The sequence below is a fragment of the Choristoneura fumiferana genome, chromosome 16 (genome assembly GCF_025370935.1).
Source record: "Choristoneura fumiferana chromosome 16, NRCan_CFum_1, whole genome shotgun sequence".
NCBI lineage: Eukaryota > Metazoa > Arthropoda > Insecta > Lepidoptera > Tortricidae > Choristoneura > Choristoneura fumiferana.
In genome coordinates this window covers 8,578,176-8,650,264 of record NC_133487.1, presented here as the reverse complement: position 1 = coordinate 8,650,264, position 72,089 = coordinate 8,578,176, and the positions used below count along the sequence as shown (strand labels likewise).

The 72,089-nt window shown below is 35.0% G+C and overlaps 3 protein-coding genes and 2 long non-coding RNA genes across 5 annotated transcripts; 3 read left to right on the top strand and 2 right to left on the bottom strand.

The window, feature by feature from the left end:
• Nucleotides 1-1,098: 1,098 nt before the first annotated feature.
• Nucleotides 1,099-9,263, bottom strand: LOC141436309 (circadian clock-controlled protein daywake-like). The gene is made up of 5 exons (XM_074099242.1): nt 9,158-9,263; nt 7,127-7,364; nt 3,899-4,029; nt 2,198-2,347; nt 1,099-1,511 (listed from the first exon to the last, which is right to left on the bottom strand). The coding sequence occupies exons 1-5, from the start codon at nt 9,213-9,215 to the stop codon at nt 1,360-1,362; spliced, it is 729 nt and encodes a 242-aa protein (XP_073955343.1). The 5' UTR covers nt 9,216-9,263; the 3' UTR covers nt 1,099-1,359.
• A 14,016-nt stretch (nt 9,264-23,279) lies between these two features.
• Nucleotides 23,280-53,235, top strand: LOC141436308 (circadian clock-controlled protein daywake-like). The gene is made up of 5 exons (XM_074099241.1): nt 23,280-23,555; nt 43,601-43,820; nt 47,481-47,611; nt 48,638-48,793; nt 52,032-53,235. Exons 1-5 carry the CDS (start codon nt 23,474-23,476, stop codon nt 52,196-52,198), a joined length of 756 nt encoding a protein of 251 aa, XP_073955342.1. The 5' UTR covers nt 23,280-23,473; the 3' UTR covers nt 52,199-53,235.
• LOC141436312 (uncharacterized) lies at nt 23,424-46,530 on the bottom strand. Its single transcript, XR_012452296.1, has 2 exons — nt 45,424-46,530; nt 23,424-23,589 (listed from the first exon to the last, which is right to left on the bottom strand). It is a non-coding gene; the product is annotated as an uncharacterized lncRNA (long non-coding RNA).
• LOC141436311 (uncharacterized) lies at nt 29,036-30,732 on the top strand. The gene is made up of 3 exons (XR_012452295.1): nt 29,036-30,045; nt 30,126-30,175; nt 30,529-30,732. It is a non-coding gene; the product is annotated as an uncharacterized lncRNA (long non-coding RNA).
• A 5,546-nt stretch (nt 53,236-58,781) lies between the features above and the next one.
• Nucleotides 58,782-64,806, top strand: LOC141436336 (protein takeout-like). Its single transcript, XM_074099273.1, has 5 exons — nt 58,782-58,964; nt 60,501-60,720; nt 61,582-61,712; nt 63,456-63,608; nt 64,511-64,806. The coding sequence occupies exons 1-5, from the start codon at nt 58,889-58,891 to the stop codon at nt 64,678-64,680; spliced, it is 750 nt and encodes a 249-aa protein (XP_073955374.1). The 5' UTR covers nt 58,782-58,888; the 3' UTR covers nt 64,681-64,806.
• The last annotated feature ends 7,283 nt before the right edge of the window (nt 64,807-72,089 follow it).

Here is a 72,089-nt window from a genome sequence, read left to right as displayed (position 1 = left end):
GTTTCTACGGAAATGGTCTTGATATACAGACAGACAGACAACTAAGTGATCCTATAGGGTTCTGTTTTTGCCAAATTATGTACGGAACCCTAATGATGATGAATATGATTAAGCTTTGAGCATGAATACAATAAAATTATAACTACTCTTTTTACGATATACCTGATATATTTTACTTAAACCTCGAAGTACCTAATACGATACAATGCATGCATCGACAACTCTAATATCGTTAATTTTCATCACTTAAGCTCTGAAAGTAGGTTGCATTCAACTTGAAATCCGTGTTGTAAATTCGATTTACTTCTTTAGGGATGTAAGTAAATTTAAAAATCGAATGGTGCTCCTTTGTATTCACGAACTGGTAAAAAAAGGAGATTGTAATGAGTAATACTTACCTCCAAACCTCCATGCTGGCATAATGCTGCTTGCCAGTGCTGGCTGAATGAGCCAAAGAGTGCGAGAACATTAAAAAAAAGACGGTTTGGCGGGATAAATTTTCTTCCGCTCTGTTACAAATTGCGTATACATTTACAACGGTTTTTCTTTATTTCCTCGCATTTCTGATGAAAAGAAGAGTGTTCAACTTGAGTGTAAATGATCAATTAGGTACACCCGCAAACTATAAGCACCCTTTGATCCACCACAGCACCCAATTGATCACTTACAACCTTTGTTTATCAATCTACTATTAATTGAACTGAGGCAAACAATGAAATAATTATGAGCGAACGGCACGTGTGAATACCAATAGGTATATATTACGCGCACCGCTCTAAGAAGACATAAAATTTACTTATTTTGCCCACAGAATTCACGAAGTAAAAAAAAATATTGCAAACAATTTCTTTCTGAATCGGTACAACTTCCGTGTACAGAAATAATTTAAATTCTCTCGGTTCATATGAGGAAAAATACTTTATTAGTCTTTACAGCCAATCCACTTAAAAGTTTTCTTTGAATAAAAATCTGATGACTGATTGGGAAAGTTTCGAAAAAAATGCGGTATATCGGTAATGTTATGTGCAAATAGGTACGGCAGACAGATCATTTAGATTATTTGCTTCTGAAAAATATAAAGATAAATAAAATTTCATATAGATTTTATAATTTTATTTAAAAAATGAGTCATCTAAAGAGTTGAGCCTCCGACTCTGACAATAATTTTTAACCTCCTGCAATACTTGAGTAAAACAACATGAAGCTAAAGAGCACAACTAGTAAGCTCAGTGGAACTTTACCTCCAGAACTGAAACTGAAATATTTAAAACCAATTGGTTAAGTACTATCGTAAAAGATCTGCACTTAATTAACAAACGACAGTAATACAACCGAAATATGTAATGTGGCACTTAAATGTCATTCCGGCATTAGCTTATCATAGGAGACTTGATCCAAAAGTTTTGTAAGATTGTCCACGACTGCTGCGCTCAGGGACTGAGAAATGGTTGGACCCACATCGGCAACTATCTCCCGCCACATTTCGTTTAGAAATCTGTTTACTTGGTCACCTGTAATGTTAATTTTAAGCTTTAGAACGACGACACAGGAGTCACAATTTGTTATGTATGACAAAAACATTGTTTTCCGAAGATAGAAGATAATTTGTAAAATATTAAAGTGATATAATTCTGTGTAAGGTTGTTACAATTAAATAATCAAAGCAATTAAAATAAAGGGATAGCTATAGAATTATTCTACAAGCCTTTGCTTAGCAATAACTATAACCCTTTCAGTGTGAATAATGTTTTGTTTACAGACAGAACAGCCAACCGACGTTTTGTTCTAAGCACTGTTGTTCAATATTTATAGCCAATTAACTAAAATCGAATGTAACAAACATGCCTATTTGTCCATCCGTACGCCCACTTTGTTCATAAATTTACCAATTTTACTGTTATCGGTTTTCAAATGTGCCCGTAGCGACTATGAATCATAAATCGTGGGCCTTTTTGCACCAAAATCTGATTTTTCGCCAATTTTTCACATGAAGCCGCAAAGTTATTTGGCCTCCATTAACGTGATTCATTTAGTAATAGCCGATTTTTGGTGAACTCCACTTTCATTATTTTTATTTTATTAGTCGCCAATATTTTGGTTTTTTAAGCTCTACTTCTGCTATAATTGGAATACTTACGCTATTTACTGGTATTTGTACAATTTTATCAAATCAAATAGTAAAACGAAATTTTCTTACCAATGACTTTGTCATTCAATAAGTTCTCGAGGCGAAAAGTTGCTTTTTCCACTTCGTATTTGATATCATGTTTAACAATTTTCCAGTGAATTTCATCGTCATCACATTTGACGTGCTCGTACCAAAATCGTATGTGAAGATTTGTGTTTTCTGTAACGTTGTAAATCATACATTATTTGAGTGCTCAAATTCTTTATTTATGGAAACGAAACTTGTTTGCATGGTAGGTTACAAGACATAGGAAATATGAGGAAGTATTTAATCACAACTTTATCTAACTATTTATAACAAAATATTATTTTTTCTGATAAAAAATATCAAGAACAAAAAAAACTCTTTAGGGGTGAAGCTTTTTGAGTTGTGAGTCACATATTTTTAATCGCGAAATTTCGAATGAATTAAGTATACAAATTGTATCTTTGTATGAAACTAAAATTAATAGTAATAATAAAAAAGCCCTTTATTCTAAACCACAGCATGAGAAAATAATAATAATAAATTTATAAAAACTGGTTCAAGAATGTCTCGTAGTTCAGCGTGCCAGTCTTCTCCAGTCCAGCTGTTAGTTTTAGATCGTCCTCCCATCTCGTCTGTTGTCGTCCACGGCAGCGCTTGCCGTTTTTAGGGTACCAATCCGAGACAATCTTGCTCCATTTCTCTTGTGGATCCCTGATCATGTGTCCCGCCCATCTCCATTTTTGTTGGCAAATAGCTCAGTAATGTCTTTAACTCGCGTTTTCCTTCTTATAACTTTACTTTTGATTTTGATGAAACTAAAATTACGCGACCGAAAATACGGGACTCACAATTAAAAACCGGCCAAGAGCGTGTCGGACACGCCCAAAATAGGGTTCCGTAGCCATTACGAAAAAAATCAAGTAGGTAATATTTTTCTAAGGATTTCGTATTTTATACGGAATCTTCCAAGTTTAGGTATATTTTATACCTTAGGCTGCTATTTACTCTTAAACTACTAATAATTCTCAAGCAAACTTAGCCGTTATAGTTTTCCTTGAAAGTTTGATATATTTACTACCATTCTGTTTTTTTTCAAAATTTTCCACCCACCGGTTTAGATTTTAGGGGGGGGGGGACGCTCGATTTTAATGAATATTTGTATGTAAACTATGCACTATGCCGACAAAATGGTACAATAAAAATTTGAAAAAAAATTTTTTTTCGTGTATACTAACTACTAAGACCTATTCAACGATACCCCACACTACAAGGTTGGATGAGAAAAAAAATCACCTCCACTTTACGTCTATTGGGAGATACCTCCTTTTTTTTTTCGTTGAATAGGTCTTAGTAGTTAGTATACACTAAAAATTTTTTTTTTTAAATTTTTATTGTACCATTTTGTCGGCATAGTGCATAGTTTACATACATATTCGTGCAAAATTACAGCTTTCTAGCATTGATAGTCCCTAAGCAAAGCCGCGGACGGACGGACAGACAGACAGACAGACAGACATGGCGAAACTATAAGGGTTCCGTTTTTGCCATTTTGGCTCCGGAACCCTAAAAAAAACTACGCTCGTCTGGTTTCACCTTAAGTAAATCTGCCAGTGATCCAATTTTCCAATTTATAACTTTAACTTTAGTTTTTGACACTCTTATACGAGTAGGTACCTATAGGCTTCATACAGCTTTATACTGACAATTAACACAGTCGTCAAATAAATGCTAAATTCAACTTACTCAATTTGATGGTGGAATCTCCGGAGGATTTAATTGGGATAACTAAAAGTTTCCCACTAAGATCGTATGTTCCCTGGACATCTAAATTAACTAAAGCATCAGCAGTAATCAACTTTTTGTTGAGATCGAATCTGTAACAAAACGTTTAATTTACAAAGCAAAATATTATTATTATTATTATTTTATTCGACTGGATGGTAAACGAGCAAGTGGGTCTCCTGATGGTAAGAGATCACCACCGCCCATAGACACCTGCAACACCAGGGGGATTGCAGATGCGTTGCCAACCTTGAGGCCTAAGATGGGATTCCTCAAGTACCAGTAATTTCACCGGCTGTCTACCTACCCAATGCTTCACGGCAGGATTAGCGAGCAAGATGGTGGTAGCAATCCGGGCGGACCTTGCACAAGGTCCTCCACCTGCAAGTCTTATTATTCAAAATCAAATATTATTTCTATGTTTGCACAAAAAAAGACGGAAAACGAGCAACCGGTTGGCAGATGGTAAGTAATCACACATAATTAAAGATATGTCAAATAATAGGTGTTGCCAACCTCACAGGATGACCAAGCGTGCCTAAAGCCGCATTTATCTGTCGTTTTCTGTCGTGACGCATCAGAACGGTATCGGTTTCATACATTTTATATGGTTGCGTTCATATAAATCTGACGCAGTGTGTTGTGAAGGCTTGGGTTGTACTGCATCAAAGCTATAGAAAGAGAGAGAGAGAGAGAGAGAGAGAGTCAGAGAGCATACAACACAACACGACATATAAATGTGAATGCGGCTTAACTATGGGCCAATGCCTAATTCCAGCTATACAAAACCCAAATAAATAAATTAAAACCATTCGTATTATTACTTTATAAAAATACCTATTTTTTTAATTTAGAGGCATTTATATCATGACTGCTTGTGTTCATTGTCAATAGCCTTAGAGACGTATCGCCGTTTAAAGTCGTTTTTCATTCCATTAACCCTTTAGGCCAACGTTGAATGAATCAAGGCTTTGTGCTTAATTATTTAAACGACCTTTGCGTTAAGGCGTTTTCATAATATTCGTAATTAAAAGAGCCAGAGCTAATTGTCCGTGAGTCGTGACGTCGTTAGGCACATAGTTCATTATAGTAGCGTCAGAAGCTCAGGTTATTTACTGGCAATTTAAATTGGAATTATTGCTTTCTTTTATTTATACAAGTCACGTTTTCAGTTAAGAATTAAATAGATTAGAAAAATATTGCTTAGGCTCTCGTGAGACATATTTGAAAAATTACAAGACCATAAAATTAGAATATTAGGCTAGTTTTCGTGACTAAAGTGAAGATATGCCATTGTATTAGCCTCTGCATTTTGTGTGACTCGTAACCAATTAAACTTAAAAAGTTAGAGTGGTTATGAGTCGACTGAATTGATGAAATTTTAGCAATAAATAGTAGGTAGTCATTAGTGATTAAGTTCCAATATACCTAACATTAGTTGCGGTATTTCTATAAGAAATATTTTCTACGTGATGTAGAACGCGTTCATCTTTAATGTGCTCCCGATATTTCTTTCCGTGATCATGGATCTAATTGATGCGTCAAAATATCAGGAACTCATTAAATGTTATCTATCGTTGTCTGCACCTCTCATAAAATATCTAATGTAACTAAGGTGAATCGTTTCTATATGTTTATATATATTGACGACATATTTGCAGTGATTTTGCAGTCTTTACCCGTTATGGTAATCATAGCGGTAGCTGCAAAATGTTAATGGAATTACTTCCATCCGTGTTTGTAAGGTGTACTCTACTATTTGCCTATTCATTATTTCACCCCTCTTTTAACCATTTACGTTTATTTTAGGTATATATTAAGTAGTCAAATGTACTCTAATATTTTTATTGAATGGTTTTGGAGCAAGCTTTTTAACGAAAATATTTAAGTATGCGACAGTAATAATTTGCAATGAACAGTTAGTTAAGCTTCAGTTTTTTTAATCATGTTTATAGTATAGTTCTCAATTTGATTGTACTTTTTGCTTATTTCATCAAAGTCGGTCGTTTATAAACATATGTTGGAAAATGTTTTTCGTTTGGAAGGTTTAGTACAACATGGTCGCACGTTTGAAAACCACCTGTGCTTTTTTGTGAATGTTACCTACTTATAAAAATCTTCCAGAACATTATTCTAAGGAGGATGGTACTTCGTCTTTGTATCCAAGGGTTTAGATACTAGGACTCTTTGTTTTCCTCAACCATACGGACATATTATCTAATCTGTAATATTTAGTATAATTATGGTCTTGAATTTTCTATTTAGTCGCATTCCGTCGGATCCAAACGAAGCAAATATTCTGTAACGCGCCATTACTATTAGCTGTCATGTTGTTCATGACATAATTCCGTAAATTAGAACTGCCTACTTATTAATGAGGCAAGTTGTATGCTTTGCTACATCGCGTTGCGTTTATTTATGATGCGTTGCAAATTATGAGTCACCTTGAACATTAAATTAGTTGGAGCTTTATTTGAAATTTAAGCTACCATATCTTTTTTGGTTAACAGTAGATAATAGGCACCAAGTAGTTGATCAAGACGTTCTGTAGTCAATAGTTTTTACACACCGTATTTTTTATATCCATTAACTTCAGCAGACGGCTCAGTTCATTGATATGAAATACCTGATCATTTACTTTTTCGTGAAATTGAAAAAGACATTTTTCTTTCTAATATTCAAATCTATTTTTCATGCACACACATGCACATTCATTGTTAATTGTTAAATTGTAAAATAAACAATCTTGACAAGTGAAATTGACGTGACAGATAAGAGAAACATCAAAAAAATCCACATATTTAACTTTCTTTTGTTAAATATGTAAGAATTAAACACGGATTAGTTATGGTACAAACAAATTTTTAAGTTTAATCACGCGTTGAATAAGAATACTGTTAGGCTAAAAATTGAATATTAAGGTCTTCAAATAACTTGTTTGTAACTCTAATTTAATTAAATGTATTTCCATCGATTGTGAAGTAGGAAAAAAATACTAGCAGATACCAATTACTTATTCTTCAGATTTGCGCTCTCAGTCTAATTATTTACAGCGTCACGTTTTTCCACAAAAGCCACTGGAAATTGGTTGGCGATCATTCTCTACTTTATTTGGTCTTATTATTACTTCCTTTTTGAGGATCAATGGTTGGTTCCCACTCACCAAAAAAAAAAAAAACCAATACCCACTTTAAATCATTCAATCGCAGCGCTGACAGCCCACAAAACGAATTCTCCTTGAAGGTGAGCTTGAGCCCATTCTCATTGGGTAGGTAGACCGTCATTATTGGCACATAAAGGGGGTCCAACGGCTCTAGGCCCCGGCTGGGATCGCCCATGGAGAATTGATGGAGAGACTCCCTTGCCGACTTTAGTGCGCATTCGTTCAAATTGGGGTCGTTCCTTGAGCATGCGGTGATGTACTCCGCTGTAATTTTGAAATATGTTTAAGTTAGTATTGAGTGAAATGGGAAAATAAGATTTGTTGACAAAATGGATTTTCGGATTTGGTAGATAATTGTATTTTTTCGCTTTGACTAAAAGTTATAAGCATAAAGGATGTAAGCTCCCAAAATTAAATCTAATTTTTGTTTTAAGTTTGGTTTAAGTGTAGACAAATAGGTTGAACTGTCAAATTTAAACCAGGTTTATGAATTCAATTTAAGAGTATACGCTCGCCGCTGATCGCATTTTCATACAAAGGTAGTTTCGCTCTAATTTACAAACAACACACTGAAATAAAATAAAACTTTGCGTTTATAATTAGTTTTCGTTCATAATCAATGTATTTAACAAAATAAAATCACATTAATTTTAAGTTTTGTATGAGAAATGGAAATTCGTTATTGTTTTTTTGTTACATTTTATTTTAACCAAAACTAATTATAAACATCGTAATAGCGGCTCCCATTAATGTAGTTGCAAAGTTGCGTTTTGATTATTATTATTTGGCTGCTTGTAAATTAGAACGAAACTACGTTTGTATGGAGACGCGAGCGTACAGCGGAAGTACGTACCTATGTATTATTGGTTTCGATAACGATCGGGATAAAATCTCGAAATTACGGCCGCTAGCATTAGGGACATGAAATTTTCTTTAACTTCATAATGTTCGTATGTAAGTGGTCTATAAATAGCAAGTCGAATTTTGCCCAATAAAATGCAATATTAAACAAAATAAATAAGCAACTTTTTAACTATTAGATGGTGTGACCATGATGTATTTCACAGCGCTACCAGGAGTCTGGGTTACATAGATGTTAGCCATTTTATACAGCCTGGACTGTTATAGCTCAAGAGTCGTCCTGCCATAGTGTATATAAAAATGTGAAGAAGCAGTAACAAAATGTTTTGTTTTTCCTATGGTAAGACTTTTCATTTGTTGTATAAGATTCTGCAGGCACCTGACCCAACCCAAATGATAAGTAGGTATGCTCATAATCTAACGAGCTTCACTCTTTTACTCTTTGTCGGCTTAAAAGTAATTAATTTTTAATTTTTCATCAACTGGTCGTCGTCATTTACCATAAATATTCGCGCTATTTGTATTATTTATATTGTATTCTTTATCATATCAATCCGTGTATGTATTAAGTAAGTTGATGTATGAATGCATATCGCTTCAAAGCAGTAAGAATCTCTTCTTTGATATTTAAAACTGCCTCCGATATAAAATAACATACAATTTAAAAATCGATTAAGTATGAAAATGTGTACAATATCAATCCTATGTATAATCTCTCTATTCTTTTATTATGTATTTTATATCGCTTCAGCCCGCGACTTTATTCGTGTTGAACTACCTAGTAAATCATAAGAATAAAACACAACCTTTATCTTAATTCAGGGAGCTATCGGCGTTCCAAATTCCGCTAGATGCTTTTACATAAAAAATGTAACAAACGAACTCACTCACAGAATTTCGATTTTTTTACTTAGTATAAAGACGGCTTGGTCCGGTACTACTTCAACCACAGAATAAGTAATATTACAAGTACTTCAACCAAGATTTAAGATACTTGCTTTTAAACATCCCTTACTTCTCTCCCTACAGAGTATTTTCTGAAGTACCTAATAATATCAAATTTGACTTCACGTATCATCTTTAACGACCCTCACTCCTCACTAAGATTGTTAATTACCGCTAAAACTCATCCAGAATGTAATAAAAGAGGAGATAAAGAAAACAAATGTGCACGTTTTAATTTAATTAACACTTACGCAACCCCAAGCCGGCGGCCGACGCAAGCAGACACAACAGATACAACAGCTCAGGCATCTTAGTTAAACTACACTCGGTAAATATAGTTTCAGTCCCTTTGTTACTCGGTTTTATAAACTAACGCTGAAAAATTACAGGTTGCAGGGCCTTCATTAGAGACGCACACCCCTCACACAGCATAAGAGCACATGTGAGGCAAACCATTTAAACCAATCATTTCGACGACTCATTTTCTAGTTTCCAATTCACTGAGCGACCAGTTTGTGGATAATACAGTCAGTGTCTAACTTGACCCGCCATGGATAACGTATACTTATGATTATGGTACATGTTTAAGATTATACTGATTGTCATAATACATGCTCAAACCTCAGCATTTATGTGACTTTGTAACCTTATGACATAGTGTTATAACTAAATTTTCCGTGTACCATGGTTTTAATGTACCTATTTACGAGTATCGTTGACGCATCTTCTGACGTAAATTACTTTTTTTTTTGATATCGTAACTCTTTATGTCTAGTATTATGTCCGATGAGGTATTGTTACGGAGTAATAATGTCATAAAGAATGGATTATACCTCTTGTACCTAAAAATGATAGGTAAGTACGTTACCCACTATGGTTTTTGAGCAAAAAAATATCGCCGTAGTTACAAGCGTTGCAAGCTGTAGCGTTTTAATTAATAATCCTGTAGAATTCATTTTTCAACGTCAAATTACACGTCACAGCTTTTGTTTTCTTTTTTATTTCTACGCGATGTTTTTCCGAAAATAAATTTTGTAAAGGCTATTATGGCAACTGGACAAGACTGAATATGTAAGTCAGGAGTGAAAAATTATACCTCATCCCGTCATCATGGGAAAATATTATAAAAAAATGACAGAATAAAATTCTATCCATAGTAACATAGTACCTATAGTACCTAGTACCTAGTAACATAGTTTTAGTGCTAGTTCTAGTCTTAGTTTTAGGTGGTACTTTTGGAGCCAAAATAAACTTTTCTTTCTTTCTTTCTTTATTTCTTTCAATCCATGACATACATGCATGAATGTTGTCAAAACACAAGCACGCATTTTTTTTGATCCCATAAAGTTACTATAAATGTATTCAAAACTCTAGTAATTTCAAGAAACTAAACGAAGAATATGGTTCCTTTCATAGCTTATGTAGTGGATATAACCAAATAGCGGCTCATAACAAAGATGACACTCCTTACTAATGCTGATGATGATAGCGTTGTAATTTTGTGATAGGTATTACTTACTGCAAAACCCTAATTTAGCCAAGCAGTTGTTTCTTTATCATCTACATGCGCGGTCAGTATTAACCTCAAAGTTAGCTTTAACCTCCCTTATTAGTTGTTTTTTGGGTGAGTCAAATCTTTTACACCGGATATCATCCGCTTTCAGTGGTCGCATTGACTTGTGGTACCTATTGTTCTCTGCCTGTTTGGATAACAATACCAATATAGTTCGCAAAATCACCGTCAGGAAAAAGCGTGAATATTTTTTTTTCATAAACTCATTTAATATCGGATCAGACACAGCAAATTGGATTTAGAAACTGATAGTTTTGTAGCATCAATGACAAAAGCGTAGAACGAGACATATTTGTGTTCAAATTATTTTTTAGTTTAAGACGAATCGTTTGTAGCCTTCTGATTATATTTATAAGCTTGAAAGTTTCAAAACTGTGTATGTGAATAAACGATCACTTATATCCCGCACAAATTATTTTATAACCAGCGAAGATATTGATCATACAACATTCATACCTTTTCTGCTCCCGTAGAGTGATAAATTTTTTAAATCATGTTATGATGCTACTTATCTTAATAATGTAGTAGATCGTAAATCACTCGCACATTGTTACTGCAGAGCATACAAACTCGACTAAACCAGGATGACAGTTCAAACACGAATTCAAGTTAATTCCCTCTAATGTTCTCTAGATCGTTGATTCCTGTGTAATTAAATTGAGACTTCCTTATCTATTAATTATCTAATTGAGGTGGTACTGTAAAGTAAACTGGTTGAAACTTTGTCGGTGTAATCAATTAGATGTATCAAACTACGGCACGCGCTGTCATTTATTGATACATGATGCGGTTGATTTTGGGTGTTTGAATTTATTAAGTCTAGCAAGTTCAGTATAGTACAATGTTCCTTTAGTGAACACCACATAATTATGAAAAAAAAACTTCTTAATAAAATTAAAAGGTTTGCTATAGCTCTTATCGCTATAAAGCGATTTCTCCCAGTTAAACTTTTCAACAGATAAATTAAAGGAACAGATAAAAGAACACGGTGCAATTTCTAACAAAGAATTTTTCGTTTGATGATAGCATAAGGTAGGATCATCAATAAGTACATAAAACAAGCATTAATCATACTTAGACTGTCATAAAAACTCAGCCACACGTGATTATATCTAGGAACTTGAACAAATTTTAATAAATCTTTTTAACGTCTTTTGATAGTAATTTCATACCAAGTACTCATACATAACTTTTTCATCACATGCTCGTCAATTATGTTATTCCATGCCTGTATACTAAAGGACAATGGCCTTAATTGTTCCCGCGGGAATTATGGATTTACGTATAGTCTTCCACCCCAGGGGAGTAATGACAGTTATGAGTTAGTCAGCCAACGTTTTATTTACATCTTTAAAACTTAGTATTTGTATTTTTATTTTTATGTGCAATAAAGAGTTTACATACATACATACATACTTAGCTATAACCTAAACTTCGTTATTTTTATATTTAAATTTACATCAAATTGTTTTGCAATAATTTTAGTAAATATTTTTTTAGCACGGTGGAATAATGTGGCCGTAAGACCATTCGAATTCTAAACTAGACACAGTTCTTGGTATTATCTATGGTAGACGACTCGAAAAAAGTAAAAATCAGAAGGGCTACCACGAAATTCGAAAATCGAAGTTAATATCGTTGTGTGACGCTAAAATTATTTAATACGAGTGTGAGGGACGGTAAGACACGAACTTCGATTTTCGAATTTTGTAGTAGCCCCCTGTATTGGCGGGTAGCCATTATTTTATTTGGTTGTTTTCTTAGCGTCTTTCTTTTGCTGAGCTGTGAAGTGTTTGGACAAAAAATAATTTAATTTTTTGATTTTTTTTCTTCGCAATGTGATAAAAGTCATTGTGTATATCACGGGCTGTAAGGGGATTACAAATCATTAAAAGCCTCGTTAATAATCCCCCTCTTACGCCCTTTCATGCACAATGTACACTATTAGGTACACAATCTGTGGTTACCTACGTTATGTCTGACTCTATCATTGTACGTTAATTTCTAATCTCGGTCCTAGAAAAATGTTCACTTAGAACACTATTACGCGATTGTTTTATTTGATGTTGTTTTGTTATTGCATTTTTCCTCTTGTATTTTATTTTTTTGTTATTCGTGCCGTTGCGGCACTACTAGTAGTTTTTTTAAGTTTAGTTTTAAGTTAAAGGGTCATACTGAAAACCAGCGCTGCGGCTTGCTGTAGCAATACGCTATGGCCCTTTTTACTTCTTTCGGCACAATGTTTATTTTATTTTCTCTCTTGGTGCCTAATATATAAGATTATCTGTTATTAGCGGTAATTTTATTTATTTTTGTTGTGCCGAATTTAGGTAAATAAATGTATTCTTTCTTTCTTTCTTTCTATTACTCGTATGCACTTGGAGATCAACAAGAGGTTTTTATATCCATATACGGTGGTTGGACAAAAGATCCATATAGTTAACTATACAACAGTGTGCCAGGATGCTAAAGAAAAATAATTACTCTCTTTCCTTTAGGTGTTTAGTCACACGGTACAATGTAATTTTACTCATGTGTAGTAATTATTTATTAACGATAATATTATCTTAATTTAATACATAACTATTTATTTTTTAATTTGATCAAATATTTATTTATTTATTTATTTATTAATTTATAAGTCATGTTCATTACATTAGGTGACATATTATTAAATAGTAGGTACACGACACCCTGTTAGGGTATAAAAATGATAATCCTTAAACTATTTTACTCCAATAATTCATTATATCCACGGATTAGAGGAGTGATGTCATTAAAATACTAATGCTAATATAGGTAATAAGAATTTATTGTGAATTTTTGTAACTTAATTAGATTGAAATTTAAATGAAATTTAATTTTAATAATGTTAAATGTCAAATTATTAGTTTCAATATTATTATTAATGTCATCATTCAACTATTTCGTATTTCTTAAAAGTAGTGTAACAATTAAAATTTTCTTATGAACTACTAGGGGCATTTACATTATTTAACATTTAATTTTCAAAGTGTATCATTTAAAAAGTCATCAATTTCATAGTAACATTTTTCTACCAGTAATTTTTTCAACTTATTTTTAAATACATGGTCGCTGGTTTCCGAAGTGATCATTTCCGGTATTTTATTTGCTATGCGTATGCATCGGCAATAAGGGCCATTTTTAAACATAGCTAGTTTAGTTTTTGGTATTAATAATTGTTTTTTATTTTGCCTGTGTGATCTCAGTGTCTTTCTTGTCGTAAATAGGTTTGCGTGTTTCCTGACGAACAGTGCCGCTTCCAATATGTATATGGACGGAAGTGTTAAAATTTTTAGTTTTGTGAAGTGCGGGCGGCAGCTGTTAGGTATCCGTGTGTTTGTGAGAATGCGAATGCATTTTTTTTGCATCACAAGTAATTGGTGGCAGTCAGTGCTCGCTCCCCACAGTATCACACCGTATTGCAACCAGGCGTGCGCATACGCGTAGTACGCTGATAAAGCTGTCTCCATATTGGTATTAGTTTTAAGGACACTCAGTGCATAAATAAATTTCGACATCTTCGATTTTACGGCCTGTATGTGTGATTTCCAGTTTACACTCGAGTCGATATTTATACCTAATAATTTGAATTCTTTTACTTCTTCTATTGTCTTATTATTAATTTGTAATGTAATTTGTAATGGTTTTTTTTGTGTAGGTTTAAATTGAATTATTTTAGTTTTTTTTAAGTTCATGTCAAGATTATGGTCATTTAGCCAATTTGCAACGGCTTTAAACACTTCCAATAGGCGTTCGTTACATTCAAAACTATCCGCGCAGTTCAGTAGCAGTGAGACATCATCGGCAAACATCACACATGTTGTATCCAATGTCTTCGGCAGATCGTTGATGTAGATCAAAAATAAAATACAGGATAGGACACTTCCCTGTGGAAGGGAACAAGTGATGCCTCGCATTTGGGATGTCACCTCCTGTATCTCGCCTGACTCTTCAGAGAGGTGATCAATTTGTACGTATTGTTTCCTATTTTTTAAGTAAGATTCGAACCAATTATGGGCTACACCTCGAACCCCCACATCGTACAATTTGCTCAATAAAATCTCGTGAGATACCCTGTCATATGCTTTGGTCATATCGAGCAGTAAACCTACCCCATATTTTTTTCCATCTATAGTAGTTAGAATTTCATGTATATAATTATATACAGCAAGCACAGTTGAATGCTGCTGTCTGAACCCGTATTGGTTTTTGTCAAATATCTCAAATTTTTCCATAAAGTGGTAGATGCGGTTTGCCATTGCCTTTTCAAATACTTTGGAGATACTTGACAAAAGTGCAATAGGTCTATGGTCACCCGGATTTTTGGCGTCGCCTCCTGGCTTTGGAATTGGTTTGAGCTTCGAAATCTTTAACAATTCGGGGTAAGTGCCTTGATTGAACGATTGGTTTATTAAAAACTGAAGCGGAAGAGCGAGTTCAGTTGCACATACTTTAATTAATGCGCTTGGAATTTCATCTAGTCCAGAACTTTTTTTATTTTTCATTTGTTTAATTATTTTTATAACTTCATATTCAGTAACTTCGCCTATGAATATAGAGTTATGAACGGGGGTAATCACGGGTCGCCCGGCCGGTGCGCGCGCTATTTAATTATCATGTAGTGTTTATCAACAAAGTTAGCGAATATAAAAAAAACACGGGTCATACCCTTATGTTCGTAAGTATACCGTCTTGTGTTCAAATTCTCCCAAAGTTTTTCAGCAGGTGGATTTGTTTTGTATTTTTTGAAGACGTTTCAATATATGGTAAGCACTGATACCGCAACGCCCCCTCACGGTCGTAGATCGTACTTATGTGGCCAATGCTGGTACTAAATATGCGACTTCTTGACTGACGGATCGATGAGAAATCTAGTAGCCGTCCGGTTTCAGTCAGTCTCCGCTAGATGTCGGTTATGAACACTGTAAATACTGAACCTAAAGTAAGCAGTTTTCTATTACTTTTATCAATTTTAATCAAGTGTGATATTTTTACTAATCAACGCCAACACTACAATAGGTACCTACCCAAAAATATATGTATATTTTTGGTTAATTCTACGTTTTAAGCTAAACAAAATGAACTGGTAGCTATAGTATCAAATGTAAGCATAAAATATAAAGCCTGCCGGACAACGTAAACTGAGAATAGAACTTCAACTTGAAAAAAAAAAACTAAACAACGAACTAAGTTTTTACCCAGCGGGCGACATTCTGATGTTTTCTAAATTCACACCTGTCCTATGAAAATAACATTAAAAAATCTTGCAAATTTAAGCATGACACAAAATTTTACTACTTTCGTATCATTCTGGGGTATGATTTCAAGAATAGGCTCCCATAGCTTGCTACCAATAGGGACCAAAATAATGAAAAGGGCAGAACCTAAAGGCCTATATAATCAAAACAATTGATGTTTTGATTATTTAGGCCTACATTAGGCAACGTCGGAAATGAGCTAAACTCCATATCTTACAACTTACAACCCGTGAACAAATTAATGGCTAAGACGTGCCAACTAGAGTGTTACCGATCTATTAGATAAATAGGCTCAGAATAGTGAATGTAAGTGAAGCCTTAAGTAGCTACGGTGATTTTAATTACACTAGTAAATGTAAGGTTGAACCTTAGGGGAGACCGAGGAGAGTTGTGACATCGTCGATTTTTGGGAACTTATTTACTGCTAGCAAGCTCGCAACAGCGCGTGTGATAGCTTCAAGTCTCGCGCTATCAAACACGCACTGTTGCGAGCTCGCTAGCAAATAATAAGTTCAAAAAATCGACATTGTCACTACTCTCCTCTGTAACAACTCTCCTCGGTCTCCCTTAATGGGCAGGCAAACAGGCTTGTAATTTGTAATAAAGGAAGTTACTTTGGCAATAATAATTTTGAATTTGATACACATAAAATAATTTTATGTATGTACACTTTTTTCAAGATGGCTAAAAAGTTAATTAAGTAACGCGGTGAAGTCTCGGTGGCCTAGTGGTTTGACCTATCGCCTCTCAAACAGAGGGTCGTGGGTTCAAACCCCGGCTCGCACCTCTGAGTTTTTCGAAATTCATGAGCTTTGCGGTGAAGGAAAACATCGTGAGGAATCCTGCACAAACCTGCGAAGCAATTCAATGGGCGTGTGAAGTTCCAAATCCGCACCGGGCCCGCGTGGGAACTATGGCCCAATCCCTCTTGTTCTGAGAGGAGGCCTGTATATAGGCTGGGATGATGATGATGATGACACATAAAATAAAAGTAAAAAATAAATAATTGCAATATTTTTATCTTGCTTCTCTACCTACAATCGCACACCACAGCTAAGTCGTAGACACTTATATTTTATAATGCAGAGTCTGCCCTCGTCCTCTTCTACATAAAACAAAACATACGTCATACAGACCTAACTATCACAAACACCACAAAACATGCTAACGCGTTTCAAATTCACGAAGTTTACCATCGAACCTACAAACAAATGCGAAACTATTCAAAATCAAAAAATTATAACGAAAGTACTTATAGATAACATAATCAGCTTCCTGTTCTTATACCCTTAATTCTTTTAAAACCGACTTGCACCTTAACAAATAAGGCAATCAATGTAATCTGAAAGGAAACAAGAGAAGGACTTTGACGATTCCAAAGTTTAATTAATTTCAATTAATTCCGTTGTTGTATAATTATTTATTTAATCTGGTCAAAATTCCAATCTCCTCCCTAATCCTGCCGTGAAGCAGCACTGATTGCACTGTTGTGTTTCGGCGTGGAGAGTAAGACAGCCGGTGAAATTTCTGGCACTTGAGGTATTCCATCTTAGGCCTCTAGGTTGGCAACGCATCTGCAACACCAGAGGTATTTTGGTTTGAACCCACGACCCTCTGCTCGAGAGGCGATAGGTCAAACCACTAGGCCACCACGGCTTCAATTTGTTATCATGAATTATTTCAGTCGTAAAGAACAAAGCGAAGCGTAGCAACAGTAGTGTCAATAAAAACACGTATTTTTGCCATTATTTTTTGAGCGTAAATAGAACAGACAGGACAAACGCGACATTTCCGCCCATATCCATAAATTTAAGCGTTTATGCCTCACTTTGTTTATTCCGGGTGGCTGTAAAAAGAGGCTAATCGGATTGTAATGCAATGGTTTTAGCGGGAATTACAATGGAATTTTAGTATGGGACTAGAGTAATAATTCTAACGTGATTCTGTAGCGAAAATATAGAAAGAACGCTTATAGTTTTGCCATGTCTGTCTTTTTCTAAGCTTATGTACTTTTTTATAAAATTTATATTTTTATGAGATTTCAATCCTGAAATAAATATTTATATTTCATTTTTTTTGAAGAACTAATTAGGTATCTTCCCAACATGTAAAGTATGTAGATGTAGGTATGTGATCGCATTTTTTTCTCATCTGTTGCATTGATCGGTCGTTGAATAAATCATTCAAAAATGTTGCAGTTTCTGCTTGGGAAGTACTTCTTGCATTTGTAATGTCAGTCATAACATAAATAACACTCCAAAACTATTTTAATATAAGTATATGTTCCTATACCTCGTTGAGTTCTTGCCGAATTCTTCTCAACAAAGGTTTTTCCAATCCGCTGGTATTTTTTTTTATTCGTGCTTGTTATATAGCCTAAATTTAATAAAGAGACTTTGACTCAGCCACAAATGGCCTACTCCCTATGCGTAAGTAATATTAAATAAAAATAAAATAAATAAAAAAATCCCGGTTGATCGATACCTCTGGGGACCCAAGAGCTGGTACGTATTTATCCCAGCGGATCGCTTTTGCGGTCCAAAGGGGTAATGCGGCCAGCATCATGGGAACTCTGCCACTGGCAGATCTTTTTTGGACGGAGTGTTCTTTTTATACTTTTTATTTTTATAGTAACATATAAATATTTAATTAAGGTTTCTTAGGTAAGTTTTCTTTGTCTTCTTATTATTATTATATTCTTAATAAAGTTAACATTAAACTATCGAGAAAAAGAAAATAATAAATATATTTTTCAATAAAGACAATAAGAATCGTTAATTTCAGATCCATATCGTGTTAGTAACAGAAACAGTAGCGATAACTTACACACTAGATGTTACTATACATTATGCAATCACCAAACAAAAAAAAAGTAGTTATTAATGTGACCGCCCCATACAAATGCCCACCCAGTACATCAACACAGGGCAATCAAGACGTCCAGCCAACATGTTCAGAATGCCGTTCCTCACACGTCTTATTATATTGTAGGTAATATTGCTGTCACAATGTTAAACCTAGACGAACTTATAATATACATTTCGCAAAGAATAGTCATGCGCTTGACCCAGAAACCAGTTCAAATCATCGTTTCCTTAAGTAAGAAAGCGTGACCTTGCCCGCAATTATGCCTGATTAAACAAGCCACGATGGAGCCAATTTATTCAAACGATGCCCATGAAATCTTTTAAAAGGGTTTTGAGTGTTTTTTTTGCTATAATATTTTTAAGCCTTGTGATCACCGAAAGATTAATTTTATTGTAGAAACAAAATTTTAAACTTGTTATTGCCTTCAATAGACTGCGTAGCTGCTTCATCATAATCGATGATTCAGTAACATTGTGTGTTAGGGTTATACTTTTTTATCAGTGTAGTAGTTTTACTACAGTGTATTTATAATTAACGAAGTAATTTCTATTTTGAAAGTACTCGAGCTTTTAATTGTATGAAACTAACTTAGGATTTTCATTTTAAGACATTTTTCAGAATTAGGTAATTCTAGGTTCTCCTTACTCAGAATCACGAGCACTATGGATTCTAACTAAGAAAAAAGAAGTCTTATTTTCCACACAACTTTTATGTGTTGATTTTGTGACTACCCATAGGTATAAACTGTAGGAAAAGTCATAAAAGCTGAAAATAAAACTTACATCCACGGGTTAAGGTACAATCAAGATTATCCTTATATTTGCTTCACTTCCACAAAATAAACCGATTCCATAAAAAAAACGGTTAAAAAAAAGCATTTTTACTCTTAACAGCGTCATAAAAGACCAGTTATGATTTTCAATGCCAACCCCACCAGCGCATACGTCGATCATACGAGCGCTTCATCACACGGAGAAACTTTCATTCGCAATCGGTCAAGGTCGTGTCTTTATTCCGAGCAGCGAGGTAAAAATTCGTGCTTGTCGTCGTGTTAAATTTGCGTTGAATTAAAAAAAACAGCCAGGTGCGAGTCAAACTCGCGCTCCGAGGGTTTGTTGTTATTTGTGAATCTATGACTATCCAATCCAGTATTAGCACAGCCGTACTGTGAGCAAAATGTAGGTACACAGACACAGTGAAGGATCATTTTAGATGGTAACTGACATAGAAAAAAAATTAAGATTGTTTGTTACACTTCTTTATTTGGTTGCAATTAAGAGCTAACTTCATAACAAATTACAAGTTCACAAATTAAAAGTTAAGTTACGACAACTAAAAGTACCTTATAGGTTTTTCGGTTAAGGCAATTTTTATGAAAACAACTTATTTAATCTGTGTCTTTTGATTGTGTTAACTTAGGAATATTTTTTTTTTTACTGCTTTAGGGTAGCAGACCTGAATACTTATTTGGTATTAATTTTGGCTTGATACCTAAACGTGTTCCTGACAAAAAGGGCCCTCAGGGTAAAAAAAAACAATTTAGACTTTTGTACCTCAAAAGGTAAAGTTTTGAGGTACAAAAGTCTAAATTGTTTTTTTTTTTATATACAAGTTGTTAATTAAATAACTGAAAACCATAAAGTAGTTTACTCAAAATGGAGAGTAGAATCGATTACACTGTTTTAAATTAGGTTGTATTTGTGTTTTAATTTTTTTTTATTGTGCCGTCTAAAGCTTACGACTGCAACATGCGCCAATTAAATATTTTAGCGAGGTTGCATACTATTTCGATAATTTAATACTGGCCGTTTTGCTGTCAATGTGTGATTTTGTGAACGTCAAAGCGCACCTGACAAGTACAGATTATAAGTTTAGAGTTAGAAATGAAGTAGAATTACTGACTAAGCAAAACACACGAACATCTTTTATTTAAAATAATGATGGTATTCAAAAATAAATGCAATCAACTGACTGAAATGAAAAAATATTTTTGGGCTGTCTGAGGTTTTTTGTTATTTAATTTACACCTTGACAAAGTCTACAACCCTCTGCTTCAGAGGTCATTAGTCAAACCACTAAGCTACCATTGATTTTTTTTGTTAGCTCTTTTCATGGATTACTAAGAGGTATAATATACCGTACAAGCACTACACAAGATCGTCCCAATGTTTGTCGTAAACGATCTAAGAACAACAAGCCACCCTTCAAGTTCCGCGTTATATGCCAACGTAATACTGTGTGTCCACATTATTATGCTGTATATACGCAGTTATTTTTTAGATATTTACCGTTTGAGTGTAGACTGATTTTGGAAATTTGTACAAGTGCTTATTATCTGAACAATTTTTTGTGAATTGTGTCAGAAGCACTTATGTAAGTTTGTGTGTGTTTGTGATTTGTGTTTGTACAGGGTATCTCTGACCATGGAGCTTTAAATTCAAGGTTCGATTCTACTCGCATAATTAAGCTACTGTTGTTTTGCAACATTTTGAAATAACTTGAATTTAGATAATTTATTTATCCTCAAAGTTTAATCGTCAAATCAGTGTATCGTACATGGCAGTGTTATCGCTGTCTTCTGGTACGGGGGCCTTTGAATATTTTTTTTACATTTATTTGACATCTAACATTTAATTTTATCAATGTGCTATCGATTTTGTTTTGTTTAGCATACATTGAAAAATGTATTTAATCTGTATGAAAAAATCTGTGTAATCTGTGTGTTTTGCAGGTGGTAGGACCTTGTGCAAGGTCCGCCCGGATTGATACCACCATCTTGCTCGCTAATCCTGCCGTGAAGCAGCAGTGCTTGCACTGTTGTGTTTCGGCGTGGAGAGTAAGACAGCCGGTGAAATTACTGGCACTTGAGGTATCCCATCTTAGGCCTCTAGGTTGGCAACGCATCTGCAATACCCCTGGTGTTGCAGATGTTTATGGGCGATGGTGATCATTTACCAACAGGAGTCCCACTTGCTCGTTTTCCATCCAGTCGAATAGAACAGTGCCTCCAGTAAAAAAGGGAATAACTCAAAATCGCTACTTTACAGTAGAGGCAAAAAACCTGTCATTCGTCGTTTTCTAGGTCTTTAGATTTTTTTATGGTTTCAGGCTTTAGGTATAGGTTACAGCTTTCGTTTAATAGGTATTGTTTTAACATTTAGTCATTCTATACATATATTTTTTAAGTTTTTTTAACTATACTCGTAGTCACAAAATCATAATGGTATAAAATGAATCGTGTTAGTTAATACTGTGATACCATGAACATAAGACGACTTTTTCCCTTAATTACGACTGTTCTCTTACAACAATACTTATTTTACCCTAGTTATGCCTTTATGCACTATTTATGTCCACATTGTTACGGAACAACTCAATTTGTGTCATTTTGTTAAAAAAAATAACTGCAGACGTGTCTTTAGGATAGATGTTTATTTTGAGATAAAAGCACTTGTACCTTTAGACTTATAAAAAATTGCAAATAAGTAGAAATATGCCTTTAGAAACGGTGAGTTATGCCCATAGCGTAATCGAAAAAACTGGGTAAGAGGACAGCTAGAAATATTTCCTTTTGTCACAATATGTAACCAAACACGCTGAATCCAATGGTGTAATAAAAACATAAGGGCATAACTCGTCTTATCCCTCTTTTCACTGGAGGCACTGAAAAAAAAAAGGAAAAAACTGAAATTAACAGTGATCATATTTCTAAAAACTCGCAGAACAAAAGTAGCTTAGTAAGATACGTGAAGAATCGAACCTTGGACTAAAAGCCCCATGGTCAGAGACAATTTTTTAGGTAGCCATTTCTGTATTGTTTGGTGATTCAGTTTTAGTGACACATCTATTATTTTGGAACCCAATATAATCATTTCACGATTAATATATATATATATATAATTTGCATTTACAATGTTGGATGTTGGTATAGTAATAATTATATACGAGTTAAAAGTTTGCAAGTCCTTATTTTTTGTGCGGGTACTCCACTGACATATGCATACTATAACGCTCTATCTAGCCGAATAGCCAAGGAATGCGTGCACGCAAAGAATCGGTCATGGATCACCAATCAGGAACGCGTATGCTTGACCGATTTATTAATCACTTGTTCGCAATGTAATGATTTTTACTTTTGCGACTTGGATACCGGAAAAGGATTTCTTCGCGGTGTATATTTTTTGGTGCGATTTTTTAAATAATTATGACAAAATGTAATTAAATTATATCTTTAATTTATTTTCTTTAATATTTAAAAAAATGTCCCTCAAAGATGCCACACGAGAGGCGTTAATTTTACGGGTTTAATTTTATAAACCCCCTCAAATGATTCAAGACCTTTTTAATTTTTTTACGGTCCTTTTTTCTTGATTCATTGCGCAGGCCAAGAAAAACCAGTTCCATAAAAGTATTTACACGTTATTAAACATTAGCGGCATCACTGTCGCATTTGTTTCAGCTCTCGACTAGGGTCTCGGAGCAAAATGCATTAAAATGTTTTACGACTGTTCAAATTTCTGAAACCAGGCTATTATTTATCTCATTTTCACGAGCCGATCGTAAAAACGGCTATCTTCACGCGATACGAACTGCGAACAAAATTTATAAAACGGATTAGCGACCAGTCTTGCGTGAAAACCAGGCTCAACATTGGCAAAGAGCTAACCGAATTTGTGCAACCAAAAATGAGAAAGAACTCGTTTCAATTTACATAAGAAGTAACCGCGCGTAGCCACGAGGGTCACCATTCAGTGCGTCTGCGGTCCTCGAATCGGACGCCGCATTGTTTATTTATTTCCGATTTTTTTTAATAAACCCAACCGGAAAGTGTGTGCGTATTCGCAATGTGTAAGAAGTATGTTTTGGTTTTCACTTACATCGCAGTAGCGGCGTCCTTCGTTGGCGATTGCTCTGCTAAAATAGCGCGTGAGTTTGTTTGTTTTTATTTACAATCCTGAGCCTGAAAAGGAAAACGTTTTCAGAGAAGGTGGTAAATCACGAACTACGGGAACTTAAAACGATTATCTTTACATGAATATCGCTTGTATGTAATCTTCTTAAACTAACGTTCAAAACAAATTATATTTTGCTTTTTGTATTCGCGCAATGTGATGCCAATTTAAAGCAATTGCAGGTAAATGGTAAAATCAAAATAATTTAACTTGTGCACATCATTCAAAACTGGAATTTTGTGCAATGCGTCTTCAACAATTCCAATATTAAATGAAAGCTTATTATTTCGCCAATTCTATAAGTAATCGGATAAGTAAATTGGTTAACAGACATCATTATTTCAATTGTTTGTATTTAAACGCAAACGTATATTGCCTAACTGAGTAAATTATTGGCAAATCAAATACACTTTATAAGGATTCTGATTTTGTAATAAGGAATGACAAATGAGTCCATTGCAACACCGCATCAATGGTGCGCATACTGATAACCGGTTACTATGCACCTAAAACGGCTTTGAATCAATAGATTGGTAGACACGTGGTAGATATCTCTAGTCTAGACCACTAATATTTCTGGTGGTCAATACGGTTATTGAACCACGAAAATAAGTAACTGCATAGATACATAACTGAAAATAAGTAACTGCATATTTACAAGCCGTTTCAGTTACAGAAGTATAAACATAAAAATAATAAGGAGCCCAATGATTTGACTTACGGTGTCTTAAGTAGAGGATTATGGGTGTGAGCCCGAAAGTATGATCGCAGAGAGAGCAATATTACATGTGAAGACCATGACAATGTGCTGTTTGGACCTACAGACCAGTCTTCTCATTCTGAATACCCATGACACACCGAATGCACAAGGACGTATGAAAGTGTTAATTTAAAACTCGCTCCCGGGTAACTTGAGTTGTACTTGAAGGATTACTGATTTCACTATAAAATATAATGTAATTTACTCCATTGCGTCCTTTTTTATGGCACTTGCAACATTCATTTTATTACACGTAAGTCACAACCCCATTGAAATATTAGTAGTTAAACTATGATACTATCTGCGTTAAGAAAATGTTTTATTCATGCCAAGCCGTTTCAGTATTACACAATGTAGTCATATTAGAGCTGTTATTAACTGGAGTTGATGCGAAACCTTGCACGTTAAATCGTGGTTTACTTTCAAGACTGATGACTGACGATGCACTACACTATCAAAGCGCGCAAAACATTGATAGTCTAACTAAAAACTTTAATGGTTTAACCCCCTGTTTCACCATCTATTGATTAAATTTATATGACGGATAAATGTGATGCCGTCTCTGTTTATTTTGTTCGAATAGACGCAGACGGTATCACATTTATCCGACAAATAATAAAACTAATCAATGGGTGGTGAAACAATCTAATTAATGTGATTCAATCAACATTAGATAGAACCTTCACTCTCTATCTGTCAATTTTATAGTAAAATGTGTATTTTTTTCATAAATAAAGATAGATATGTACAGTACTTATGTTATAAGTAAGTACCTATGTTTCTGAGTTTCGTTCATTTTTTTTTAATTCGTCTGTATAACTACTGTTTTGTCAACAACTTTTCGATCAATGTACAGTCAATCAATTTAATTCACTCTAAGTTATATAGTGATACACACTGCCAAAATTCGACATATCAATGAGTGAATTTGTCAGAAAATCTGATCTTTACATTCATTTAATCGCTTAACGCAACCGTAAAGTATTGGCTGTCTTGCTTAATTACTAACACAGTCAGTAAGGGGATTAAAAGACGTTTGGAAGCTGTTAAAAGAGGATAAAACTGTTCTCTCAATGCTGGCCCTCATCAACGTTATCGGAGGATTGATTGCAAACCACCCTTATCTTTATTTATAAATCATGCTGGTTCACTGAAAATGTTGTCTTCATATCTCAATAACCCGGAGAAGTTTTTAAACCTTCTTAATGTGCATGCAGTAACCGGTTTTATAGCTACCAGTAGTTAGACTTTGTTAAGCACAAAGGGAAGTATTTACGTTTCATTTTTCTTAAATGATTGATAGTAATAGTACATTACTGTAGAGGCCGGGAAGTAGGGTGTTGCCGGCTAAGTAGATATAGACCCCCAACCCCACGTTCCGGCCGAGGCTTGTATAGTGCTTTTCTCAAACATGACATGATATCCTACTAATATTATAAATGCGAAAGTTTGTGAGTGAGTGAGTATGTGAGTGAGTGAGTGAGTGAGTATGTTTGTTACTCTTTCACGCTGAAACGGCTGGACGGATTTGGATGAAATTTGGCGAAAAGTTAGTTTATAACCTGGATTAAAACATAGGATACTTTTTATCCCGGTATTCCCACGGGATAGGGATAAAATCTTGAAATAACAACCTCTGGGCTTAGAGTCATGAAATTTGGTATGTAGGTAGTTGGACGTTTGGAATAACAGATAGGTGACTTTTTGACCCGATATTCCCACGGGATACCTAGGGATAAAATCTTGAAATAACAACCGCAGGGCTTAGAGCCATGAAATTTAGTATGTAGGTAGCTGGACTTCTGGAATAACACATAGGCTACTTTTTATTCCGATATTCCCCCGGGATAGGGATAAAATCTTGAAATAATAACCACTGGGCTAAGAGTCATGAAATTTGTATGTAGGTAACTGGACGTCTGAAATAACACGTAAGGGACTTTTTGACTCGATATTCCCACGGGATACCTAGGGATAAAATCTCGAAATAACAACCACTGGGTTTAGAGCCATGAATTTTGGTATGTAGGTAGCTGGACCTCTGGAATAACACACAGGCTAATTTTTATCCCGATATTCCCACGGGATAGGGATAAAATCTCGAAATAACAACCTCTAGGCTTAGAGTCATGAAATTTGGTATGTAGGTAACTGGACGTCTGGAATAACACGTAAGGGACTTTTTGACTCGATATTCCCACGTGATACCTAGAGATAAAATCTCGAAAATAACAACCACTGGGTTAGAGCCATGAATTTGGAATGTAGTAGCTGGACCTCTGGAATAACACACAGGCTAATTTTTATCCCGATATTCCACGGGATAGGATAAAATCTCGAAATAACAACCTCTAGGCTTAGAGTCATGAAATTTGGTATGTAGGTAGTTGGACGTTTGGAATAACAGATAGGTGACTTTTTGACCCGATATTCCCACGGGATACCTAGGGATAAAATCTTGAAATAACAACCGCAGGCTTAGAGCCATGAAATTTAGTATGTAGGTAGCTGGACCTCTGGAATAACACATAGGCTACTTTTTATTCCGATATTCCCCGGGATAGGGATAAAATCTTGAAATAATAACCACTGGGCTTAGAGCCATGAAATTTGGTATGTAGGAAGCTGGATGTCTAGAAAAATACGTAGACGTCTTTTTGACCATCGGATCGATATTACCACGGGATACCTAGGAATAAAATGTCGAAATAACAACCGCTGGGCTTAGAGGCATGAAATTTGGATGTATGTAGCCGTATGTCTGGAATAACACATAAGTACGCTACTTTTTATCCCGATATTCCCACGGTATAGTTTTGTAACTAAGGGACCCCATACATCCCTGTATTATTATTATTATTATTATTTCGTATTTTTTTCTTTAAGTGTATACTGTAGTTTTTAAGTATTTTATTTGTAATTATTTTATTTTGAAAAAATGACTCTGCCAAGTTTCTTGCGGCGCATTCTTCTTGGCAATGATGGTCTTTCCAAAAGTTCTGGTAGTATAAAAAATGACGTGTAAAAGTGCCCATTGCGGCCTATTTACTGAATAAATGATTTGAATTTGAATTTTGCATCTGAATTTGGATAGGGAAAAATTTTTGAAACTTCAGCACTGGGTTTAGAGTCTTGAATTTTGTACAGTTATTCACAACACAACCTCAATGAAGACCACGATATAAAAATTGGAAATTTCCAGGGGAATTTTGTAAAATCCCGAAATTTTCAATTGTAGCTACCACACCGAATAGTTTACGCGTGCGAAGCCGCGGGTAAAAGCTAGTAAAATATAAAAACAAGAAATCAAGCTGGCGGGACGCTAAGTCTGGTCGCCCTGTTGTGTGCGCGCGTGTCGCGCTGGCTGCTGGCGCGGCGGCTGCGGGACGGGTGCTGCTGGCGTAGGCCGTGTCACAGAGCGCGCGTTGAAACAAAAGATGGTCCCATTGCCGGCCGCGGCCAGCAAAGTTGTATGAAATCTCTTTGCAGGCCGCTAGAATGACCGCACGCAGGCGGGCGGCCCGCAGGGCCTGCAGCGCGATACTTCCAGGCCTATTATTTGTAACATAACGTCAATAAATATTTCATGTCATGTTTGAGAAAAAACTTTTTCTATTACATTTAAAGCTTTAACCCGTGAGTTTGCTCGTGAAATTTTCATCGGAATTCTGAAAAAATACGTCGTGTTTTTCATTAGCATTTCCTGCTGAGTCCCGAATTTTTACCCGACTGCGAAGAAGGAAGGTTATTCTTACTGATGTAGTGCTTTAGACCTAGGTAGAGTCATAAGTTTTGTAATTTTTGAAATGATTTAAGTACATTTAAAGTTCTATTTTCAATGAATAATTTGTACTTTATATATTACATTCAGCATGTATTCTCACAATTGATTTGTTCTTTATAAAGTACGCTAGGACTCACGAGGATATAAAAAACATCTGTGTCCATTTTATGTATTTGGACTTAGCGTTTGAAATTCAGGGTATGCATACAATACATCCCGATCCCGTAGGAACAACGGAATAAAAATAAGCTCAAGTGTTATTTCGCATTTGCAACATAAGTAGGATTCTCCTGACAATTACTTGTATAATTATAACGATATATGATCATGGTAAACTACTATAATTGATTTATTATTGTTTCACTACACGTTATAATATAACCTTCAACCCATTCTTTTATAGCAACGTATTTTAATTGATATATTATAATTAAGGTGTCATCACAAGAGATAAATTACATTAGATAGACTCAAATTGTACTTATTAACACTACAAGTAGCGTGTAGTGGGTATACCTTCAAGCGCAGGCTGAAGGATTACTTATTGACGCTCCAAAAATCCTTTACCTATCCAGCACTTTGACATGCCAACCACATTGATATCGGCCTGTTGTTTTTAAACAATCCATTTTTTCTTCTTTCTTTTAATTATTGTTCGTTGTAATTTATTTCGTCCCCGTAGAGCGAAAAGTCACCAAGTCGCAAAATGACGAAATTGGCTGCTTTTAATGCCATCGACATCGCAGTTTTTCTGCAATTTGCAAGTCTATCGCGAGTCTAATCGATCCAATGTGTCAAATATCCATAGACAAATTTTAAAAGTAAGTAAAAATCATTATTGTTGTTTTTGCGCATGAATTAAAGTGAGAAATAACTAAATTACTTAATGAATTTATACCGAAAATATATCTGTCATAGGGGTTACTTAAGTCATTTTAGTTATTTTTGCCATATCCAGTTATGCTTATGACCGAGCACTATTTTGTTTCCAAGTTCACTAAAACGACTTAGTTACCTAACGATTGCAAAATTTGCTACAAAATATGAAAGCGAAAATTAACTAAGTCGTTTTATTGAGTTTTCGATCATCAAATCATGGTAATATGAGCTTTAAAGATCATGCAAATTGTCATTAAACAATTTTAATTATTTTTACACTGCAAAAACAAACAATAAATTGCTTTTTGTACTCTCATCAAAACATTTTAATGATTATTTGAACAACTTGGATGCGTATTGCTTGAATGTGGGTAATTTACGCGCGTCAGTTAGTGAGTTTATTGCTAAGGAGAAGGGCCCCGCGTCACCTTAGTGACTTTCATTTCATTCCCTATGGTGGCGTCGACCGATGCGCACGCGACTTAATTTCTCCATGTGCCGTGTGGTATTGAAAATAATGGATCGTGTTGCGCGTGCAAAGTTTATTTTAGGTTTGGTGAATAAAAATTACGGAATTGAAAAGGTAAGTGTAAACTGACAAATAAAATAAATCCTATTATAAATTTAAATGTTCGACATTGTAGTTTTTTTCCAATTTGGTATGAGTACTTACATGGTACGTGACGTTGGAAGAGTAAGGCCTAGCTAGACGAACGTACCACGATCAAATCGAGGACGTTCTGAAGAAAGATCGGGTCAGGAGTACTCTAAATCGACGTGCATGCATGAAAAGATTGATGAATGTAGAGGAAACGAGTTGTATGCCAGGATCGTAGCAGGTGGAAGAACGTAGTCTCTGCCTAACCCGTTGGGAAAGAGGCGTGGTTTTATGTATGTACTAACGTGATAAAAAAACCTTGCGAATACGACTCACAAACATTTTTTTTGGCAGGAAAATCCTGACTGACGCTGAGAATCCAAAAAGTTATAAAACGGCTAACCTTAGGTATTTTTAAAAAACATGAAAAAGAAGCTGAGAAGGTTAGACATTAATAAGGGTTCACTAATTTTAACTGTTTATACAGACAGAATAATATTAAATACTCAACTGAATTTTGTAGGTACCTATTGAGATGACTACTTCGTGAACCGGAGACTCAAAGCAAAGAAAGTAAACGATTATTTAATCTTAAAAATGTGGCGTTTAATGTAAGGTGTTTTAAAATTTGCTTAAATACCCATCTAATATTTTTACTAACCCTTCACTAATGCTTCATGTGGGTTGCATAACTTTATTGTTTTAATGCTTTGTTTGAGCACGGTATGTTGTTTTTTATTTTACTGTAGGTATTGTTTCTAAATTTTTCTTAGCTTTTTGAAGGAATGGACTGACAGCGATATTACACGATTACTTATAGTACCGCTCATTCTAGAACTTCTTTCAATGCCATGACGATTGGTTGTTTAACTTTCACGCGGTACCTATGCAACATTAATGGCATGCATTTTATTTATTATTTAAAGATTGGTCTACCTAAACTAGTCAGAAACACGAGCAAAGACCAAGAAGGGAAACCAATTAAGTGGCTGAAAATAAAATGTCTTCGGTTTGAGAAGGTGTTGTTAAGCTCCGCTATACGACGACCCTTACGCCCAATTCGACTTATTCCAGGAAAAAAGGCGATTCCGCGACCTAGGAAGAGGCTAAAGGTACAAAGAGGCACTAGAACCGATGAATGCAAAATTAGCGACCAAAGACAAACCTGGTTAGATCAGTTCAAAGCATTTCCTATCCCTAAGGCGTATTTAACACCTCTTCCCAAGAAAAAGGATATAACCGGGCTATGTGTAAAAGGTATAATTCTTCAAGATCTCCACTATTGGTACGAGTCTCTACCTACTCAAAAAGATATCATAGACACGCTGCCTGAGCCTGATATCACAGAAGAAGATCCAGAAGTACTCTAAAATATTGTTTTCGTCTTATTTTTCCCCTTTTAGGGTTCCGTACCCAAAGGGTGCCAACGGAACCCTATTACTGAGACTCCGCTGTCTGTCTGTCTGTCCGTCCGCCCGTCTGTCATAGGGCTCTATCTCTTGAACCGTAATAGCTAGGCACTTCAAATTTTGGGCTCATTTGATTCGTCTTGACGACTACCTACTTTTGGTAACCAGGGGCAAAAAGTACCGCCAACAAAAAGCTTGTATTAGAATTTTAACAAAAAGTTATTACTGAACTATTTGTTTTTAAGGCATTGTACGGAGGTTGACCGATTTTTCTTGTTTTAAATGGTCCTAAATAACCTTTAAAAAAAAATAACCAGCAATAAACTTTATTTTTGAATTACTTACTGAGTTTTATTCAATTTCTTTACATTATCAAAATTTCAGATGTGTTTAGTTATTATAATAAAATCAATTTGGTATTAAAAATTTTAGGAACAGTTTAACTAATTATAGTTATTTTCTTACTTGATACTTTAAAAGTGAGCGACAATTCACTAACTCTAGTCGAAAAATCACTAACTGACATCTAGGTTCATAATTTAAGAGATAAAAGTAATTATCGCTAATTACCAGGAAAATAGAACTTTTTGATTCGATTTGGCAGTTGGAGCTTATGCCGTAGCGTTATGTCTTTGCGACAAGACCATAATTATGATAAATATCTCACGCCAAAAAACGTAAGATTTATTTTTTATTTTTACAACTTTAAACCGCCGTATCTCAAAACGGCAAAATACGACTTAGTGACTTTTCGCTCTACGGGGACGATTTATTTCTTGGTTTGTTATAGTTATTTTTTTTTCTCTTAAGTCTATTGGGGATGTATAGATAAGTGGTTTATCTATATATATAAAAGAAGAAACTGACTGACTTATAGATCAACGCACAGCCCAAACCGCTGAGCCTAGAAACTTGAAATTTGGTACAGAGGTTCTTTTTATGATGTAAATGAGCACTAAGAAAGGATTTTTAGAAATTCATCCCCTAAGGGGGTGAAATAGGGGGGTGAAGTTTTTATGGAATTTTCTCATTTCTGGACTTAGAAGTATGAAAATAAGTGCATAAGTTCTCGATTACAATTAAAAATTATCTATCTAGATGAAATGGATAAAATTCCCCCCTAAAGGGGTGAAATGGGGGGGGTAAAGTTTGTATGGAATTTTTCTCATTTCTGGACCAAGAAGTATGAAAATAAGTGCATAAGTTATCGATTACAATTAAAAATTATCTGTGTAAGTGAAATGGATAAAATTCCCCCCTAAAGGGGTAAAATGGGGGGATAAAGTTTGTATGAAAATTTTCTCCTTTATGGATTTAGAAGTATGAAAATAGGTATATAAGTTCTCAATTACAATTAAAAATTATCTATCTAGGTGAAATGGATATAAAATTCTGCCCTAAAGGGGTAAAATGGTGGGGGGGTGAAGTTTATATGGAATTTTCTCATTTCTGGACTTAGAAGTATGAAAATACGTGTATAAGTTCTCGATTACAATTAAAACTTATCTGTCTAGGTGAAATAGATAAAATTCCCCCTAAAGGGGTAAAATGGAGGGGTAAAGTTTGTATGGAAATTTTCCCATTTCTGGCCTTAGAGGTATGGAAATAGGTATATAAGTTCTCGATTACAATGACAAATTATCTATCTAGGTGAAATGGAAAAAAATCCCCCTAAAAGGGTTAAATGGGGGGTAAAGTTTGTATAGAAATTTTCTCATTTCTGGACTTAGCATTATGAAAATTGGTATACTTACAGGGTCCTGATTAAAAATAAAAATGATCTGCGTAGGCAAAGATAAAGAAAGAAGAAGTAGCTTTCGATTTATTAGGGGGAGTTTCTATGATACTTCCTTATTTCTAGACTAAAAATATAGCTGGTGTTGGCAAATTCAATAGGGGAGGGGGTTTGTCATACAAAATGTACAACTAAAATGTGGAAATTAAATTGATATTTAAAATGATGTGTGAAATAAATTTGCAAATAATTATGCAGTAGGTACCTAACTTAAAAATTACTCATTGGATTGTGGATAATAAAATCAATAATATAATTAATATAAGCGTAATTTTTGTGTGATTATCCGTTCTTATTTATCTTTTAACTAATTTACAAACTATTATGTACAGTGCAATTTTGAATATATAATTCGGGTTCTAGAGTAAGATTCGGTTCTCGCCGGAAGCACACGAGATAATTAATTTACTCTCGTGCTTTGCATAAAACTTTTCATAAACTAGCTTCAAAACTGGTAAAAAATGTTGTTTATAGCGAAGTACTTTAGTAAACTGTTACCTATCGTTTACGGCAGTACTTCGCTATGCACACAGATACAAATGTCACAATCATAACGGGAGTTAATTAAAACATATGCCCTGATAACTAAAGTACACGCGGACGAAGTCGCGGGCAAAAGCTAGTTTATTATATTTGTGTATCGTTCCGTGAATGACAGACGGTTCTGGCAGAAAATCAGCGCTGCAGGCGTTTAACGCTTTAGCATAATGCTGAGTCAGCGACCGTTTCACTTTCGCGGGGACACACGACATTGTGTATATTGTAGTTACTATTTTCATGTGTTTTTCTGTATTTTTTTAAATTTTATTTGTGTTAATTTTGCTGTATATGTGTATCTTCTGTGTTAGTGAATAAATGTCTTCTTTCTTTCTTTCTTTCTTCTTTCAGTACAACCTTGTGTCAGTAATCTTTACTCGTAAATCGATTTTCAAACTATTCAGGCGTATATGACACCTAAAGTTTTTTTTCAAGCCATTCATTATGGTGTATTTATACTTACACCACCACTCGAGAAAATTTCAACATTAGAGGATTGAAAATTCGTTGTCAGCCGAAAGGCTTGAATAGAATACCGCATAAGCCAGTAATCGCTAGCTGCCTTATTATCTCTACGCTACAAAATCAGCAAGAAAGACGATGGTACACTCAATTTCACAAGATTCTACCATCAATAAAACGTAACGTTAAGCTAAATTACGCAGGATTTTCCTTATACTGTTTTAGTCGATTATTGCGCATGGCAAAACAAAAGACCGGTAGTCAATTTGGTTCGGCCTATACAAATTTTCACACGGTGTTTTTTTTTAAACAAGCGAATAAGAATCCGTTTACTCAAAATCATGTCTCACTTTAATTTGTCTACGTTTCATGATTCCACTAATAATAAAATAAATGCGAAAGTTTCTATAGTCCATTCGGGATAACATTGGACTCTAGTAGGACACAGAAGAAGGGGTTCTATTGTGGTGAAGTTGTAATAATAAATAATAAATAAATGAATAATAAATATCACAGGACAATTCACACCAATTGACCTAGTCCCAAAGTAAGCTTAGCAAAGCTTGTGTTATGGGTACTAAGAAACGGATAAATATAATTATATAGACATAGATACATACTTAAATACATATTAAACACCCAAGACCCGAGAACAAACATTCGTATTTTTCATACAAATATCTGCCCCGACACGGGAATGGAATCCGGGACCTCAAGCTTCTTAGTCAGGTTCTCTAACCACTAGGCCATCTGGTCGTCTAATAATAATAATGAAGATGATGAATAAAATAAGTAATAAGATTAAGTCATAGTTTTGTTTACTTTGTAAGTAGATTAATACGTAATGTACTGATCCGCGAGGGTAGGTACTATATTTTTAATTTACTTTTAATTAAGTAGAGCTGTGATCGTTAATAAGTGGTTTTAGGCCCCTAAGTTGTCATATAATTTGTAGTAGTTTCCAGATTCTATTTGAGTGAGCTAGTTGTTATAACGTTGTAGTTATATTTAGAGAAAAGGGAGGTCAATACATAAGAAAACCCAAAGCTAACTTATTACACATTGAGATTATTATGACTAGTATTTGTTTATGTTTATACTTTCTCACAATAATTGTATTCTGGCATGGTGCTATATTCTGTAAAGACCCGGCTCCTCCTCCGCCGTGGTCCATGGGACTCGTCACCAGACGGGATGTCCCCCTGCGGCCTGCCTCGGCACTTTATGTGGGAATCAGATTAATGTCGATTGTCTATTGGGTATGACTTTTGTCTCCTAATGAACGAGAGGACAACAAAATATTATAGTCACTCTCGAGAGAGGATTTTATTAACACCTAACTTTTTGCAGAGTGACTATCCTATGCACCTACGGTCTCCTCTATTCCCATTCCCTAACAGACTAGTGTCAGGAAGAACAACTCAAAATAATGTTTGTGTTATTATGATGCGCTCCACAATTTAGTTCTACAACCAGAAGCGTCTCCTTTCCCCCACATGCCTCACAAGGACACCCAATGCCACTTTTAGTCGTTAGACCTTGTTTAACCGCATCCCCAGTTTAGCCCTATTGCCAAGGTGAGTAAGTACGCAACCCCCTCGGACCAGAGTCCGGATTGCCGGGTGGTTAGTCCGACAAAGAGGAAGCAATATCCAGCAGCCAGAGGTGATATTGACCCCTGGTGACCACATGTATTTAAAGACCCTCGGTCCCCAACACACAATTTGGATCAACCTACAGACTCCATTGTAGAACATCAGTCATAATGGTTTGTAGAGGCTATAAGAGTACTTTGAGCAGTATCTCTGCGCGCAATACCGACCATTAATACCCAGCCAGCTAGATTAGTACTCGTATCTGTGGCACACTAGTTCCATTCGCTACACCAGCTGAATACAATAGTAAGCATAGAAGTGTGGAGCTGTACTTCCCGAACTAGCTGATGCGCTAATAATATTCAGAGGGCTGGTAGAGACGTTCGGACGTAATATTTGTAACCATGGAGACCGTGAAACAACCCAGTTCTAATTCCAAATAGTTTTCGAGTTAAAGATACTTTATTCTCAAAAGAATTACATTAAATTCACTTATATGAGAATATTTATACAATTTGCATTTGCCCTCATCGAGAAACTTTTCGGCACTACGGCATAGATGTCGCTAGTGTCGCTGCTTAAGTGGCTAAATAAGAAACAACACAAGCTGAGATATGAGGTGCATAGGAGAAATTCGTGTCTGTATCGTTCTCCAGCGGTGGTGTAGCGGTATATCACACGGCACGGAATGCCGAGGATCTGGGTTCGATTCCTAGCGCTGGTCTTATTTTTCTGGTTTTTCTGTGCATCTATATTTCAGTTTGTATTTTCGATATAGGTTTTACGGGATGACCATAAAAGTAACAAAAAAAATTGGAATTGAAATAAAAATACAAAAAGATTCCAAAATACCAATCTTAAAGTTATAATGGTTTGAAATTCCAGATTAGATAGAGAAATACATACTGGCATGTGACGTCATACGCCAGAACCGCCATACTTGCTGTATAGAGAAAAGCGTTTGAGAAAGAAACAGGTATATAGATTTTTCAAAAATCACTTTAAATCCAATTTTTAACCGATTTAAGTTTTCTTTTCGCTAAACACTGTCTGTATATCTATATTTCCATAATAATATTAAGATATGGCAAATTCAGGTCAAAAACCGTATTATGTCATAATCGACCATATTTTTGTCCCAAATTCGATACGCAATTCGTGTGGTCCTAACCAAAGCTTAATAAAAGGGCATGAAAATCCCAACCGCACGCACACTCTTTCCCCTTACACCTACCCACCTTTTAGTCAAATACTTAGATAGGCAAGGGACTTAGCTAAAGACATCCTGAGGGAGCGACAGCAGCACTCAAATCAGGCGTCAGCGTTCCCGCCACACCTCGTCGCAGGCAGCACCCTGTCGCCGGCCGCTGTCTCGCCATCAATCCGGACATCATCACCAACATGCATAATAGAATAGTTATAGTCGACGCACATTTAATTTTTATGTTTTAGGCAACTTAAGCCAAAAGGGGAAACTAAAAATATCATCTACGAACTTCCTTTAGGTTCCTGAACAAGTCGCTGATGGATTATCATTCATCGTCATAATTATGATATTTCAATAAAATTATAATAATCAATTCAAACTAAACTCAACTTACGCGACAAAAATCCAAGCTTATCTTCGTAGTCTTCCTGCAGTTCCGTCTGGTCAGCAGCATTATGTCATCTCACTACCCAGCAGCTACTTAGTCTTCTGAAACTCATAATATTAGGAAGCAAAACTGTAAATAACTCACGTCAGAATTACACACAAATATAACACTATTAGACAACCATTTACACTTCCACTATATAAATACGACACAAACATCCACAGTTCACAATAACACTCAACATTCCACTTGTTATGACTTAGCTAGTTCAAAATCAATCAATCAAAATCGTCTTCGTAGGGGCCCCTATATACGAGTATCAGACGGTTGTCAAACCCGGCTCTCTTTGCCTTACAAAGAAAACTATCTGTAATGACCGTAAACCATTTTTTGTTATTAGCTTTATGCTAATATATCAGCTTCTAGGTCTTTTCTTAGCCTTTCAAGCGAATTTGTATTAATTTTAATTTTCTTTTAGTTTTCTTTGACCATCCTCTCTGACACTTGACTTCTTTTTCTTTTTGTCATTTATAACTAACCGTTTTAAAATTTTCCCAAAGAGGTTACTCATGATTAAAATAAATTCACAAAGTTTATTACACAAAGCATGAGGTCAGTACAGTACTTACAAAATAAACAATATTAATACGTCATTTGCTATTTATTTATACAGAATTTCATAACTGCTCGCTGTTTAAAAAAATTCTACTAGTAAGTTCTGTTTCCGATTTTCATCAAATTTGCTTAAATTGTGAAAAGTTAACTATTCGTATAATGATCATCACATTTTGATTAGAGGTGAAACGTACTAGGCAAAACGCGGACTGAGTTTTGCGAGTATGCGTCCACAAAAAGACTAGATCCAAAGATTAGGTCCACGAGTATCTACGAGTACTTAACTCAATTGACTGATTGCGTAAACATAATTATTCCCGTAAATGCGCTCCCGTGATTACGTATACACCGTACTAGTTTTAGTAGTTTTACGAATATCGAACTACCGAAATGTGATGACAGTTTTTTATGTTCATGCTAAAGTCTAAAGTCTTTTTATTTTATTTTATTTATTTATTAGCTGAGCATGAAACGCTATTTTGGTTTCACGTTCAATGTTTCACCCTGTAGGTGACTAGTTCTTTGGCTGAATTTAAGTATCCAAAATTTATCTTAATAAGTAGGCATATTTATTAAAATGTATGTGAAAAAAATCCCTTTTACGTTACTTTGGCTTTTATAATTTATTACACCGTCCAAATCTTAAAATGTTCCATGACAATTATGCATAGGCACAATGTTATTAACATAAAAGTATGTAAAATAATTAGGTAGTAAACAAAATACGGAATAATTTTCTATTTAAATAATATTGTGGCTATTTAAAGTCTAGACTCACTTAAAATACTACCATGGAGGCAATTTATTTATTTTTCTTTATTTTATATCTTCATATTTCTACTGCTTGGAAAAGGTTTCTGGAAATAAAGATTCAGTTTTTTCTGTGCTGTCCGAGCATCTGTACTATTAACAAGATGATTAAGAGTAAGGTTAACCTTATTTTAGAAAATGTTCAGTGATTCTCATGATTACTAGTTACAAAAAAAGGAAGGTCGAACTATTCTTCTTTCGACTCAGATTAATGATTACTTATGGCTCCAGTTTAAAACAAATTCAAGGTCTCTCTTCAAGTAAGGTCAACGTAACTTTTGTTTGCATTCAAAATTAAAACAGCGTGACAGACAGACGACGTTCGAGGAACACTTGGTGTCATTTCCACATTAAATCACTCATTTGTTTCTACCTACTGAAGGTCATATTATATAAGTAGAGTAAAATTTGAAATTTCCTTCTACAATTAGCGTGCTATTTCTGAATGGTGTAAAATTGAGCTATTTGTTTACTTTTTACAAGCTTACTTCAGCACGTCTTACTTAAAATAAATACAAAAGTTTGTTAACCCCTCCCACTGAAACGGCTCAACGAATTTGGTTTTACACACACACAGTAGACACACATAAAGTAGGTATTTTTATCCCTGAAAATTAAGTAGTTCCCGTGTCATATTGATAAAAGAGTTCTTTGCAGACGAAATCGGAGATTCAGCTAGTATTAAACAAAATAATAAAAACATAATAATAATAAATACTCTATTATTATAATAATACGATAAGATTCAATAAAATACAATACAATAACTCTTTATTGGACACATAGTATGCATCCACAAATCGACAATCGACTATTTTAAATCCTTGCATCACAAAATATACATATTATATTCTTCATAACCATAATTCCAGCTAAGAACGCTCTTTTGAGGCGATTTCGACATGAAGTCAAGGCTGTTCGCTAGGTCGAATGCATCGCCTGTCTCTCTCACTGAACTTAAGACTTAAAAGTCACTAAACCGTATTTAACACTGCTTTTTCTGCATTTCCGAAAATGGGCAGACAGGACAGACATGTATTTGCTTTATTTGTATTTACGTGTGCCGCATCAAGTTACTACAAAGTTATCGGATAAATCACTTGTCAAATCTCCGGTTTAACTTCGTACGTACGTTTTATTAAGGGTCTTCTCAATCCATCGACGGGGAATTGGCAGAAGCCGATAAAAAAAAGCTTTCTGTCCATGCAATAAGAGCTAAAAAGGCAATTTTAGCTTAAATGTGAAAGCTTGCAGAAAAAAATAAATTGAAAATACTGCGTGTGCCATTCATAAGAACAAATATTGGAAGGTCTGAAAGTATAAGCCCTAATGAACGTAAATTGGTAGCTCATAAAAAAAAGTTATTTATTTATATACCAATTAAATCGGCACGCAATGTATCTGTAACAAAACTAACAACGGGCACTAACTTTTGATGGCATTCAAAATTCACTCTTAGTGACACCTTAACAATTACCTACACTTCGTTGATACTTTTGACAAGACCGCCAAAAATCATGACATGACTAAGAAACTTACTCCGTAACAAAGCACCTAACGGCAAAAAGTTTCAGCGAGGTCGATATGTGTTTGATTAAAAGACTAAAAAAGGCTAAAAGTAAACAGTGCACTGTCTAAAAAAAATATTGAAGTACTTATGTTATTTAAAACAAGTTTTTTTTACTCTTAAACTCACTCTTTGTCGGACCCTAACTGATTGCTCCTCTCATCTACTCAAAAGTTGACTGGTAGAGATCCCTTAAAGGGATAAGTCCGCCTTTGTACAAGTATCTCAAACTTTGTCAATTGTTTAGTTTATTTTCTTTTGTATAATAAAAAGTTTACATACATACAAGTAGAAGGAATCACGATAATTTTTATTTCGTTTAAATACCGATTGACAACTTCACAGTCATTGAGTTGAAGTGTCAAGATAACATTTTGCTTGTTACAAACAACAAAACACAGTTGCTTATCAATTTAATAAAACATGTTTGTAACTAAGTGTGATTTCCTAAGAGGTGATAATTGATAGTAAAATTATATGAAGTGATCTTTGATACTTATATCAGTATGGTACAGTGAATTCGGAAATGCAGTTACTAAGAATTGACCATGTAAGTCGCAGTATGTTTTTAAATCTTAGTATTTTGCCGTGGATGTGGATGGTTCAGGAACCAAGTACACGTCGGCTGTAAAAATTACTGTCATGTTTTCATTGAATTAAAATGGAAATGAAACTTGCTCTGCCTCTCTGAAACGTCAAATAAATGTTTGCATTACATTATTTCTCAACAAAATTTTAAAAATTGAGAACTCTCCGTTAGAAAAGTAATTGTTATATTTTTCCAATGAAACGATTCACAGCACTTAAAGCTTTCGTTACACAAAATTTACGTTCTTATAAATGTCACACGCTTGTATATAGATAAGATAAAAGTTAAATATAAAAACACAAGGATGTATGTGCTGAGCGTGAGGTCAGAAACAAAGGTTTATTAATTTTATTTCATACAATGCAGCACGTTCACAATGAATACTGTAAATACAATTTTACAACACGCAGGTAGCTAATTTATTCATCAACACGAAAAAGATGAAGCAATCCACGTAACTAGGTAATGTTAGATCCAAAGGTAATTAAAAGTTAAAAAGCCTTGTCGTCAGCAATTTAAGGCCGAACCTAATATTAGTCACACCGGTTTTCATTATGCCTGAATATTAGTGGGTGAATCGACTTTTAGATTCATCATACTTAGTTCTGTTTTGGGTGGTTTTTTTTAGCGATTTCCTTTATTCTACGCAACTCGTAGGTCAACGTTTCTCATTCGCTCGGTCAAAACAGTTAGTAAGTTTGAGTAGTTCAATAAATTTTCATTGTCCGCGATTTTGTATAAAAATAATAAAGTGAGACGTCGACACAAACTTATCGGCACAGAAGTTTAAAATTAACAGGGGTTTTATTCCTAAAAACGCAATAGCGAGTACCTAAGCAGTTCCAAAAATACTACTTTAATAAAGAAATCGTCCGACTTATCGACACACTTACTTAATAGATGATGCCTCGCCACCTCTAATACTAATAACCAAATTTAGAGATAGGTTCTATTGGAACACTAACGAGTAGGTACTCGTACGTTTACTTTACGTATTTTGATTCAAAAACATACAAACTAGGATACAAAAATATTTAATATTGTACCTAATCTGATTTAGGAAGAATGCGAGACACAGTATTGCCATTTTAATATAGAAATATCATATTTAATGGTTTGGCCTAAAGGATCCAACCTCGAGGTATTATCATGTGTATGTGTGTGTGTGTGTGTGTGTGCGGATGTAATAAACGGTAACGCAGTTACGTGCCAGTGATCGTCGTTTCCGTCGATTGCGCGATTGTAATCGACAGACTGTTAAAGGGAAGGTTTTATTAAGGTCAGATTATAATTAATTTTCTTTAATTACTTAGTTTTATTTAATTTCTAAGCCAATTATCAAGGTTTAGGTCGCATTTATGTGAAGTGCATACTTACAGTGTTACGCTATGTGCATTAAGTCGTATTATACTGTGTGTCTGCCGAAAATTATACATCTTGAAAAAGAAAAATGCTCCAGTATTGCAATGACGATAGTCATTTGTTTATCTATACTATTTTTATTGTGTATAGTTTATGTAGTTTACCTATGTGTAGTTAAAATAATTAATTGTTTAAATTATTTCACGTGTTTTAGACCCAAGACGTAATACGAAAGCATTTCTAAAGATATTTTAAAATTTGTTTTTGAATATATCCTGATATACTTTTTTATATTGCGATTTAATTAAATTAAATTAAATATATTCAAATTGTAGTCATGAAAAATACTTTTTTTGGATAACACATCAAATGTCTAAATAAAACAATAAATTAAAAAAATCAAAAACCTGGGCCAGAACTCTGTTAAGTAGCTAACTTAAAGCACGGCAGTATGGAAATACTATTAGTTATTCTGTGCTTAGAGTTTAACAGTCGGGACCCATTAGGTATTAAGAATTTCTGAGCTGGTCACGATTTGAATGGGTCCCGACTGTTGAACTACAAGTTAGCTACTTAACAGAGTTCTAGCCCACTAGACTTGTTTTCTTCATTTTAGTATTTTTTAAGGCACGCGGGTTTTTGATTTTTGAAATTTATTGTTTTTATTCTCTTATTATGACTGTCAATTAAAATTTCCGAATTTGAATGCTGCTTTTTCATGCCCTTTATTTTTAAATGTCTTAAATTACTTTCAAATTTTATTTTAGGTATTATACTTTAAACGGACGCTAAACATTCTAAACACATAGCGTTTACTTTCACAGAAACGTTCTATATATATTATCTAAAATCCAGGTAGGCGGTAGACGAAAACAATTTATGGAAAATGTACGGAAAATTCTCTGAAATGTCGTTCCGGCCTTTTCGCTTATATTTAGGGAAAAATCCATCTCAATTTATTTGAAAAACACGTCTGGCACCGCCGTAAAATTGACGTAAAGGTATAATTTTCCAACATTCGTATCTATGACTGAAAGATGATGGCTGGCCATAAGGGCCAAAGGGCTGATGTTGGATGGTCAAAACGTCAATAGCAAAATAATAATATGCTTCAAACCATTCAATGAACTAGCGAGTCAAAAACACCAACTCAGTCTGATTTACCACACGTGGATGTGGTATCATATGGGTAACATTAATTGGGTAGTTAGTATCCTAGATATAAAAAAATATTAGTCATAATTATAAGCTCGTTAGTTAGATTGTCAAAAAGCACTGTAATTTCTCGAAAGGCGTCCGCGGACCGGGAGACGAGCTGTCGTAGGCCTCCAACAAGATGGAGCGACGACTGGGTTAAGATCGCGGGATCGCGGTGGATGCGGAAAGCACAAGACCGGTCTGAGTGGAGAGCCTTGGGGAGGCCTATGTCCAGCAGTGGACGTCTTTCGGCTGACATGATGATGATGATGATGACTGTAATTTCTAAATTTTACCTTATTCCCATGAGCATTCTCAGAAATTTCTTCAAAACCAAATTTCAACCAGCCAAATCCATCCGAGTGTTATAAACGTGAAAGTAGAACAAAAACACCCAAAACTCACAAACCACCCTCGTGCATTTAAAGTATTAGTAGAATAACCAGATTCCTACTTTTTTTTCAGCGAGTTTCATAACCCCATGCAACAACACGGAGCCAGCGTGCCTTATCAAGGCCACCCAGGATTCCATCCCTGAGTTTTCCAAGGGTGTACCGGAACTCGGAGTCCCTCCGCTGGACCCCTTCGTGATTGATGAACTACCCATCCAACTACCTGGTGTCAAAGTCACCTTCTTACAGGGAAAAGCAACGGGCCTCCGGAAGTGTCAAGTAATGAATGTTGAGTGAGTATTGTTTTGTTTAAAATATTTTGGTGGTTTATTAACAGTAGATTATTGTCGTGCCATGGAAGTAGGCAATTGCTGGCTGATGATAAGTCTTAAACGGACGAGTTTGCGAGTCCGTTAACTAATACGAAGCCAGCAATTGCCAAAAAAGTCCGGAAATCAACTGATAGCGGCCATTTGAGTTGGTTGTATGTGTTGTGCCAACATTTCGATGGCCGTTTTACCTTTTTAAAAAGTTCGAGACTAGACAATAATGGAATTTGTATGCGACATTATTGTGGAGGTAGCGAGTCAGCAATCTTTTTTAACCTTAACTTTTCGCTGACCATAAACTATGCATGACATCTGACATCTGATATGCATGACACCTGGTAGAATGGTGTACGGTTGTGTTGATCTGAAGATAAGCTCTGGTTGAATTCGAAACGCGGTGTAGTGTGGTGGTGGTGATAGATGGGTTTGTGTGATTTGTGTGTATTCTTACAGTGTGGAGGCAGAGGAACTGCAAGAACACGCACATTTTGCATAAATTAGCTATCATAAGGTCGCCGGTGAGCAAAGTTATTGTTTTAGTTCATTGATATGGACCTCCGCAAAGTAACGCCTGATTCAATAAATTATTCATAAACTATGCAAATCGCCTTCTGATATGTAAAGAATAATGTCAACTTGCACGGTCATTTTTGAGAAAAATCTTTTCGAAAACACAAACTCAGCAATCCGTGCTGCGTGCTATAACCCCTACACCACTGCTGGACAGGAATCTAGACACGATTTTTTCCTATGCATACATATATCTCAGGTTGCTTTAATTATTTCTACAATGCTACTTAAGCAACAGCACTAGCGACATCTATGTTTCATCTATGTTTGTGTTCCAATCATAATTTGATTGCTTAGTAGCGACACCTCTTGTCTGGGTGAGCGGTTAGTTCCGAAACAGTGTGACGTCTCTCGACGAAACATAGATGTCGCTAGTGCTGCTGCTTAAGTAGCATAGTAGAAATAAGCAACCTGAGATATGTATGCATAGGAAAAATTCGTGTCTAGATTCCTGTCCAGCAGTGTTGTAGGGGTTATAGCACGCAGCACAGATTGCTGAGGACCTGGGTTCGATTCCCAGTGCTAGTCTCTTTTTCTGGTTTTTCTGTGCATCCATGTCTCAGTTTGTATTTTCGATATGTTTTCACGGGATACCCGTAAAAGTAACAAATTTGGAGTTGAAATAAAAAAATACAAAAAGACTCCAAAAAACCAATCATAAAAATGTTTTATACACTTTAAGGACTTGTTTCGCCAATCATCGATATATAATATATATTGTGTGACAGATATCTGTGATGCCATCTCTGTTTGTTTTGTCCAAATAAAAACAGACGGCATCACATTTATCAGTCACATAAAATTTATCAATGAGTGGTGAAACAGGGCCTAAGGATTCCGATGTTGGCGACCGCGACTGGGTTGTGCAACCTACTTAGTCGAGCGATGCGATCGCTTACATTCGTCGATGCTTTGTTATTAACGACACACCTTAAAAATATGTACACCTTAAAATATGCTGAAAATAAAATAATAAGTCTTAAAACGAATTACTTACACAATTATATTTATCCAGACGTACACATTATTTAAACATCCTCGTTTTTATTTGACTTGTCACAACACAGAAGAGAGATTCGTAGAAACATTTACTCAAACAGAAACCAAGTCAGCAACCGGTTGTAAATGTCATCATAATATGACCTTGACCCTATTGTTTTCGTGTAATAAACAAACATAGCTATCGCAACACATCCTAACGGCTTCATCGGGCGAGACTTTTGCTCATCTAAAATTTCAAGGTTAAGTAATTCTTAATGTGGAAATAATTTGAGCACTAAATAATACTTAAAGCTAATTTATGTGACCCTAACCTAAATCGAATTGTAATCGGTAGAGGGATCAGATATTTAGGACATGCAGTTGGTACACAAATTGCTTCTTAGCAATTACAGTGCATTCTCACAGTTGTTGCGTAAATGAGACCTTTAGTTGTTCCAACGTCTGTGGGAACTTTTAAACGCGAAGGTTCAACGGACATTTAGCCTTGCAGAAAGTCCTCAAACGTTCTTGATGGGTTTATAATTGTAGTATTGTAACATTAGACGGGACTACGTTATTGCATGAATGAACGAACAGCAATAAAGGAAGTCTTTAACTGGAAGGACGTGGGTCTCTGTGAAAAAAAAGGTTTTTTTTTGTTGACAGATATTTGATTAGGTAAGTATTATCATTCAAATTCAAAATTCAAAATTCAAATGATTTATTCAGTAAATAGGCCGCAATGGGCACTTTTACACGTCATTTTTTAAACTACCAGAGCTTTCGGAAAGACCATCATTGCCAAGAAGAATGCGCCGCAAGAAACTTGGCAAAATTGTCATCGAAACTCGAAACTCTCTCGAAATAAATCTACCGGACCTTTACAAAAGAGCATAAGTAAGTTAACAAAATATTTGTACCTAGTACAGTCACCAGCACCAATATCTGACACAACAACCGTGTATAAATATCAGGGCCGGAAGGACGTGTCAGATATTTTGCACGCTACACTGTGGTAGATATTAATGCTGGTGACTGTACCTACCTAGTTCGTTTAATATAACTAAAAATACTTAATGAAAATGACAACGTAAAATACCTGACCAATATTTTATTTGTAACCGATGAGCTTAATACAATTCTAACGTTTTGTTAGTTTTTGTATATTTTATTTTAGTTCTTTCTTTGAAACAACTTTAAAAATTAAAAGTAGTTCGAAATTCAGATGGTCCCATTTAAACTTTGCCAAGATCTTATTAAGGGATCCTTGGGAAAATATGAGAACTTGTCTTTTTAAAGGTGGTTTTTAATTCAAAAAGTTATTAGTTTAAGCAAGAGAAAGCCAAAGCTAGTAGGACAGCTCATGCCGTATTTAAAACTCCTGTAGCGAAGCAATTGCAATTTTGTTTTACGACTTAATTTGACATTGACAAGATATTAAAAAGGCAAAAGCTAGACGCTCAGTAAATACTATGGTCTAATAATAGTATTTGTATTTTTTTTAATATTTGTGTTTTTAATTTATATAAGCACAGAAAGATCTCCTACATAATATCCTAGTAATACAATACAGTAAGAAGGTAAATTTTGTTAATCGTGTGTAAGGAGTTAGTATGTCTAAAATTAACTGCTCCAATTGAAAAAAACAACGCTTATAGAAAGCTACAATTATAACAGCCTTTTCACTTGGCCTGAACTAACCTTTGTAGGTTACCTGGAAAAACAAACGAGAGACATACTCCTTAATAGTCCGTATTATAAAAGATGAAGCGAGGCACTTTGTGATAGTAAAACAATCAATATCAATATTAACAATAATATATAAGGGTAGAATCGCTCCTTCACGTCTAGTCGTACAATGATGACAACATACTTGTTGAACAAGTACATTCTGGTCTACGAGTAACTGAAAAACAGCATTGCGTACGCTTTTTTTTTTTTTAATTTTCATTTCCTTTCTAATGTATTTTTATCTTGGGTATCGAATATGTGCAAATAAATATCCCTCTCGTGTAATCCGTATACTCTTCTAAATGTATCCAGATGTATTCAAAACGTGTTCATTAATTTCAGGGCTTATCTGGAGAAGAACGTCTTCTTATTACAGACGCGATGCAACCTGACCATCAAAGGCAAATACACGGCGGTCGGCAGATTATTGCTATTCCCTATCAACGGGGATGGCGATGCGAAGATCAGAATCGGTAATACAAATAGTTTTATTATTAAACAGTAGACAGTCCGTCTATCCCACTAGTCCCATTGAGTTGTCCCATTGATGGGACAACTGAGACGATTACGTCCCATTAGTCCCATGGGACAAGTGGCACTAATATTTTTATCATATTATTGTCCCAAAAGTCCCATTACCGTCATGCTCAAATGGAACTCATAATGGGTGCGATCACAGTAGGAAACCAAATCACGTACTAGGGTGGAATCTATTCATAATCAATTTTGCTATGACTTCTTTGGCAAATGTATGGGATGTCAACATGACATTAGTAGCTCAAAAGTTCCACCCTGGTACGTGATTTAGCTTCCTTGACTATACATACAACTCTTTTAAAGACCGGATAGCCTAGTGGTAAGTGACTCTGACTGTGAAGCTGTAGGTCCTGGGTTCGAACCCCGGTAGGCCGCTTTTATGATTATATAGGTACCAAGGTTTATAAATACTTAACTCATGAAAGTTATCTACATTACATTTAATACCTTTAATCAAGCAATTCTTGTAAGTATATTTACTTATTTATTTATTTCAAACGCGTTGGTCAGGTAATCATGGCAGAATACAAATTAAAAAAAACACGGTCAAGTGAGAAGTGCACACGAAAGGTTCCTTATCCACAATATACTCGTATTATATGTCGTGATTAATCAATAAAAACGCTAAATTAACTCTTGTTTTAACAGTGTAAAAAATTCAAAATTCAAAATTGTTTATTGCATTGTTTATGTGTTCCCTGATGTGCACTCGTAAAAATTTCACTACTGCCTTCTACTTAAGCTGTAACTGTTTAAAAGACGCATATTTAGAGCTGCAGCCCTAATAATAGCCGGATGGACAGACAGTGGAGCCTGAGTTAGATATAAGGTCCTGTTGGCACCTTCTGGACACTGAACCCCAAATTTAGTCTCTCATAGCTTTGTAAATGTTAACATCAACAATGTTTGCAGACAACTCAACTGGTGTTTCTCTATTAACTTCGCCTTTTACTACATTCCAGTGAATTCCGTGATCAAAATGGACATCAAAACCAAATACTACAAGGACGCTGAGGGCCGCGACCACTTCGGCATAAAGAGCTACAGATACACCTTTGACTACGGCGACAGAATTTACTACAACATCACCAACCTCTTCAAAGGAAATCCTGAATTGAGTGAGTAACACTATAGTAGATCTTGTCTAACCTGAAATGATGCGCCCTACCACCGCACATGAGCATATTATTTAAAATACGGACATACACACATAAATGTCATTGTTATTGCTCATTTAGTTGCCCGTTAGACTCATTCAATTTTAGACGGTTATTGTGAGATTTGCTGACTAGGTAGTCATAAACAATTGATTTAGTTAAGGGACGCGTCATTTTAGCTTAGACAAAGCTCTATCACACACTGCCGTGAAAAGCCGTAGTAGTCAAGTATTTTTTGAGTTATAATGTGATGCTTGTCATAATTTTTGTTAGTCATAATTTTTTTTCTGCCGAAACCGTAAATATTTCAGAAATTTTAAATGGTCAGCCTGTAGAACTCTATAGGTTAGGTTAGGTATGTCTTATAACAATTCTGAACAATTATTGGATTCAGAGAAAAAGGAGCTACAACAAACAATACATTCGACAATTATGGGAACCGATATGGACCCACGTAGTGGTTCGACCTGTGGCCTCTCAAGCAGAGAGTCGTGGGTTCGAGCCTGGGTTTGCACCTTCGAATTTTTCGGGATCCCTGTTCAAAATTACTCTTAAAATTTACCATGAGCTCATGTTTACGGTCAAAGAATTGGACCCGCGTGCTAACTACAGCCCATGCATTCTCATTCTGAAAAGGAGACCCGTGCCATGCAGTGGGTCTCCTTTCAAACTGACTGTAGTTCCCACGTAGTCCGAACAAATATAGGTTTGTAACTGCTCATATCTTTATTTTAGGTAAATATTCATGCAAAAAAGAAATATGAAACAATTTAAGAAGCAATGAATACTGTGGCGATATTTATGGTCATATCTAAAATGTACCTGCACCTTGCCTGCACTAAAAATGTCACAAACACCAAGACATAAATTCAGAGCCATTTTGTCGCTTTGCGCCAATAGCACAGGTAAAATAAGACTAATAATACAGAAAGGCCATAGTTTAAAAAATGCAAATTGGAATTGCAAATTGGTAGGACGTCTAAATTTTGGTAGGACTCGGCAGATCCTCATTTCTAGTGCCAAGGTAAAAGTTATAAACAAAGATTCATTGATGTACATATTTGGCCGCCAAAATATGCCATTTTACCTGTGCTACAATATTGATTTCACGAGTTGAACGTACTTTGCAAGCATTATAATTTTGTACCTACCTGTTTTATTCATCTTGTCGTACATACTTATTATGTACCTATACATTGCTACATTATACATAGGTTACGTATGCTACACCTGCTAATCACTGGATTTCATGAAAATAAAAGCTTAATTCTATCATTCCGATTCATTCAAGTAGACAGTCACCAGAGGCCGTCATATACTGCTACCCCGACATTGGGGCCCGTGAAAAAGGGGTTAATTCTGCAGAAGTTGAACGGCGTATTTCGACTTAAACCCCTTTACACATAAAATAGAAAGTAGCTGTGTAATTTCTGCAGACTTAACCCCTTTTTCACTAGGGTCTGTAGGAAAGCTTAACACTTATGTGCAATGCACTATAAATGAAACGTATAATTTTGAGATATTATTAATAAAGATTTAATGTACAAAATTCAGCCGGTGAAGTAACAGAGTATTATTAAAGGGTCGTCATATTGTTTTGCCAAAAGATTACCGAAATCATGGAGGCCTACGTGGGCTTTTAGAATTTTGAAAAATATAGTATAAAATATATGGAATGGGCAAATAAACTATGCCAAGTAGGTTTTCAAATTACAAAATAATTCGCGATACTATACAGAGCGTAACACCAAGTTGAGTAGGATCTTATGCGCATAAAAATCTATTAACAGTAGAAAAGAGTTCCGAACGCGTTTGCTTAAGACTACGATATGAAACTGAAGCGACAAGTTAGAAAAACATAGAATACTTTAAAAAAAAATGCGATACTAGTGAAATTTAAAAAAATTCACCCCAAATTAGGGAGCCGAGGGGTTATAGGCCAAAAAATATAAAGTTTTTAGTGAGAAATTTCCAAAGTTTGTGACAATCTTCACGTGGTTTTGGTTCTTGGTGAGGAGCGGTTCCCCTGTCACTGGATGCAGGCAACAATCCCTACACCGAAGCGACGACAAATTAAGCCCGCAATCGTGTGCGGAGCGCAGTACGATGTCCTCAAAAAAATCCACACCGTAAGGTGGGAGCTGAAAAGATAAAAGAGGCTAAGAATTTATTCAAACCATGAGCCCTATCAAAACCTAAATTCACAACAAAACAGAAAAACTTACCCGAAACTGGCAAAAACAGATCCGGCTTTTAATAAAAGGGAGGCGACTACGAGCCACAAGCTCGCAGCAGTTGGAGAAACAATTAATTCGCCAGGTTATAACAATTAACACATCAGAACACCATTATATGTGTCTCACAAAAGAAATCCCAGGAATATTAAACAAAAATATTATTCCAAGGCACTATTGCCAAAAATCATCCACGGGAAAACACATTTGACAAACAAAATTTTCGCGTCCTTTGTTCCACGTTTCCAGGATAACCAATTCAAACCTTTTAAGCCCGCTCCACACTTAGCCCGCGGATCGCGCGCAATGGCTGCGAAGGGGCGCGAACGCCGTTTCGCATATTCTTCGCGGTGTCGCGCTTTGTTCCCCAATTTTGGTCGGTTTTTTGTCCCGCGTCAAAGGGAGCGCGAAGCGCGAACGCGACGCGAACGTGCATGACTCCGCACTCGCAGTCCGCGACGGTCAGTATTGTTCGAGGCGTTCGAGTGTTTGGACCTGCACCGTCGTTGTGAAATTGGTGAAAAAAATGAGCGTAACATGGACAAACGTTTTCTCCACCGTTTCTTAATTTGCGTTTTATTTTTAATATGTACATAGTTGTAGTACGCTAACGCGCATAAAGTTAGGGACGCAGCAACAGCTACTTCAACGTCCATTTCATTTAACGTTGCGAACATAACTGTGAAAATACCGCGAAGCATTGCGAGTGTAGAGTCGTTGTTAAATTCGCGGCAAGTTCGCTCCGCGAAATCGCGCCGTGATCCGCGGACTAAGTGTAGAGCGCCCATTAAAAAAAATTCAAGAAGTGAACCGCAACTAAACGACCAATACGTATAAGCAAAAAAAGATTAACACTCAATTTCAAAAAAGAAGGTTACATTGCATGCAGCAGAATTATGCTGCAGGTCCCAGTATTACCTTAACATCCTTAACATGCTAATGCAATACTTTATCTTCAATTCCAGGTAACACAGTGCTCCAATTCCTGAATGAAAACTGGAGAACTGTCACGGAAGAATTCGGGAAGCCAGTAGTAGACTATGCTATGAACGTAACCGTCTCCACAGCTAGAAAGTTCTTCCAAGCAGTGCCTTACGACGAATTATTATATGTACCTATTCCTAAATATTGAAAGAAAGAAAAACTATTAAAAAACATCTCTGTTACTGCGTAGTTCTCTGATATTAGTTATTTGCTATTCAAATAAAAAAACAATGTGTGAATACCTATATTCATACAAGTAATAATTTTCTAGCTATAAAGTGTGGATATTTGGGTGATAATGCTTTAGAAGTTCAGAAAAAATTACGTCCGTTATACCAAAATCTATAATCGTGTATGTCCCAAGTAGCCACGTCCTCTGTACTTCATTTGAGAAGACCAATCTTAATGGGATCAGAATCAGAACATATAGAATCAGACTTATAGGTAGATCAATTTGAGGGTACATAATATATAAGTACCTAGATATTTTTTTGTCTAAAACATATTTTAAAGTACTTGCAATTTTTTAATTTCGTTTAGCAGTTTTTTGTAATGATTTATGTTAATTTGATACCCACCATTAATATTTTATTGAGATAAAAAAACACAACAGGTTTTCGATAAATATAAATACCAATAAGGATAAAACTATGTTCATAATGAATAATGTCGCTTTCGTACTGGTAAGTAGGTTAACACCTACTTTACTTTTTAGATAGTCTTAACGATTTTTTTTTTTTTTTTTGACCTTTTAACAATAAATCATTTCATTATTATAGTGAATCTTGCCAATGTTAAACATTCTAATTAGAAATCAAGTTTTGTTTCTTCATATTTCAAATTTAAAGTTTTATTTAAATACCTAGTTATTGTTTACATTGTAAGTATTATAGGAGTATAGAGATTTTCCGAACGAAATCAGATGGTGGTGTCAACTGCGCATAAACAAAAGCAAGTATTCGTTTAGTTAAATATATACAATTCATAAGGTTTTGAAAAACAGTAAAATAAAAATTAAAATAGCCATTTCTTAAAACACAAGCACGAATATCGAAGGTAGATAAGCTATTTGTCTAAGTTATTTATAAAGTTAAGTAATTGTAATACTTCATTTTTAAATATGAAAAGTTACATTCTAAATTATATACTGGTACAAGTAGTAAATAAAAAATATTTTCCAGTTAATGTATTTGTGTTTTACTTTATAATCTTAACCTGCGATTAAGATAAAAACATTTTTACTAACAAACTTTTTATTAACAGTATTCAGAATGGTAAATCAGGAGGAGATGACTAATAAATATATATTGAAATGATCAAATACGCGAAGTGTGATCCTTTGATTCGGGATTTTTTTGAGCAAATACAGATTATTTATACAACAGGACAAATACCAGCCAATTTTTAAATAAGCAGAACAGTGACATTGCCAAAAAAACTAAATACTTTTAAATGCGAAGAACACCGAACTTTAAGTCTTATATCACAAGCAAGCAAAATTATTTTGAAAATTATCCAAAACAGACTCAGCCCCATTGCTGAAAGCCAACTAGGACCCGATCAATATGGTTTCAGGAAAAACAAAGGGACTAGAGAAGCCATTTTAGCACTAAGACTAATAGTTGATAGACGCTTGGAGTATAATTTGGACACACACATAGCTTTTATTGACCTAGAAAAGGCTTTTGACAGGGTGGACTGGAAAAAGATGATGGATATCCTACGTGTAGCTGAAGTTGACTACCGAGACAGAAGAATTATTTAAGAACTTTATTAAAACCAGGAGACCATCGTCGAAGTGAGAGGGAAAAAGGGGAAGGCAAGGATTAGACAAGGAGTAAGACAGGGGTGCCCACTCTCACCACTGATATTCAACATCTACTTACTTACGTAGAAAACGCGATACGAAAGATTGTGGATTCTAACTTTGGAGGGGTTAAAGTTAATGGCAAGATTATTCAATTTGTGCGGTTTGAGGATGACATAATTGCAGCCGTTGCTGAAAATAGTGCCCAATTACAACAAGTGATCCTAGAAATGGAGAAAACTTTCAATCTTCACGGACTAAAAATAAAAACTGCAAAAACTAAGACGCTTCTCGTTTCTAAACACTCATCACAACACATCCCAATCACGCTAAACAACAACACAATAGAACCGGTCACAAAATTTAAATATTTGAGTAGTTTGACTACCAATGACTATCCAGATGTACTTCAGACATAAAAAGAAAAAGAGCTAAAAGAGCTTTCGGGTCTTGGATGTTTAATATGTATTTAAGTATGTATTTATCTATATAAGTATGTTTATCCGTTGCCTAGTATCCATAGTACAAGCTTTGCTTAATTTGGGGCTAGGTCAATTGGTGTCAAATGTCCCATGATATTTATTATTATTTTTTATTTTATTTATTAATAACAAAAAGCATCTACTCGAAAGCCAAAATATCCACAAAAGTTAAAAAACGTCTCATAAAAGTGTACATCTGGAGCATTGCATTATATAGAAGTGAGACGTGGACAATGACTCAAAAAGACAAGAGAAAGACTAGAAGCTTTTGAAATGTGGTGTTGGAGAAGAATAGAAAGGATTAGCTGGACAGAACGGAAAACCAACGAAGAAGTTTTTACCATGGTCAAAGAAAAAATAATGTTACTGGAGACCATAAATTGCCGAAGGGATTGCGATAGGACACTTATTGATACGACACGACAATTTCTTTCTTAACCTACTGGAAGGCAAAATAGAAGGAAAACGAGGTAGAGGAAGACCAAGACTGACCTATTTTAACCAGGTGAAGGAAAGGGCGGGTGTCTTGTATCAGGAAGTCAAACAGCTGGCCATAGATCGTGAGGCGATTACTCCACCGACAAGAACATAGCTCTTATATTTAAGAAGAAGAAGCTTATTCATCATTAAAGTTTAAACTGACACTTTGCCAATTTTGTTTTTTTTTTGAGGTTTTAAAAACGAGAAGTTTCTAAATTTACCTGTTTCATTATATTTCAATTTGACTCATTTTGTTAATCTACATCTTTTATTAATCCAATACATCCGTTTTACATAAAATTTAAGGAATATATTTCTTTCCAATTGTATTTTGTCTAAATTTTTGTCAATCAATATATGTACACCTACGACCTTTGACCTCCTCCTCAAGGTGAGTACTCTTGTTTATGTATTTAATCTTTATCGCACCCATTTTTTTACCAACATAATTAATTCGAAATTTTTAATGTGAATGTTTATCTTGAATATTTTGATAGTACTCGTATTTCATGCAATAACTACTCAACGGATTTTGAGGCAATCTGGCACACATATAGTTAATTATCTGGATAACCACATACTGGAAGCATACTGGAACACTTACTTCTTATTCCAGAAAAATGCTCAGTTACTGCGCGACAGCACTAAACAAATTCATCATCGACGAATTGACAAACAATGGTAGGGCAGTTTAAGTGTTTAAGAATGTTTCACAAAAATTATCAAATTATAGAGGATAAAATTCCACATTTGGCGTTGGTAATTAAATACGTTTTTGTAAAAAAAAAATACAAACTTTATTTCGACTGCACTGTTTGACTTTTGGTACCTAAATACTTTGCATTTTCATTCAAGCTACCACACCAAATTTTAAATCAATTCGATATCTAGAAGAAACATAAAAACATTGTATGTTAAATAAAAACTTGAAAAAATCGGACTTAAGGCGTGATGTCCCATACACCAGGATGGACCGCTTTAAATTCTAAAGCACTTAGATAGTTAATTAAATCAAAAAGAGAGAGGATACCATATCGATATACCTATAAAGACGATACATGACGTAAAGCATTTGTTTTTACAATTGATAAAACTTTGATCTGTCAAACAACTTTTGCAACTTGACCTTCTCGCGTCAGCCTGTCGGAAGTCAGCTTCAGTGATAAAATAAAAATTAACTAAGAGAACGTCGAAACCCGTATAATAAACTTAACGAAACAAAATAAATTCATAATGACTTGGCCGTTAAATTTAGTACAAGAATTTAATACAAGATACCCGGAAAAAATAATTTAGGGGAAGCTGTTCTACCTTGGACAGTTTTTCCTTTTTTGATTTTTAGAAAAATAACTAATTATGGAATAAACGCCAGATATTAAAATATCTAAAGATACATCATTAGGCTATGTAATTCGATAAAAAGCTAAGCGATTCGTTTCTTAATTTTGAGACGGTAAGCTTACGAAAAAAAGGGGACATTCGAGGTTGTACCTTGGACACGTGATTTTTTGTTAAGAAAATATTTAATAATATTTAATTTGCCAAAAAAACAAAAACGGAACCCTTATAGTTTCGCCATGTCTAGTCTGTTCGTCCGCGGCTTTTCTCGGGGACTATCAATGCTAGAAAGCTGTCATTTTGCACGAATATATATGTAGACTATGCCGACAAACTAGTACATAAAAAAATTATAAAAAATTTTTTTTTAGAGTACCTCCCATAGACGTAATGTGGGGGTGATTTTTTTTTCTCTTCCAATCTTGTAGTGTGGGGTATCGTTGGATACGTCTCTTAAAACCATTAAGGGGTTGCTAGTTTACAAAATATTCAATTTTAAAGTGCAAATTTTCATTAAAATCCCCCCCCCCCTCTAAAATCTAAACCGGTGGGTGTAATAATTTGAAAAAATTCAGCATGGTAGTTAGTATTATCAAACTTACAAGGAAAACTATAACGGTTAAGTTTTCTTGAGAATTATTAGTAGTTTAAGAGTAAATAGCAGCCTAAGGTATAAAATATACCTAAACTTGGAATATTCCGTAGAAAATACGAAATCCTTAGAAAAATATGACTTATTTTTTTCGTAATGGCTACGGAACCCTATTTTGGGCATGTCCGACACGCTCTTGACCGGTTTTTCAGTAATTATAATTATTGTACTTTATAGATACGTATAAAATGACCTAATGTTATGTATTTATAATATTTTGATATAAAGTCAATATAATTGCTTTTACCTATATTTAATCTACTACCTATAATCAATGGACTACGTAGCACCAAAGCTTCACATTGTAGAATATCATTGAAAAATTATGTTGCTGAAGTCGAATTTTTGCAATTTTTTATGTTACACATTTTTTTTATGTTGGGTACGTCGTTATCATCGAAGGAATCATTGGCAGCTAAGGTAAAAGGGCTACACAGAGAAATTAGTAATACGTTTTACTTTTAATACCAAGTTATTTTAATGGCAATCAAAGTGTGGCAGAAAAAGAATTCGATGTAAAGGTGCTCCACTTTTGTTAATGTTATCATCAGATCATCACTTTATTAAACAAAAGCCTGGTAGAAAATTGGAATGAACGATTCAATTATCAAAGAATAAGACTAGCTCCCAAAAAAATCAATTTAAATATTTTCAAATTGAGAAATATTTAAATATTAAATATTTATGCTGTTTGCCTTGGCATTGAATACAATGACGCGCAAGGTTAAAAATATATTATATTTCTCTAAATAACCTATAGGTACGTGCATAGGAACCGATATTACGCAATTCAACAACCTGAAAATTAAAACCTAACAAACTGGAAATCAACAATTCGGAATCAAGTTATGCAAATAATCTAAACCCGCGTGCACACTGGTCTGGCTATTTACGCCAGTGAATTTCTAGTTGAACATTTTTTTTATTTAGGCAGGCAGGCAGTGTTTATACGTACTATTGATAGAAGTTTTTTTTTATAAATTTGGAGTCAATTTTTATAAGCTGTTGTATACTACTAACGCCGTCTAGTCTGATATTGATAATTTTTCGACCATGAAGTTACTTGTAAACATTTCATTTTCAATTAGATACTTCCGTATTATTATATACTAGCTGTTGCCCGCTGCTTCGCCCCCGTTGTATTTTTACTTTATTTTCTTCCATAAAAACCTTCTCCTGACAGTAACGAACACAACAAAAAAAGAATTAGCGAAATCGGACCAGTCGTTCCCGAGTTTTGTCCTTAGCAACAAATTTTACGTTTCCTTTTTATTTATATAGATGTGCCAGATGAATTTTATTGACTGAAAATAAACTACACACTCCGTTAATTACCATCAACTATGTCATTCTATGGCCTAAACGGATCTTATCTTCGGATTCAGCGCTGTGCTTGACTGACAACCGTAACTGGTCTCGTTTGCTCGTTGACATCATACGAGTTCAGATACAATTAATGTCTTGATTTAATTCAAAGTCAATGCACAATGAACGACTCTAATAAGAATTTTCATTTCTTTTTTTGTGTTTGCTTGCAAGAGAGCCAGTCTTTTCTCATATTTCTTAGTATCGTAATTTACAGAAGACAATGTTTTTTGTTCCCATAAATTGTCAAAAAATAAATTAAACGACGAATTACATAAATATTATAGAATAACTGATGATAATTATGAATAATTGTTATTTCACTGTCTGAAAGGAACGACTTCGAAATCGGAGTAAAAAGTAGCGTGCCTATCTCTTTTTCCGAGTCATGGTTAGTTGAGGCAATGAGGCGCGAAGAGAAAATACTAGAGATACAAATACTTATATCCCTCAGGTTACTTACAAGCTCAAGGAATTGCTCAAAAGGTCGAAGTTATTTTGGTATGGGCAAGTTCCGGCCGCGTGTGTGCATTCACCTTTACAATAGGGTAAAGAAAAAATCGTCATCAGATAATCTCGGGACGTGTTATTAAAAATGACTGCTTGTGTATAAAAACCGTTAGTCACTCGTTATGCTCAAAAGCTACACCATAGTGTAATTGGTCGCAGAAGTGTCCAGGACGGAAAAGAATTTTAGAGTATTCAAGAATCAATATGGGTACACACTGGTTCAGCAGTGTAATAATCTGCTCTGTATTGCTCATCCAAACTAGCTATGCTAGAATAACACGTAAGTACGCTTCTTCAAATGTTATTTCATTGTAATAGAGTTTTGGAACTATTTTTGTGTACATACGTAAATAAGAAGAATATTTTTTGTCAAGTTAAATAAGTAAGCCCATCGGTAGCGTTCACTTTTCGTCAATTAAGTAGGTAAATAAAATATTATAAAACTTCTTACACGTTTTTTCTGTCGTAAAATAGTTTATGCAGGATGACATTTAAATCGTAATACAAAAGTGTTTTTCAAACTCAATTCATATTTTGACAATATTAATGTTTAGACTCAATTGTTAAAATTAGTAGGGGGTTTCCGCACATTGAGTTTGTAATTTAATTTCCATAAAGTATAAACAGAAATGTTATCAGAATAACTTTAACAAAAAAATATTTAATTATAAAGTTTAAATTTTTAGTCGGTTGGTAAACTGTGGATGAGACTAGCACAGGACCGGGAAAAGTGGCGTGAAAATTAAGAGTCCTCTACCCAGCAGTGGGAGGATGTTAGCTGATTTGATTGATTGATTGAACAACAAATGAATTACTGCTTTATCCAGCATTAGCTTTGTGATGTTAATAATTTGCATTACGTAGCTACCTAAAATAACTTTTTGGTTATGTCAAAATACTTTTATAATAATATATGTAAATCTAGCTCTAACATGGACTAAAAACATAGTTTTTTATGATAATAATTATCTAGATTATATATAGATTAAGGTAAGTCACGAAAGATCTCTAAACAGTACAATTGAATTGGCGGCAAAAAATCTAGTGCTCATATTATATTCCGCCCCAAAAATTGAGGAGATGATGTAGGTGTTATAAACCGTGAAATAAGACCCTTAATCTAGATCAGGGCCTAGATTTTACACGATTACCTATTACATTAGCTTGCGCTCTCCTAAGTATTTTGCTAAAATATTAATAAACTGGGTTAATTTGCATCGTAGAAATTAATAAAGTATTTATTATTTTGTTTTCCTATTTAGTTATATATAAAGCTAGTATAAATATACTATAAAATTAAATATAATATTAAATTAATGAGTCTTCAAGACGTAAGCCTAGTCTACGTTTATATGTCGGCGGCCGATCGTAAAATCCGCCAGATCACAAAATTCCTAGGCATATCGAGAAACGCCGCCATTTCATGAATTGGCTAAGGGACCAGGGGGTTTACAATCGGCCGCCGACATATAAACGTAGACTAGGCTTACGTCTTGAAGACTCATTAATTTAATAAATCATTAATTCATCATTTAAAATTTTTTTTTTTTTCATTCATTTATTTTGTGTAAAGCTAAATATTGTGAATTTATATAAATTTATTAATTATATAAAAGCTGTCCTCTTGTATAAATATTGCTGTGCCCAACAGGGTCCATGATGATCACATAATCTCTTTGTAACATCTGTAACCATACATTGTGGAAAAGCAATAAAATATTGAGTAATATTTAATAAAATATATTCACTTTATGAATGGAAATCTAAAATTACTCTCCATGTGATAGTTAACGATAAATTTAAATTATTGTTCCAGCTGATTTCATTCACATATGCAAAGAAGACGACGGAGAATGCATAAAAAGATCAACTCAAGATGCTATCCCACAATTTGTGAAAGGTTTGCCCGAATTAGGTGTACCCGTTATGGATCCCTTTGTAATCGAGAAACTTCAGTTACCACTGCCTGGACTTAAAGTTTCATTCTACAATGGAAAAGTGACCGGGTTCCGAAAATGCATAATTGACATGGCCACGTAAGTATAAAAAACTGGCCAAGAGCGTGTCGGACCAGCCCAAAATAGGGTTCCGTAGCCATTACGAAAAAATTAAGTAATATTTTTCTAAGGGTTTAGTATTTTATACGGAATCTTCCAAGTTTTTTAGTGAAATTAGGTGAGGATTTTAATGAAAATTTGCACTTAAAATTGAATATTTCGCAAAAAAAATCACTGAATCGAAAAATCGTTGTAGCAAACCCCCAATGGTTTTAAAAGACCTATCCAACGATACCCCACACTATAGGGTTGGTTGAGAAAAAAAAATCACCCCCACTTTACGTCTATGGGAGGTACCTACCCTAAAAAATACATTTTCTAGAATTATTTTGTATTGTACCAATTTGTCGGCATAGTTTACATATATATCCGTCCAAAATTACAGCTTTCTAGCATTGATAGTACCTGAGCAAAGCCGCGGACGGACGGACAGACAAACAGACAGACAGACGTGGCGAAACTATAAGGGTTCCGTTTTTGCCATTTTGGCTCCGGAACCCTAAAAATTACGTTGCCACCAATCGACCTAGTCCCAAAGTAAGCAAAGCTTGTGTTATGGGTCTTGGCTTTTAGCCGAAAATATTTTTCCCAAATGATTCTCTTCCCAACTGTTCCAGGACGAATAGTTTTTTTCGAAAATTGTAACCTATTCTGGATATTATTTTAGGACTATCCTGTAGAACTCTTTAAGTTAGGTTAGCTTTATAACAATGAAGTACTTACAGGATTCAACAAAAAAATTGTTCGTCCATATCAAACAGTTGGGTACTTAAACATTCCTATAATACATATTCAAACGTTACTTTTTAATTATAACGCTGTTTTTTATTGCCATATCAGAACCAACTTGAAAAAGCACAAAATGGAGTTGGAAACCCACTGCAACATCACCCTAAAAGGGGGCTACGATGCGGTCGGAAGGATCCTCGTATTCCCCATCAACGGAGAAGGGGACGCCAAAATAAAATTAAGTAAGAAATTCATTTGACGCGCGCTCGTTTAATATTGTAGTTTATTCGGGAAAAATGCGAAGGGAGAATTCCGAGAATATGATTTTGCAAAAATGCATATTTTCGTTATCTTAATTTCCTATGCTTTAGTAACATTTACTTCATTTATTGACGTAACTAGAGCATTAAATTATTAATGATATGGTAAGTGGTCAAAGCTTTAATCAGATTTTAAATCCATAAACGCTTTTTTGGATCTTTATATTAGCTTTTTTTTATAATCAGACAAGTGCAAGTCACACTTAGTAAAAATGCTTTTCATGTATTGGAGTCTTTTTTATATATATTTTTTACTAGCCGTTACCCGCGACTCCGCCCGCGTAAAATTCGTTTATCGCTATCCCGCGGGAACTATGCACTTTTACGAGATAAAAAGTTTCCTATGTCCTTCTCCGGGATTCACACTATCTGTATACCAAATGCCATTTAAATCGGTCCAGTGGTTTAGGCGTTATGTAGTAACAAACAAACCAACAAACAAACAGACTTAGGTACAAACTTTCGCATTTATAATATTAGTAGGATTATTGCTTCATCGGCAGCTATAGTAAATCAATTTCAGTGTTTAAATATAACTATTCGAATTATACAGCCCTGTGACAGACAGAATGATTGACGAGTTTGGGTTCTGGCTTATTAATATTATCCCGTTAGTATAGTTAACCCTCAAATATACTAGCTACACTTATTAAAAGCCAAATTGCCAAGGAATCAAAAACCTATTCTTTCTTCTTTTTCTTTCGTTCGACTTTAAATTTGGTAGTAAAGTAGCTCTTATGGTTATCTATTGTTTGCTCGAAAGTTATATGCCATAATTTCTTATCCCGAATTTCACATGCCCGACACTTCATTTGCACGAATGTCTCGTTTACTAGAAAATTTAATTGATATATTCTTATTTTCCCGAAAATTAGATGCCATAATGATACGAATGCAATACGTATTGTTTTCCATATTATTAAGTGCAATAATATTATTTAATAGAATATTCAAACGCTAATACTACATAGTGTTTATTTTGATTATGATTGATTAAAATTTATTTTTTCTATTACTAATCTGTCTATTATCTTTATTATTCGGGCTACTATAAAAAAATACCTAACATCGAAGGCTAAGGGCGGGAGCTACGCTAACCTAACCTATCCGAGTCGCTTCTGCTCCGAATCGTTTTGCTCGCTCGCTTCGCTCGCTCGCACAAATCGAATGTCGCAATTCTTACCAAACGTAATCTTAGTGATTAAAATTTACCTAATTCAAAGGCTTGTTTGACGTATGGGATTTATTAGTAGGTACGTAGTGTCGATACTCACCATTTATATTAATGGCAAATGAAATTATTTAAATTAATATTATGGGAAACAAAGATTCTGTCATTTGATTTATATGGTAAACAATGAGTAGTGAAAATGAATTTATAAGAAACAATATTATGACGTTTGAATATTATAGCACATGAAATTCGGGCAAGTAAAGGTATACCAGCTCTTATAGCACAAGTAATAAGAAAAATTTCAAAAAGTTTACTTTTTTTGTGTGTGTTTGGTATATCCAATAAATAAAAATCAATCTTACATGAGTACATGACCACACATTACGTACATTTTGCTTAGCGCAGGGTTCTGCTAACACTGCGATGCGTGAGACTAATTCGTACTTAGCTGGGTATTTTATGCATTAACCGTATATTGTGCTTATTTTCAGCTAACCTCAGGATAAAAATTGATATAAATTCTAAATACGTTGTCGACGACAAAGGAACACATTATGCTATAAAGGATTACAAATACGATTTCAATTATGGCGATAAAGTCACTATGCACTTGACAAATCTTTTCAAAGGCAATAAAGAACTAAGTAAGTGAATTTATAATATTATAACCTACATTATCTATTCTTATCTACCAACTAACGACACACTTTACCAAAAACAGTCTTGAAAATTGAAACCTCAGCAAAAACTGTTCAAGAAAATAAACGATTAATTATTTAAGAAGCCTATATACGTCCCAACCGGTCACCTAATGGTTTGCCGACAATTTTTACGCAGATTATTGATTGGTAGACCACGTTTCGCCGAGTAACGGTACGCCGATGAATTTGTACGTAGATGTATTGTTTCGCAGACTAAGGTTTCGTAACTCAACCTTTAGTAGACTATTCAGTTGGCTTGTGAGTCAGTAAGCCGAACAACTATTAACAGAAATTCGTTTTTTTTATGAAATCGGCATATCGCTATTCTTCCTACCGACTACTCGGCGAAACGAATAATAGGCGTAACGAAATTATACCAAACGTTGCTCGACTAAAATAAAAATATGCCAACAGTTGTCTGCGAAACGAAAATCTACATAATTAAACTCGGCGAAACGACAGGTCACCGTCCCAGTCTATATACGTCCCACTTTTGGGCACAGGCTCCTTCTCACAATGAGAGGGCTGGGCCGTAGTTCCCACTCAAGCCCAGTTTACAAATACCATTGAATTGCTTCACATGTCTTTAAAAGTTTCCTCACGATGTTTCTTTCACCGTACAGCTCATGAGAAATTTCTGTATTTTGCAAATTATTTCGAAAAACTAAGAGATGCGAGCAGGGATCGAATCCACTATCCTCTGTTTGAGATGAGAGATGAAATAAGGCAAGCCGATAGGCTGCCACGGTAGGTACAACAGAAACATAGGAATATATAAATTAACAAAAACTATCCGTGCTCTACTTATATATCACAAATTAATTGCCTTCTTTGTTTTCCACTAGGTGACACAGTTTTAAAGTTCTTGAACGAAAATTGGAGACAAGTAGCAGACGAATTCGGGAAACCCATATTGGACTATGCCTTAGAATTGATTGTGAGGAACATAGAGAAGTTCTTCCTCGCTGTTCCCATTGAAGAAATTGTTGATGGACCATCACATGTCTATGATTAAAAAGCTGTTTTAAAGAACCGTTACTGATAATTAGATTAAAAAATATTGTGATAAATTTAGACTATTACTTAATGCGTGATGGTCTATGCGATGAGGTTGGAATATAAATAAAAGACTTGTTTTAAATGGTTATTTTAATAAACAACATTTTATATTATGGATTATGGAATGAGAAGTATTAAATCAACTTAATTTATTCGTCAATAAAACTTACACAATTTTTAATTTTAATACTTTAGCTAACAACAGTTACTTTAGTAATAAGGTCGATAATCGTTAGGTATTGCACTATTTTAAACTTCAACGAAACGCTTTAAAATTCGCTTGCTTTTTAATCGTCGGCGCAAAAGAGCAATATTTCGAGTGGTATTTCTTAGCTGTGTCATTTAAATAAATTCAGCCGTTAATGATAGTCAACTATGAAATAACATGGAAATAACAATGTCGGGGGTTTTAAATTGGGTACAACAACTGACAGCTGTCAAACCACCCTCTTTTTTTTAAATCAAACAGACCAAGGCACAAACCCTGCTGAAATAAAGTTTTAATTTACTTTTACAATATACGGAATAAAAAAAAACTATCTACAGAAGTGAGCTACATTATAAGTCTACTATCGATAAAAAAATCAAAATATATATTATTATATGGACCATCCTAGAAAACTTAAGGTACCTAATTTGTTCTAAGTTGGTTAGGTTATCATTTATAATTTTGTAAGTCAACAGATTTCAATAATTATTACTTTTATCTAACATTATGTGGTTTTCTTTTAAAATTGGTTTATATTTTTTTTTTTCCTCTATTTAATTCAACTCTTTGATTACAACTATATCTTGCATGAAAAATATAGCTTTTCTTTCATCTTTTTCTCGTTGTAAATACTCTACAAAATCATGGTTACCACAATGTCATAATAAATTTGTTGACACTGTTCTCTTTCTGGTCCCTTTGTAAGTACGAGTAGAATCGAGGAAGAAAACGTAGTATAGATAATGGGCGAGTCGTAGGGCTTACAAGTAGCCTAATCCAACTTTATGAGTGTCCAAAGAATAATGTAAGTTAATATAAAAGAGTGTAAATGTTTGATAATAAACGGTTAGAGAATACTTGGCCTCGAAAATACTAAAGTCTTTTGCATCTCGATTTTCATTGGCACTAGAGCGTGAACGATAATTCCAACAAAAAATAAAGGGAAGAAGGAATATATATATAGTTCCACGTGGAAAAAGTGACAGTAATTTCCAATCTTGTGTTGTATTTGTTCCTACGCCTCAACCTGCCTCAACGAATAAATAATTTCACGGTAGGTATGTTTAATTGTGGATCTCTTTCTAGAAAAATTACATTTAATTTCTATGGTCGTCGTAGCATATGACGTCAGTCTATGACGGATCTCTCTGTCTAACTAAACAAATTAAAACGTGCATATTTTCGTGCTTTTTAACCCCCGACGCAAAAAGAGGGTTGTTATAAGTTTGACCGCTATGTATGTGTGTCTGTGTGTGTCTGTCTGTCTGTGGCACCGTAGCACTTAAATGGGTGGACCGATTTGAATTCGGTTTTATTATTTGAGAGCAGATTTTCTAGCTATGGTTCTTAGACATGTTTCATCAAAATCGGTTCAGCCGTTTTTAAAATATTAAACTTTGAAGTGACAAAGTTATGCAAATTTTTGTTGGTTAGGTTAGTTAAATATATTACAAAAATGACCACTAAGTTTATTAAACAATGAAGATGGGTAGGTATGTTGTAGGTAGTTCTATTTTACTCTCTGTTGAATTGTTGTGGTTACATATTTGAATATTGAAAATTAAAATACCTACGGTTAAAATGTCGATGTTCAAAATATCGAAAATTAAAATATCGATTGTATCACAATATCGAAAGTTGTTATATCTATGGTCAAAATGTCTAAGATTGAAATGTCGATTGATTAAAATATCGAATGAGTTAAAATATCGATAGCCAATATATCTAAGTTGTAAATGTTGACATGTTTGAATGTCGAAAATTAAAATATCGTACATACAAATCTGCTTTATTTATTGCTCCTTTCTCTTAATAGCATTTATTTTACATAATCTAATAATTTTTACATAATCTAGTGGTCACAGTTCTAACCTAACCGAACCAAATATTTTTGATAATTCATGTTTAATAGGTTGGGTTAGGTTAGTATTGCGTCAAGGCGCGAAGCGCCTCAACTGAGCGGAATACCCTGTCACGTGATACTTCATACATAGAATATTTGATATTCTGTACTTCGATATTTATATCTTTCGATGTCACTTTTGTAGGTAAATGTATTTTCGATAAGTACATTGGACGTAGGTTATCTAACAATTCGACAATATAAACTTTCGTTATTTTAATTTTCGACATTTCGATACAGTCGATATTTTAATTTTCGATATTTTGAACATCGACATTTTACCCGTAGGTATTTTAACTTTCGATATTCAAATATGTAACCATTGTTATAAATAAGTTTACCTGAAATTCAACTATGGTACCAACTTCCTTGGACCGCATTCCCCGAGCAGTACAACTTAAAGAACTTACAACCGCAACACGAATATGTATTATGTATTCGTATTGCGGTTGTAAAATTATCTCTCTTTATATAATAGTAAATTGTACAACAAGAGCATAAAACGAGCCATTTTACCCAAGGCGTTCATATAGCCACCCGAGCCGGCATGGCAAGGGTGGATAGACACGTCGAGGGGAAAATGGGTTCAATGCTCGAGTTTTACACTCGATTGCTTTTCACTTCGATTGCGAGGAAATGAAATAGCAACAGTGGAAACAAGTTTTCAGTTACCTATATGTACCTTTTATTATTCGCATGAATCTCTTCACACAGAAAACTCTTTACACATAAATTATCATTTCTCTATAATTATGTTTTTAGTTTTATTGATTTTGGTATTTTGATTGATTTTAATTTATTTTTATTTTATCTAAATTAAAAACGATTAATAAAATAGGTAGGAAATTTTTCGTTTGTGGCTTTTGAGACCTTATTACCTTGATCTTAGACGAAGATTTTACTTAATGCACTAGAGCATAAAAAGTCATTTTATGTCGCCTAGATCCAACATAACCACAAACATTACGAGCATGAGAAGTGAAAAGGAATTTTTCGCTATCTGTTGCATTGTTAAACAATACATTTAGTTCTTATAAACGTCGACGATGTGGACCGTAATTTATTATAGTTATAGAAAAAATAAAAAAAATGTGTCTAAAAACACTCTAACTCTAACGTACAAACGTTTTTCCGGCCGAGCAATCATTTGTCTTGGTTAAAACTTCGAACAGTTCCGCCCTAGCCGAGTTTGCGTCATGCTGACAAGAACTTTTACTATTATGCTGTGAAAATTCTCTGACAAGGAATTGACAGCCCTATCTGTTATTCGGTTGTTTTTAAAAAAAGTTGGAAAACCCCCGACTTTGTCACTTCAAAGTTCAATATCTCAAAAACGGTTAAACCGATTTTGATGAAACATGTCTAAGAAGATTTCAAATTAAAAAACCGCATTCAAATCGGTCCACCAGTATAAGAGCTACGGTGCCATAGACAGACACACACACAGACACACATATCGGTCAAACTTATACTCGTAACACCCCTCTTTTTGCGCCAGGGGTTAATAAGAATTGGGAATATTATGTAAAGCCCTGCGCGGGGGGAGACACTAGCACAGACCGTAAACAAACGGCCATGATAACGTCAGTTCTCTTTATAGTTTGTCGCCGTGACGGATCATGACATAATTAAGTATTAGTATCAAAATAACATGATATTTTACATCGATAGTAACGATAGAGCTATATTTCTAAAAAAAAAAATATATGATATTATGGCATCCTACGGACATTGAAAAGACATTTAAGCCTTTAAATAGCTGTTTTTCAACTCCTGTAGTATAATCTGTAAATTATATGGTCAAAAATTATACAATAATAACTAACGTTATAAGTCTGTTCCAATTTCTATGCTCTATGGTGAAAATTCAGTAAGTAACATAATAACCCATAGTAATTTCATTATGTTACGGAACTGTGTAATATAATAACATTCAAAAAAATAATACTGAAATCGATTTTAAAAATCGAGTTTCCTTAAATATGCGTGTGCCACGTGATTGGTTGCTTAAAAATGAGTAAGAACTGCTGTAAGCCAATCACAATGAAGGTTTATTTTTTCAAGCGAAATTTTGTAATTGAGAAGACGCTGATCAAGCTATGGCACGAGTACGGTCGCAAATTAAAAAAAATAATAAAGCGGGAAATTAATATAAAGTCAAAGTCTAATGCTGTTGTTGTTGGTTTAAAGTAATTAAAAGTAATTGAAAATGAGTGGTGATATTAAGATATATTATTTTCATCTTTAAATAGTTAATTTAATTTTTGTATCAGTAAGTAATTAACTTTTTCGTATTTGTGTTTAACCAACAAACCTGTTTTCAGTTTTGTTCCCTTTTCATTGTACTCATTTACTCTTTAATGAATCAGTAAGTGGTGGAGCTTTATTGGTTTATGTAAATTGTAATTTGTTTATTTTTAAGAACCATGTACGGCATGTACCGTTTTTGCCCAAATAAACATTAAAACATTAAAACATACCGTGTCGTACTCCCACAGACATTTTAACGATGGCGCAAACAGTCACTGAAAGTTTGCTGCCGGAAAAGGAAAAAAAACTGTATAAAGAGATTTACAACAATTGCATGCCATGGAGAATCAACAAAAGTATCAGTAAGTAATTACATCTTTTTCGGAAAATGCGTTGTTGGTGTATTTTGAAGAGATAAGTAGCAAATTTAAGCCATCAACATTGTGGACCGAGTACGCCATGCTAAAATCTACGTTAAACATATACCATAAGACAGATATATATATATATATATATATTATATCGTCGCTTCGGAGGTAAAGATACTAAAGCGACATTTGACCAACTTTACAGAAGAGCGATTTAAATTTTTTTTTTGACGAAAAAAATTCATAACTTGTTTCTTTGTGAACACATTTTAGAATTTCTAAGACTGTATGAAAGACAATTCAGCATACTATGAACTGAAATCTATAATTTTGACCTAAGTACAATAGTTCAGGAGATAGGTGGCGCTTTAGTCATTCGTCTTCAACTTTTTGAGACAACGCAATAAGGTAAAAGGACTAAACGTAAGAATTGGTGTAATATATCATAATTTCAGATGACTAACGGGATATTTATTCTAGTTTTTTTATCTTCAAATTACTTAATGGCGTTAATCAACTTCTTATCAAACTGTGTTTAATGCTTATTCACCAATAATCAAACTATTTTACAACTGCATAATGCTTAAGCACCCTATTAAATGATAATCATAAAACATTACAAATACTTATTAGACTTGCCATTTAAATGTTTTGAAATACAACATACTAATTTTCAGATTGCTTTAACGAATGATCACTAATGGACCGTCTGTGCTCGAAACTCGAAGTTCATACCGTACCGTCCCACTCGCTCTCGTATTAAATAGTATAAGTGTCAGAGGGACCGCACGACACGAACATCGAGTTTCGAGTTTCGTAGTTAGCCCTGCGCTGACTTTAATCAATATTACTAAATTCAAAGGAAACACAGGAAATCGTAGAAACTTTTAAGTTTTATTTGACATTGGTTTTTGTTATCGTCTTATCTGCCTATCGTCGACTATTGGGGGATAAAGCTGTTCGCGTCCGTGGGCTTTAGCTCTAGTTACCCACACGTGTCCCCTAGGTAGCGCCAAATGAACAACCTCATTCTGGTGAACAACCTCATTCGGGTGGTAGGTTTCGGCCGCGGTTTGTCACCACCCACCTAACTAAGTTATGATGCCAAACGGTCAAGGCCGTGTTCCAGCATAAAGTTAGGAGTAGCCATGTGGAGGGACAGATCTGGGCAGGGACTTGCGTGCAAACCGGTTTCAGTGCCGTCAGTTTGCTGCATCGGGTGCCTGTTCGTGGAGGGTAGCGGAATCCGAAGCACGGTGCTCCGCTGGCCGACCGCAGTTAGTAGGGGGCCCAAGTAGAGGTTTCGCCAACTTTGAAAGGCTGTCCCGGTAACTTGCGAAAAATCCCGAAGATGTGCTGTAGTGCCGGTTGGCGACCGGAGAGAGGACCCGAAAGCCGTGTTTGGAGGGTTCGGGCGTCCCCGCAGTCACCAGACCAGGCTCCTAGTGTTGTGGCACACTTTCGTGTGCTGCTGGGTGAGCAGCACTGTGTCTGTTCAACTGTCGTCTTTTCTAACCTATTCACATTTGTCTTTCTCATCTACTTCTTCTTTTCTTCCGGTGAAATTACTGGCACGTGAAGTATCCCATCTTAGGCTTCTAGATTGGCAACGCATCTGTAATACCCCTGGTGTTGACCAGGCCAGGATACCCAGACGCAAATTAAATGTCTCTTAGACATGGCGTACTTGCACTACCCACACTATTCAGGGTACAGCCTGGAGCATACTTTTAAGCCACGTGCTGGGGTCTGCTTGTACGTTTATGGTGACATCTGTACTCAGCGTCTCCGCAACCTTGAGGATCCTAGCTTTTCCATTCTTTGGCTCTGATCTATCTGTCGCACAGCGGTGACTTGGAGACGACCAGGGTCTTTGATCACTTCAGTGTTACGGCACGGCGTGTGGTTGAGCAACGGTATCCGCGTGCGTAGTTGGTTTTCTTGGGGGACTTTAATGGTCACCGCGAGGACTGGTTGTTCCCATATCAAGTCATGGACTATGCAGGAGGAGAAGCGCGTAAGTTTGCGCTTTCGCTAGATCTCACCCAGCTGGTTAAGCAACCGACTCGCATACCGGATGTTGCCTTGCACAGGCCTGATTGCTTGGACCTTCGGCTGACGACTGATCCAGACAGGTACAATGTGTCAGTGTCTTCCCACCTGGGTACTTCTGACCATTGTCTGGTGAAATTTGTGTCGCAGTACTCTCCTCCCGATTGCTCAATCGGTACTGGGCGAGTATGGCGATGAGATGCGTCATTTCTTTGCTTCCTATCCATGGCAGAAAACTTGCTTTTCCAGTGACGATTCGTTGAGCTGCGCAGAAGCTGTTACCGATGCGTTGCGTCAGAGTATGGAATATTTCATTCCTTTCTCTGATGTATACCGGTGGTAAATCTCGCCCATGGTTTAACGCTGAGTGCACTCAAGCTGAAGCTATTAAGCACTCTATTTGCTTACTTACTGTGGGCTGATGCTTGATGTCGCAAAGCTCCGGACCGGATGTACACATTAAGAAACAGCTCTTCAACAAAGCTGCCATGTCCTGCAAAAAGATCAAAGGGAAAGCGCGGTTCCTCCATGTTGGTTGTATCGGTGCCAAATTTGCTTCCTACCCCTCTGAGAGTAAAGAAAAA

Coding starts and splice junctions, on each gene's coding strand:
- LOC141436309 (XM_074099242.1), bottom strand. CDS start 9,215: ATGCCTGAGCTGTTGTATCTGTTGTGTCTGCTTGCGTCGGCCGCCGGC. Junction 2,348..3,898: donor AGATTCCACCATCAAATTGA/GTAAGTTGAATT, acceptor ACAACGTTACAG/AAAACACAAATCTTCACATA. Junction 1,512..2,197: donor ATTGAATGACAAAGTCATTG/GTAAGAAAATTT, acceptor TTAACATTACAG/GTGACCAAGTAAACAGATTT.
- LOC141436308 (XM_074099241.1), top strand. CDS start 23,474: ATGTGTAAGAAGTATGTTTTGGTTTTCACTTACATCGCAGTAGCGGCG. Junction 43,821..47,480: donor TGTCAAGTAATGAATGTTGA/GTGAGTATTGTT, acceptor CATTAATTTCAG/GGCTTATCTGGAGAAGAACG. Junction 48,794..52,031: donor CAAAGGAAATCCTGAATTGA/GTGAGTAACACT, acceptor CTTCAATTCCAG/GTAACACAGTGCTCCAATTC.
- LOC141436336 (XM_074099273.1), top strand. CDS start 58,889: ATGGGTACACACTGGTTCAGCAGTGTAATAATCTGCTCTGTATTGCTC. Junction 58,965..60,500: donor TAGCTATGCTAGAATAACAC/GTAAGTACGCTT, acceptor TTATTGTTCCAG/CTGATTTCATTCACATATGC. Junction 60,721..61,581: donor TGCATAATTGACATGGCCAC/GTAAGTATAAAA, acceptor TTGCCATATCAG/AACCAACTTGAAAAAGCACA.